The sequence below is a fragment of the Boleophthalmus pectinirostris genome, unplaced genomic scaffold (assembly GCF_026225935.1).
Source record: "Boleophthalmus pectinirostris isolate CB_2022bp ecotype Guang Dong unplaced genomic scaffold, ASM2622593v1 HiC_scaffold_2, whole genome shotgun sequence".
Lineage (NCBI taxonomy): Eukaryota > Metazoa > Chordata > Actinopteri > Gobiiformes > Gobiidae > Boleophthalmus > Boleophthalmus pectinirostris.
In genome coordinates, this window is record NW_026571152.1 from 31,361,805 (window position 1) to 31,433,893 (window position 72,089).

Sequence of the window (72,089 nt, forward strand, 5' to 3'; positions counted from 1 at the left end):
AATCATCAATTAATGGTGTTACTTAGACATTTGTTAATCATTATCACATTCCTAAATAATCTGAAAATGTGATTATTGTTTCTCTGGAATTTGACCAACCTTAACAAATGCTTAATAAAGCATAATTAGTCTTCACTTTAGAAAAGCTCTCAAAAAGACTTAACTAACAGATAATAGCTGCCTGAATTATCATTGCATTGCATTATTAGTAAATCATTGTCTCATAGCTTACTAATCATCAATAAATGCTCAAATTTGTACTTAAGTATACATTTACAAATGCACACACAAATGCTGAGTTCATGAGTAATTAAGTGTGAAATAATTATGAGTAACTATTTAGAGCACAGGCGAATTAAGTGGAAGTTAAGTGCTAATTAAGGTAGTAATTAAGTAGTTACTAAGAGTGACTCATGATTAATTAAGTCTTAGTTCATTATGAATTCAGTCTTTGTTCATGCTTTATTAAGGCTAAATAAGCTGTAGTTATTATAAAGTGTTACAAAAATAATAATAAAATAAAAGAGGTCCTAGCAGTATGGTTATGCTGCACTACCATTATTTGTATTTATTTATTTAATGTTATGTTTTTTTGTGGTTGTGTTTAGGGAAAATGGTGGTGAGCTTTGTTGTTTTATGCTTGTTTACTGTTTTCTATTTTCATGTCTTTCTTTTGTGTCGTTTTCATGCTTATTATTGTATTAATTAGTTATTGTTTAAAGGTGCATAATGTAACTTTTCTGGTTGAGGGTACATCCCCTGCATGTTTCTATGGATCTAATATTGCTCTGTCTTGAATGTTCCACAGTATGACATTAAACAGCCCCAACTTACTTTTACTAAATTACAGATGATTTATAGCTTAAAAAAAAAAAAAAAAACAGACATTCTGACTGTGAGCGTGTTTGCCTTTCCACTGATCTGACCTGTCTGGTTTGGTCTTCATGAAGATGGAAAGTTTTAATGTCATACTCAATGGAAATCTTTTTTGTTCCAGACAAACAAAAAAACGATTTCCATTGAGAAAAGCATTTGACGGGCCACCAGAAAATTCACACAATGCACCTTTATTTATTTATTTATTTATTTACTTACTTACTTATTTACTTTTTTTAAATTTTATTTTATCATCATTTATTTTTTTGATCATCCTTAATGATTTAAAAAAAAAAAAAAAAAAAAAAAAAAAAGAACAACAAAACAAACAAACAGGAGTCATTGACGTCTCTGGAAGCCCCTGTGCAATGTCCTTTCTAATGGTGCCATGATATATGTAGTTGGGTGATGATGTCCACACGCTGTCTTTATTCAGTCATATTATGTTGGCGTATTGGTCCGGTGTTCCTCGGGGGGAGCTTGCAGGCAGCAGCAGTGACTGTAATGAGGTGGGGTAGACTGGATAATGCGGGAAACCTGCAGCGGCTGCACTAATAAAACACCTGAAAGATCATAACCAGGGTAAACACAGCGGCCGTGTGAGGTATTGTTCCCCCAGTGCCTCTGTGGGGGGTTTACACATGCACAACACCAGCTACACAGGGCCCAGGTCCAGACACACAGAGAGATGTGTAATTGCAAATCGTACAATACCATTTTAATGCCATAGATTTTAACATGGTCTCATAAAACTGTAAGAAAAAGGAGAAAAAGCACAGTTCAAGATACGGATAAGATTAAATTGTATTGTCGTTACACAAATGAGGCACACAGCAGCAGTGTTTTATAATTAATCAAAAAATAATTAATTACACACTGGGGAACAGATTATTGCACAGTGAGTCCAAAACGTAAATCTAATTTAAATAATATTCACATAAAAAAGTCTATCAGCAATCTAGAGCAGAACTGTATATGGGAAGAAGTAAACATGAATAAGATCCATCACAGTTAACCTATTTGTTTTAAATAACAACTATAGCAGGGGTCATTAAACTTTTTTCTCTGGGGGGCCACATTATCCTGACTGTGATGGGGGCCAGGGTCGGGTCGGCCGTATAACAGAATTGTATGACCCTGACAACACAGCAACACAGATTATATTCTTTGAAAACTGCCACACTTTCTTTACATCACTTTCTGCATGGTCCTTAACCTGAACAAAAGAAAAACTAATCGTCCACTGTTCTTTGAAAACTCGGCACTAAGTTTTCGTACTGTAACACTCGCCTTTTCACTGTCTTTAACTGCACTACAGAACTCTGCGTGTGCCTTGACTGTCACTGTTTGATCTTGAGCTTGTCAGGTGACGAAAATTCAGCGGCAAATGTAAATATGTCATATAATAATTTAAATATAAATAAAAATATGAATAAGTAAATGGTAATTAACGCACTCGCTGAATCACCACTGAAGTAAAATAATAAGAGATCGGGTGCTCTTTGGAGATCCCAAGTAGGCAAATGACCTACTGGATGAAAAAAGGAGATCCGAGGCACTCCAATATACTTTGCTATGATTTTATTTCATGTCAAACATCCAATGTGTTTCGACTTATGTCTTTGTCAAGGAACGTAGAATTCACAGGTGTGTTTATTGAAGGTATTTAAATATATAAATAGAAATTAGGGGTGTGCAAAAATATTGAAATTTCAATATATCGTATTATTTAATGTGATGATACAGTATCGATATTTTGGGCTCCTGTATCGAAATATATCGCCAAGAGTATTTTTTTTTTTTTTTTTACTTTTACTAAATTATTTTATTACAACGCTACAGTTTTGTTGTTTTTTTCAGAGGAAGGAAAATTGTTTATGAAACACATTTGACATTTTCACTGTTTTAATGATTAAAATGGTTGTGGTTTAACAAAGACTTTTAGTGTCACAGCCATTATTTTGCATTTTTTCAATGAACCATATTTAATTGATCTGATATATATCTATATACTGAATTGTGTCGAATCTTAAACTCACTGTATCGAGACATGTATCGTATCGTGGCCTATGTATTGAGGTATGTATCGTATCAGCAACTTCTAAATGATACCCAGCTCTAATAGAAATACTATAATAATAAAGTTTTTAATAAAAAAAAAAAAATCAACAAAATACAAGATGCAGATATGCTATCATTTGCTATAAAGTAATAAAAAAATAAAATAAAAAAAAGACCATGACAACTTTTGAGGATTGCTTCATAGGGTCAGTTAAAGTGGTGTAGAGTAGAGGTGCTGGGGGACGGTCAAAGGGGTGTGGAGGACCAGAGTTGGCACGCGGGCCTTAGTTTGTTGACCCCTGAACTATAGTTGATGTTATTCCTATTAACGATTGCAACTATGTCAATCTTCATGCATGTTTGTTGGAAGTTAAAAAAGATTGTGGGGGACTGACTGCATTTTATAAAATTTGATAATGTTAGGGAATAATGTGCATATTCATTTGTTCAGTTGTGTTAATTGTTGAGTAATGCTTTTGTCTTACATTATTTTTAGAAGTGTTTCACCACTCAAACCTCAAACTTTAGTGCATATGCTGTACATCTTCCCCCACTTAAAATTATGAACAGCACTTTAACGGTGAGTGTGGCAGTTTAAATATTGGATTAAGGTAATAAAAAAAAAAAAAAAAAAAAAAAGAGTTTATCTTCTGTAGCTCACACTGCGTGCTAATCCCATCCTCTAAACATCTCCACTGGACCTCCTCTCCTCACACTCCCATTCACAGGGACCACTGCGCGACGCCTGTCAACTGTCAGTTCACCACAGGCTTCTGGATTCCACAGCTTAATGCCTAATATTGCATCATGGACGCTGCGTTGACATTTAAGGACTCCTCTTAAGTACAGGCCTAGTGCTGGGAATAAGGCATTTATAATTGGCATACTTATAACTGTCAGAGCAAATTCAGATTGGGGTAAGGTTGTCAGATTTGGGGTAAGGTTACGCAAAGTTATAATTAACCAGAAGCAAGCCATGAATATTTCCTGCAAACTCCTGTAAACTCCTCTGCCCCTCTTCAGGCCTTTTCAATGTGAAGCTCTTGTGGGACTTTTTAAAAGTAGAGACATCTGCTTCATCAGGTGGGCCCTAATTGTTTACCCATTTAGACGTTGTTAGTGTTACTTTTATAAGCTCTTTTATACGGACGTTTATGTGCCGGGTTATACACTCCACCGTGCTGCCTCCATACACTTTTAATGAGGCTCACTCTTCTGGGTCACTTTGCTGCATCCACAGGCCTCCCGTATTGTCACAGGTTTGATAAAGGACACAGCTAACGGGCATCACTGTCTGTGGTGCAGAGAAATACAACTTACAGGGCCCATGTTACAATATTTTCTCATCTATGTTGTACTGTAATGTTGTTTCCTCATCACAAACATGCCCGGGGTTTTGTTTTGTTTCATTCACACTTTTAAAGCACAAACACAACTGCATATTTAGGCGATTCTCTCAAACTGTAAATCATTTATTCGACCTTATGATGTCATGCGGTTATACAAGAAATGCTCCACTTACGTGACTTAAACTGCGATGCTGGACTTTTACGCCACATACGAAAACAGGACTAAAACAGGTCTAAACAAGGACTGAACCAGGACTGACACAGGTGTAAACCAGGACTGAACCAGGACTAAACTGGTCCCGGTCTGGTCTCGGCCCTGATCTAGTCCCAGTCTGGTCCCGGTCTCAGTCCTGGTCTGGTCCCGGTCTCAGTCCTGGTCTCAGTCCCGGTCTCGTCCTGGTCTGGTCCCAGTCTACGTGGGTGCACCTCCAGGCCCGTCCTGACACTCAGTCCCGGTTCAGTCCCGGTTCACTCCTAGTTCAGTCCTGGTTTAGTCCTGGTTCAGTCTGTATGCAGCACAAAAGTCCGGCATCATATCCATTATCCCTTTTTTCCATTATGCATTTAACACAACATCAAAAACTGAAAAAAAAAAAAAGAAAAAAATTATTATCTTTTTTTTTTTTTGGAGACAAATAATGAAGAAAATAGTTTTTTTTTTTTTTTTTATAATAAATATAATAATAATTATTATTATTATTATTATTATTATTATTAATTTTGAAATGAAAGAGTGATACACGGATTCTTAAAGCTCACAAGAGTAAATTTTTCTTGAAACTGTAAAGAGTAAGATTACTCATGCATGGGTCAAATTTTGTATTCTAAATAATAAATATTAATAAAGTAAAGTATTGCATATAATTAATTGAGATGTTGTGATGTAGAGATGCAATAAACAGACATTTGTAAACTGCAGGGTCCTATAATTTGCTTCATCATAAAACAGTCACTGAACTATTGGAAAAGCTATTCTCATTCCTGGGCTGGTTGCGACTGTTCAGAAATCACTACATTTGTTACACACCCTATGGGATACCGGTGGGTCCATATGCCCCCTATAGCGAGGTAAACACCGGGATGAACGCCTTCCTGTTTGCACTCCATTTCGTAAACTAATCAATGAAGAGAAAGCCTCCAGCTGTAACAGCAGCACACATGTTTGACACAGGATGGAACACTCATTATTTGGTTTCCTTTTTAGACCTGACAAACATTGTATTTTTAAACACAAACCATCTCTCATATTCACTGATGGACACGTAAAGGTCAAAGGGGAAGCAGCTGTTTTATATTCTGGGTGTGTATTGTGTTTTTACTATGTTGTGAAGCAATTTATAAACTCTTTTTATTATTTTTTTAAGGTAGTAGTAATATTATTAGTTAGTAGTATTATAGTATTAGTAGTATCCTAGTATTACTACCATTACTATAGTAGTAGTAGCACTAGAAGTAGCAGTAGAAGTAGCAGTGGAAGTAGCAGTAGAAGTAGCAGTAGCAGCAGAAGTAGCAGTAGAAGTAGCAGCAGTAGATGTAGCAGTAGTAGTAGAAGTAGCAGTAGAAGTAGCAGTAGAAGTAGCAGTAGCATTAGCAGTATAAGTGGCAGTAGAAGTAGTAGTAGAAGTAGAAGTAGACAGTAGCATTAGAAGTAGCAGTAGCAGCAGTAGTAGTAGTCAAAGATTAGTTAGAAAATCAAAAATGAACAATGACGGGTCAATAAAAGAAAAGCAGATTGACCAAAATTGATAATGAAACTCTTTGTGAGCAAGGAAAAACATAAAACAAACAAAAAATGATGATGAGACAAAGGGATGGGAGGAATTGTCCAGTCTGCTTGTTATAGCTGCAACTAAGTGAGTACTTTATGCAGTGCTATTTTATTCAAACAAAACACAAGTTTTATTGTCAAGTTGAGCTTGAGTGCCTTTAAACAACTATAATTAACCCACTAGCTCTGTTTTTGCAGAGTTGTTCTGCCCACACTGTACATTTTGTTTTTGTATAAACACTACTTTTATTTACCTTATTCAATGCATGTCCTTATTTTACTCTATCTGAGTTTAAACTGTATTATTATTTTGTGTTCCTAGTTTGTGAATTTTACTCACTGACAATGGCAATAACTCTGAAGTTGTGTTCAGACCTACATGTTTCATTCATCATTTTCAGCTTTTGGATTGAAATGTAGAAAAGGACAAAAAATTGCAAACAAAGTATTTATATATTTTTGTCAATATGTTACATGTTAATAGGCGTGATATGACAAATACATTCATATTTTGAGCCTATACATGAATGTGATAGCATGCATACAGCTCTCAGACCTGTCTGTAGTGTTTCAGAGTGAACTAAAATAAAGATGTATCCCCGGCCTCTCTGTGTCTTTGTTCACAGTCTCCGGAGAGCATCAGATGCAGGTGAGGGTGTACTCATTCCACGCGGCACAATTGCCAGGAGCTAAAGGCAGACTTTAAGTGTCTACTCAGCCTTCTCTCTCTCCGTGTTCGCCTGTGATTTATAAAGCGACTGAGCAGCCCAGTCAAGTGACTTACTGAAAGATGGGACTTTGAATCCAATTTGTCTCCCATGTGCTTAGAGTGCACCTCATAATGTGCGCTGTCTTCAGGCTGGGCCCAGCGCCAATTAACCTTCTCCATCCTCCCACCGCTGCTCTACTTGATAATAATGTTGTATTTTTGTTTACATGCTGTCCAGAGCAAAGCCTGTTTCATATCCGCAACCACATCAGTGCTATAGCATAAATATTAAATAAAATGAACATGGAAACAGTCCAGGTCTATTAGGCCTGGACCACACTAGGCCCACAGGCAGAGCAGGTGCTGGTTTTGAGGGCATGCTGAGATGTAAAATATGAAGCTTTCTGCTCAGATGGAGGGCTGTTGTGGTGCATGGCAAACAAAATGTTATTAAAGCACTTATTGCTTACTTTTCTGAATTTATGTGGCCAGAATTTTGTGTATTTTCATCTTCTCCCTGAAATCCCTCAGGTTGAAGAGGTGTAAAGCTTCCCCCTTATGAAACATGGTTTTCCTTTTAGTCTATAATTTTTAATATACATAATGAAGGGCTTGGGCAAAGGACTTATTATTACTCTTATGCTCCTTTGGTCTCTTTTTACATTTTCTAAAAGCCTCCTATGGACAGGAGCTAAAAATTAGTGTTTCTTGTTTTAACACTTAAAATAAAGCCTCTGGCTCATCTGCTGTATTTAAAGCTAATGTACACTTTATTATACCTGTAGGGAAATGTATTCTCTGCATTTGACCCATCCTTCAGTCAATCAGACCCAGTGGACATGACCCATCTCCACAATTTAGTTGTTTTGTTGTCTTGTTCAGGACTGCCTTAGCTGGAGGATTTTTCTTAAGGTGCATGTTTTTTTTTAGCCTGATTCATCAGCCGGTTTCACTTTGTGGAAACCGTCTGACCTCGCAGTGTTAGAATTTGTTCTCTCGATAGCAGGCGGGTATTTGGTTGTGACATATGTAATGTGCCGCTAACAGGGCTAACTGATATACTAAGCGTTTCCCAAATCTTGTATGAAGAAGAAGAATAACATCTTTCCCCTTGATAAAATTCACAAAAGGCTGACTGGCTGGTGCCCGGACTCATATTTCCGGGATTCTTGCAAATCGTGTAGTGTATTCCGATTCCTGACCTGGTCACTGGAGAGAAATGAAATTGAGCAGAGGCACTCGGTGATGCCAGCCTGGCTATATATATATATATATATATATATATATATATATATATATTATATATATATATATATATATATATATATATAATATATATATTATATAATTATTTTATTTTTTTTATTTTTTTTTGAGGATGAGGGAAACCAAGGAGCCCAGAGGAAACCCACCAGACACAGGGAGAACATGCAAACTTGGAGCAGAAAGGCCAGGGCAACATGAGAATAGAGCCTTCTTGCTGTGAAGTGTGACTGCTAGCCACCATATGTATGTCCATATGAAATAAATAAATAATGGCACAGGTGACCTACAAAAGCTGACCAAAAGTAAAATGTATATTTTGGAATGAATGACACTGGAAACACTGAATGTTTGGCCAAACCACTCACCCTTGTACATACAGTCTTGTGGGGTTCCCATACTTATTATTGCTTGTAAAGAAATGTGCATTCAATAACCCTGACCTTTCCAGAGCAATGTGTGTTTCTCCATTCAGTGTAAAAAGCCAATTTCCTCATTCATGAGCGTATTCATGTTGTGCTTATTCTATTTGCGTTTGTGTTGCTTGTTTGGAAAAGTGTCCATTGGTTCAAATGATACACAGTGTTATCCAGGGACAGGAGTCATGATGTTCCCGTTATGAAGAGTCTCCAAACAGACCTCCTCACACCAAGCTCCTAAAAGCAAAGCAAAGTGCTGAAATGGCCCCATAATGACTGGGAAAATGGAACAGATATGACTATGTGCTCACAAAAGGACTCGGTATTCTGTTACGACTCAGCCATGTCCAGGGCACTGAGACGGCACATTTAGCATGCCCGAAACTCAGACCAAAAATGTACATCTATAGATCCTCCTTATACACAGCAGGAACTCTTGGTCTCTTAAAGGTGCATCATGAAACTTTTCTGATGGAGGGTTAGTCAAATGCTTGTCTCCGTGGAAATGTTATTGCTTTCTCTGGAAGGTTTCACAGTATGGTATTAAGTCATTCTACCTTCATGGAGACCAAACCAGACCAAGTTACAGGTCAGATCTGTGGAGAATGTCAAAATGCCTGTTTTTATAGGTATTGGCTTTAAAGCCCAGCTGTAATTTAATAAATGTAAAGTAGGGCTGTGTAATACTTTCATACTGTGAAATTTTCCAGGCAGAGCAATGAGATATCAGTACGTGATGGACGCCCAACCAAAAAGTTACATAGTGCGCCTTTTAATATATAAGCTTTCATGTGGAAACAACAGAATAGTCCACTTTGCACCAAAAGATGCTTTAATATTTAATTTTGCCTCTATAAAGTTATATGGGACATTGTAACTTCAATAAATGTTTTCACAAAAGGCATTTTTCTTCAGTGGGGACATTAGAGACATCACTTAAAGTAGCATCTACACATACCACATTTTCCACTCTTCTATGTAACAAGATTTTGACAATTCACGCAGAAGGATTTATTTTTTTATATATATTTCTGACTCTGATTTCACTCAAAAAAAAATTACCTTATTTTCTGCACTATAGGGTGATCTGGATTATAAGGCACACTGTCATAGAATGGTCTATTTTTGAACTTTTTTCACATATAAACTGCACTGGACTATAAGGCGCATTAAACGAAGCACAACAGTTGGATGGGTCAGTAAGACTTTGTTTGTCACGTTCACTGTGACTCTGGGATATGTTCAGTTGTGGCGTGTAGGGAGGGTGCTGTCTGGGACCACTGGATTGTTGCCATGTTCGCAGTGACTCTGTTGTTCAGTTGTGGTTAGAAGTGGCACATTGCACTTGCTTTTTCGGTTCGTTCCCCCGTTCCGTTCCACGTCGGCGTGGAGTGATGAGTGTGGCTGTGGGTGTTTTTCGCTGCACGGTCGCTGTCTGCTCCGTGTGTGTTTGCGTGCGCTGCAGGTGGTGCAGCTTTGTAGTTTACTGAAGTCGTGCGGGGACACCCGAGTGGATTTGTGTATAGAGCGCTCTGGACTGTGGGGCACGCAGACGTTTTTTGATGGGGTTGGAGGGTTATGAGTGTGCCCTATAGTGCAGAAAATATGGTAGGCGAAATTTGAATTTTAAGGCAAATTTTCAGTCAGATCTAGTTTACTCATGTACTAAATAAGATATCCAAAAAATTTTCTTTATGTTTTCTGTATCCAGTGTTGGGAAGGTTACTTTTGGGAAGGTTTGCTGTAGAGTAGCAAAGACTCAGATATTTTCACATAAGACGTTTTGTCTGCTAAAAGAGAATAAAAAGCCCAGTCTTTACTTAATCAAATAAAAAATAGTACTGATAGAAGAGGAGGAGGAGACATGGTCCGCACAGCATGGCTTAGTCCTGTTAAATCCTGTTTGAGACATAGATTAGACCTGGTTTTAGTCCTGGTTTAGTCCTGGTTTAGTCTTGGTTTAGTGCTGGTTTAGATCTGGTTTAGACCAGGTTTGGATCTGGGTTTAGACCAGGTTTGGATCTGGGTTTAGACCTGGTTTAGATCTGGGTTTAGACCTGGTTTGGATCTGGGTTTAGACCTTGTTTAGACCTGGTTTTAGACCTGGTTTAGACCTGATTTAGACCTGGTTTGGACCTAGGTTTAGACCTGTTTAGACCTGGTTTAGTGTCCGGCAATGAGTGGAATTAGCGAGGAAAAAAAAAAAAAAAAAAGAAAAGGGACACAGCCCAAAATGTGAAAACAGGAAAATACCTCTGTGTAATCCATTTATTTCAGCAAAGTAACTGTAATCTAATTACCACTCACTTAAACAGTAACTGTAACCGAATACAGTTACTCATAATTTGTACTCTGATTACGTAACTCTGGTACATGCAATCCGTTACTCCCCAACACTGAATGTATCTAATATGTCATCAAAAAGACATTTAAATCTGGCTCTTTCCTGTTTCTGTTTTGAATGCACTGGAAAGGCTATTATTTATTTTACTTTTTTTTTTTTGCATTTATGTGAGTAAACTACAGGAGAAATTTCTCTAGATTTAATTTAAATTTTTTAATTTTTTTTCCTTTTCACCTGCAGTCTCTCCCCTTAAGAGTACAGTGAAATTGAATAATGATTACAAATGACCAGGTAATGAAATAGAAGCTCTACTTTCGCCAGGACACAAACCAAACACGCTTTGGAAGGGTGCCATTATTTGACAATTCACGAAGCACGTGTTGACTAAAACCTCACTTTGTATCCACCAAGGAGGAATAATATACAAACCATTTTACTACAGCTAGATGGGGCTATGATTTTTGTTGCAAATTGGTTTACTCGCATAATGAGAGCGAGGGGGTCATAAAAAAGAGCTTTGTTTCCCCTAACCTAGATTTTTGTCGAAATTCTGCTGCTGTATGAATGGCTGCGCTGAGAACAGATGCTGCGTGTGAGTTTGGAGAACAAAAGGCTAATTGGCCCTGTGGCTCATGCAAGGGAAAAATGATGCAGGGATAAAAGGAGGCTTGCCCTTTGATTTGTCAATTCAGAAGGTGAATAAATCCCAGCCTATTACATATTGAGGTTTTATTTTGCCATTAGCATGAAGAGTTGGCGTTTGTCACACAGCACGGGCACAATAAGGCGCAGATTCACCCTGGCATGTCGTCTAGAGAAGGCTTCTGGGCTGTTACATAAGTCACTCTTGTTTCATCTGTTTGGCTTGATCTGCCGTATACTTATACCTCCACAAACTTGTTCAAAATCAATAATGTAATATGTTAAATTATTAATGATTTTGCCACATTGTGGTTGGTGCCTGAAACTAATTCTTAGAAACATATTTATTTATTTATTGGAAAGGAGTAACATTTGTATCCATTCATAAGTTTCACAATTAAGGGCACTTTTTTTTTTTTGGAGAATATCCAGTTTGGATGTAGCCAGGCTGGTGCCACCTAGTGCCTCCGCTCAGTTTCATTTCTCTTCAGCGACTATGTCAGGAATCAGAATACACTAAAAGGTTTGCAAGAACTCCAGAAGTATGAGTCCGGGCAGCAAACAATCAGCGAAGAGCCAAACATTCTGTGTTGTCAACAATTCCAGAGGTCAAGGATTTACAGCTGGAACAAAGAGAATGGTTGGTGAATTTTGTCAAGAGGAAAAACTCATTCTACGGGATTTGGAAAAGCTTAATATACCAGTTAGTGTTACTGTTAGCAGCGCAGTACATATGTCATGACCAAATAGCAGCAGTTAAATTAAAAAAAGTACCTGCCTACATTGAGTGAACAAAGCGAAACCGGGTAAATCAGGCTAGTTTGGATGTGGATGTAGCAGAAGACCTTCCAGAGGAAATACTCTGAGTAAATGAACACAAGGTACTGTTGGAGTGAGTCATTTGAGATGTTACAGACTTTTTGCATTATAAGTGGCAGCAAATATGACAGAAGGAAAATATTTTGAGGGAAAGAACCATTTCATCTCCATCTGAAATACCAGAGCGGAGTAAGAAGAAGGCCTTTTTGTGTTCACCTGGTTCCCCCTGGAGGCTGCTGTGATGCTGCAGGACACAGAGGATCGACACTTTTGACTCTCCTCAAACTGCCCTGACACAGATCTGCTGACCCTCCCTGACCAGTCCTCCTGTTAAACTGACCTGTACACCTTTGACTGAGACACAAAGGGGACTGAGAAATGCATTGGAAATGTTGCTGCACCAAAACTTGAATTTCCCTCAGGAGTATCTCTTTCTTTCCTATTTTTTTATTACGTTCCTTCACATTGCATTTGTTCAACTTTTTTTCTTTTTTTTTTTTTCATTTTCAAGCATTTAGGCCCACAATTTGTGATTATGCCTCATGCCTTTCTTTTTGCTCAATTGCACTGGATTAAAAATTGAAATCTTGTAAAGTGCATAAGCCTCTGCCTATTGTTGGTTTGCTGCTCATTCTGTAATCCCTGGTTGACAGCTCCAACTCACAAAGAGCGCTCGCGTGGGTCTCACCCTCTCCCTCGAACAGCAGGCATCCATGTTAGTTTTACTCTCATGCACACACACACACACACACACAAGCACATGCACACGCACATGCAGTTACAGTAGAGTTACAGTCTGGACAGTGGCTAAAGCACCACAGAATTCACAAACTTTTATGTGCACTCATGTGTATAGTATCGCTTTTAAGTCATCAAAATCTGCTGCTTTTTACTTAATGGGAAAAAAAAACAACATTCAGCTTTGTAAATATGAGGTCTATCACCATAAACTAAGTGTGAGTAAGCTTTCTGGCAGCAGTCACTGTCAACATCAGCGTGTCAGAAGGGACTGAGTGGGAAGGGCTAACAGTTACTGAGACATGTTCTTTATATGGTTCCAAATGGCTTACAGTTTACTAAAACATAAAAGTGAAAAAATGCATAGCACACGCAGATGGCCGATGTCCAGAAGCTTTTTTTTAAAATAATGTTTCGGCAAAAAAGCCTACATCTTTCTTGCTTTGGGCCACTGTATATACTGTGGTGCACATTTTCTGTTTCATTTTAGTTTACCAAAATTTAACATTATTAAAGAAAGAATATAATGCTTTTTTTCAGATATGTAATATTGATCTACAAAAAAAGTGTAAACTTTGAATTAGAACATAGTGGGTGAAGGAGAAGTAGGGTGTCCAAAAGCTTATTTTATTTTTAAATAATAGAATAATATTTTTAAAAATAAAAAATATTTTTAAAAATAAAAAAAATTCTTGCTTTGGACCACAGTATAAGCCAGGTTGGCGTCACCGGTTCACAAAAACCCAAATTCAGCCAGAAGCTGGAACAAGGAGAATGTTAGTGAATTTTATCAAGGGAAAAGATGTTATTGTCCTTCTTCCTGTGGGATTTGGGAAAAGCTTAATATACCAGTTAGCCCCATTAGCAGTGCATTACATACATTACGACCAAATAGCAGCGATTGGTTAAATTTAAAAAAGTACCCACCTACCGTCGAGTGAAGGAATTTTAATGCTGCGAGGTCAGACAGTTTCTACGAAGTGAAACCGGCTGATGAATCAGGCTAGAAGTGGGGTAGGTGAAAACAAAACTTTTTCTGGGTGCAAGCCTCAAATACAGGACAATACTGCATTACTCAAACACGCTTGAATCAAGTTCATTTTACATAATAACGTCCCCTTTAATAAACAAACACACTGGTATAGGCCTACACACAGTGTTGTTTGCAAAGTCCCTTACCACCCGCAGTAATTAAAATATAATAAAAGTATATAGTCAGAAAGCTGCGTATCTATGGCTCTCGTGAGATTAGACATGTGGTATCGCTCAGAAGAACCTAGAGATATTATTATGAATTTTTGCTTAGACTTTTGAAGACCTCAGAATTCTCTATGGCATAAACTTCTGCCTCCATAAACTTAAATCCTGCTCATTCCTCTGAGTATTGACCAATTAAAAGCATTCTGCATCAGGCTGCTCGTCTTCAGCTCTGATTCCACTGGCACCTCACAGCTGCTTTTTATTTTATTTTTATTTATTTTGAAGTAAATTGGTCCATAGAAGTCACAAGTGGAATATGTTTAGACCTTTGGAGAGACTATGAGACCGCCTATAATGTGGATAATTTGAGCATTTATGAAGTAAAGTCTGAGGAAAAGGCATAGAAGCATGACTTGTAATTAAAAGTTGGTCGTAAAATATTTTTGGTGTCAGAATAAACCAAAATTGGGCTGAGAGGATAAATAAAAGTATAGCTAACAGAACATGTTGAATCCGAGTATCTGTGAGATGAAGGCGGTGTAAGGAGCCGTGTTTGGCCACATTTGAAAAGTGTCCTGATGGAAGACATTAACCTTGACCCCGGCGTCACATCGGCTCGTCATGGCTCACTAGTCCAGTCTGAGTCACTTTCAGTCTCGTTCTATCCCTACAGACACACTGAAGCATAAACTATTCAATGATTTTATTCACATCTATTGGATATACTTTTACCAAAAAATGCCAATTATACATACTTGGAATTTAAAGGTCCTATATTGCACAGAATGCACTCTTGAAAGCTTTAAACCGTGTTATAATGTTGTTACCTCATTTAAAACATACCTGGAGTTGTGTTTTGGTGCTTTCACACTACAAAAACAAAATCTAGCCATGTTAAGATGACTTGAATTAGGAAAGGTTTATCATGATTTGAGTATATTTCACTTGAAGAATAAAATTGTCTACCAGTGGAACAAGACTTTTTGTACTTAAAATATGAAATTGCATATTGCTGCACTTAAAATAAGAAAAACAACAACTTTTTGGATCTAAATTAAGGAACAAAATCTAATGCTTGAATGAAGAAAAACACACTTATTCCACTGGTAGATAATTTGATTTGTCAAGTTGAATTTACTGAAATAAAATAAAATGTTCTTAATTTAAGTCATTTTAACTTACCTAGATAGTGTTGTTTTGAAATGCACATGTTTGAGAAATCCTTTATTGTTATTCTACATCTCCAAAGATCAGAATGCTCTGTTCCATCTTGTGGTGTAGTGAAGTAGTAGTTTTCAAGACACTGAAACGAATCCGTGCATCGCTGTATCACTGTGTCGAAAACAATTTGCGTCCAGACATGTCATTTTTGTGTCTGCAATCTTTCCCTATCTACACAGCTTTGAGCACATTTGATTACGTTTAACAGAAACTAAACTTAAAACCACATGGCTAATTTGCATAAACTGACTCCTCAAAACAGCTCGCTATTGTGCTGATGCAGTTCAGCTTCTGTCGGACTAAAGGACATGACTCAGTGGAATATGAGTGTTCTTTCTGTGACAGAGGGGTGCTCTGCTGATGGTGAGTCTGTTCTGTGCTTCTGTCGCATTGGAGATGGTTCATGTTAAACTTTTTAGACATTATACGTCTGCAGGTCGTACGCATAGACTGTATATATGAATATACATATATTCTAGCTTCTTAGCGTTTTGGCGGTGAATGACTTGGCAGCGTATAGACCTACATTAGCGTATCAGCGTCTTCAGGTGTCCACACAGCGCCGGATCAGATCCGCACTCTGACAAATTTGTGGGAGCTGGAGGCACCAGATCGTTCCGTCTCTGCAGCCATTTTCAATCGGATTAATGTCCACGAACACTGCATCCGCAATGAAAACGACTTGATATGAATATATGAATATATGAATATGTACTAGTGTGGATGGGGCCCAAGTTAAAACCTGCCTTTTACCTTTTGATAGGTGTAGATTGGAAATTCCAGGTCTAAAATCATCCAAATAATTCTAGTGATGGTGTATGTAGTTTAAAAAAACACATTGGAGCACTTCCTGAATTACCACATAACATCGTGGAGTGTTTTCTGTTTGAGAGAAAAAACTCAGGATTTGAGTGTTTAACATGTGTGAATGAAGCAAAACACAACTACACATGTTAATGATGAGGAAACATTATAACATAGATTAGAAAATAGTGTAATATCGGCCCTAAAATGAGACCTCAGTATAGAGACTCTGAAATATTTAACAGTGTCTGGTAAGCAGTTATGATTTTATTCACATTTTAGAGTTGATTTTAAAAACAACATAAAGACTCAAGTAAGAAAGTAGAAATAAAATTAAAAGTTCATCTTACAGTGATATTGCGCAAACAGTTATAGATTCATGGGAACATTTTTATTACTGAAGATTAATTTAGTCTTCTCTTTGAGGTATTTTATTTTCACAGAAATGAATATGAAAACTAAAACAATTTCACTATCTGTACAACAACACAACAATACCCAATGGACTATACAAGTATTATAAATGCAAATCCATAGCATTTTACAGAACCCAATATAAATTCATAGTTGTGATGTTTTGTCCTGAAGGTTTGTCACTTTGGCTCAGATCTCCTCCGGTGCCGCTGGCTGTGGACGCTGGTGTCATGTAAACAGCCACCTACACCCCGCACAGACCTATTGTCACTTAGCATTATCTTACGGTCCTTTCTGCACCTTCTGTGGCTATGAGAGGTACTGGAATTGCACTCAGCACTAACCTAAATGGCCCTTTCTCCAGTATTCACACGGCAGAGGAAACATGATTAGAATGCATGAGCAAAGACTCTCCCTCCCGAGCAAATATGTGCATTATTAAAACCACTTGCTAGAATCGTGAATGTATAATTATTATGGATTAACTGATGATGCTACACACTGCAACCTGATAAAGCATTAAAAGAAGGTCTGTACTACTAAAAAACAGCATTATAAGTAAAAACATACAAGTCAATAACAGTATTGATACTTTGCAGCCGATGTCATCAACGTTCCCTGGGGATGTGATGATAATTGTAGGCTTGATCAGTCTGTGGTTTTATAAGACTTTAATTTGTGCTTTATTTTAACAGTATCTGACTTAAAGAACTGACTTAACTGGAACTACTACAGGTTTGTTGAAAATCAAACTCCTAAACAGGACCGTGAATGATCATATTGTGCCCATACTCCAGAAAATGTGTGATTTAAATCCATTTTGTATATTTCCTTGAGTTTTAAGACAATCTTAAAACTCTTGTGTGCATTGTGTCACCATGGTAACTTCTAAATATCCCAATATAAAAGTGAAAAAATGCATAGCACACTCAGTTGGCCGATGTCCAAAAGCTTTTGTTTTATTTTTAAATAATGTTTCGGCAAAAAAAAGCCTCCGTCAGATATTTTTCTTGCTTTGGACCACAGTATTAGCCAGGCCGGTGACACCTAGTGCCTTTGCTCAGTTTCATTTCTCGCCAGCGACTAGGTCAGGAATCGGAATACATTAGACTGTTCGCAAGAGCTGTGAAGCCATGACGTCAAACTCAAGCGCCTGTCTGGGTCCCTTTTGTGGTACAGCACAACAGTAAACAAAGCTATCGAGACGGATGTAGACGAAGCCAAACATTCTGTGTTGGCAATGATTCCCGAGATTGAGGATTTAAAGCCAGAACAAAGAGAATGTTTGCAGAATTTTATCAAGGGGAAAGACATTATTCCTCTTATTCCTATGGGATTTGGAGCATTACATAAGCCATGACCAAATAGCAGCGATTGGTTAAATTAAAAAGTACCATCGAGCGAATTACTCCTAATGCTGTGATGTAAGATGGTTTCCAGTGAAACCGGCTGATGAATCAGGCTACCAAAGTATACCAAAGCAAGAAAAAATATCTGACAAAGGCTTCTTCTTTTTTTTTTTTTTTTTTCCAAAACGTTATTAAAAATAATAATAATAATAATAATAAAAATAAAAAAAAATAAAAAAAAAAATCATCTGACATCTGAGTGTGCTATGCATTTTTTCCACTTTTATTTTGCTGTTCCTTGCATTTCCCACCTCTACAAGAACTTTGATTTGCATTTTCTGTTTCATTTAACTCCTTAACATTCACAACCTTCATTAGAATCATTTGGATAATTTCAGGCCTGGGATTTCCAATTTCTACCAAATAAAAGGTAAAAGGTAGCTGTTAACTTGAAAAGTACTATTACATGACATCACAAGGTGGAACAGAACATTTTGAGTTCTGAGGTTACTTAGATGTGCGTGAATGAAACAAAACACGACTCTCGGTATGTTTTTGAGGAGGTAACAACATAATAACATGTCTTAAAGCTCACAAGAGTGAATTTTGCTTAATATCGAACCTTTAAAATCTGCTTATGTTGAAAAGAAAATAATTAATTTCACAAAATCCAATTCTGTATGTATTTTTCCTACCTCTCCACAGTGTTTATATTAATTTGATCGAAAGCAACAAAAGCCTCCCATTAGCGAGAAGAGGGAATCTTGTGGTACAGTGAAATGACAGCCAGGTGTAATCTTCCTCCAGTATTTGCACAGTGTCTTTAAAATAGCCTGGCTTACATACACAGGATATACACAGTCTTTATATTCTTGCTTTATACGCTGCTGCCAAATGGCCCCATCAAAAGAAAAAAAAACACCAGAGCTTTTGCGGCGCTCTCTGCTGCCTCTCGGAGTGGCACCCAGAATTGGATTATCTTAAATACTTGGGTGAATTATTGATCTATTCTTTCTTTCCATTAGCACCAAACTGAAAAGGGAGATACATAACATGTGCCAAGTTTATTTAAAAGGAGCAGTCAGGGGTGCAGTGTTGAATCCAAACACTTATACAGTATATCCAGATGATTTATGAGTCATTATGTGTTGCACCTTGTACATGCAATATGCAATAAAGCTGGAACAAAGCTACAGGGAGTCTTCCCCACAGACTGGATATATAAAAGGACATAGCTACATCGCTTTTCAAATAGGAAGTGTTCATGGAGGTGCTTCTGGCTCCATCGACCCTGGTTCCAGTTGATGTACATTGGAATATGTTCACCTAGGGGTGGGCGATATATCGATATTTTAAATATATCGAGATAGTTTTTAAACTCGATATGAATTCTGACATATCGTGTATATCGATATGATGCTTATATTCAATTCTGATTTAGCCGCTTCACTTGTTTACCTTCTCTCTCGTCGCCCGCGCCCCCGCCTCCCTGATTTTGTTCGCTCGTGTCTCATTCACTCGTCACTATCGCCGTGAACGCCGAAAGTTGGTGCCAGTGAAAAGCTTCAAGCACCACGAACCTTTTCCACCATTTACAGACAAAACCATCAGCAGCACATCCTCATATTCCACTGAGTCGCGTCCTTTAGCCCGAAAGAAGCTAAACGAGCTGAGCTGCACGAGAAGTGCGCTGTTTATGCAAATGAGCCATGCGCTTAAGTTTCGTTTCTGTAAAATGTAAACACACGTGCGCAAAACTGCATTAAACACATTATTATCGCAAACGGGCTGATGTGGCTCTATAGTCGTTCTGCTTTATATATTGTAAAGTTTAGCAATGTAAAGTTGTTTTTATGCAGAATATTTAAATTAATAATCTGCTGCAGTGTCACTTGTACAATAGTGTTTGGAAACGTTGGGTTTGATCTGCAGTGGATTGTGGGATTAAACCTCACAGCTCCTTACTGCTGGACAGGAACATGGATCTATTGAAATAAGGAACATCCTGAGCTTCTTCTGCTAAATGAGCTCATGGTTATGGTTCTGGACTGGATAACAGAGTTAATGCAAAGATGAGCTTGTGTTGAGTTGTTTTATTTATGAATGAAAAGAAGGAAATATGTATTATTTCTTTTATTTTACAGTTAAATTATTATTTATGTAATTAGGGTTTTTTGTAATCTTAAATGTTCCTATATGAACTGCCGACCTCTTACACTTCAATAAAAAAAAAAGGACCTTGTGGAATTTGGCAGATTTGTTTTTGCAGTTTTTAGTTTTAGGGGGTTATTTTTCTTTGAACATATATCGATATATATATATATATATAATATATATATATATATATATATATATGAACATATATATTTTTTGATCCATATCGCCCAGCCCTATGTTCACCCCTCTTTCTTATCATGTGTCATTTTGATCTTAAAAATGTTTGCATTAACCCACTCTACATGATCCTGGGGTTTTCATTTTCTCTACTTTATCCATTAATAGATTCCTCTTTATAATAAATTGCCTTCAGATTCTCCCCTCCTTGCCCCTCATGAGCTTCATTTGACTGTAGCTGAATGCTATTGGTGACTCCCTCTCCACTTCTTTATACAGTCTATAGAAGGGATCATCAAACTAAGGCCTGTGGGTCAACTCCCAACCGGCTCCCCAGCCTGTTTGACCCCCATCACTTGAACTGGCCCTATGAAGCAATCCTCAAAAGTTGTCATGGACATTTTTTTTTTTCTTTTTTTGTCTACATCTTGGATTTTGTAGATTTTTTATTTATTTTTTTTTTCCAATATGAAGTATTTATATTTCTATTTAAATAATTATATGACTTATTTACATTTGCCAATGAATTTTTGTCACAGTCAAGCTCAAGATGAAACAGTGTCAGCTCATGCGCAGAATTCTGTAGTGCAGTTAAAGACAGCAAAAAGGCGAGTGTTAAAGTACAAAAAGTTGACAAAGAGTGCCGAGTTTTCAAAGAACAGTGGACAAATGATTGTTCTTTTTGTTCAGTGTAAGGACTGCACAGTTTATCTGATATATAAAGAAAGTGTGGCGGTTTTCAAAGAATATAATCTGTGTCGTCAGGATCATACAATTCTGTTACACGACCGACCCGACCCCGGCCCCCATCACAGTCAGGAGTGATAATGTGGCCCCCAGAGAAAAAAAAAATTGGTGACCCCTAGTCTATGGTCTTAACTCATAGTAACTTACAAGTAACTTTCCAAATGTGTGAATTATTATAATATTATTATTTTTTTGATTTGGACAAGATTTGGCAAAGCTGAGCAGTATGGAGAACAATAGGAGGAAATGCATTGCCATAAACAATGTGTGAGCATCTTTGTTTTTGTTTTTTTGAACAATAGCCCTGTCTATGACACAGAGTTACTGTAGTTAAAGTGATGGTATGTAACTTTCTGGGGGTGCAATGTCAGCGGCATTATTCTTTAGAAACAGAGAGTGAAAACCATACTTTGAAACATTCTCCAAGAAGATAAATATGTTTTATGCCAAACTGTGGATTATTATAATCAATGGAACAACAATTTTGATGGAAACAAGCAGGTAAACTTCCTTCTCCAGGCTAAATAAGTGCCAAGTGTGTGGAGATGCAAGCCCATTCACATTAAGGATCCATGTTTTTCTTAGTTTTTTAGTACAATAAAACCTCCCATAATGAAAAAAAAGAAGAAAGAACTGCTATATAGTTTGCTTTATAGTTATAATCTACGACACCTTTAGATCATTGTGCTATAATTTGGACATTTTAAATCACAATATTCATCTAAAACAACTTGTGGTGGTGAAAACGGGGGCTGTTGACGTCTTAAATACAGAAGAATAAAGATTACTCAAAGATGCACGAATCACTGTAACTACAACTTCCAAAACGGTAAATGAGGAGGAGAAACGACTATCACATGGTTAAAACCTCTTAAAAGTCGATCTTGCATAATTGTTCCGCTTTAAAACTTTCACAGATTTGTATTTATTCCGATTCATTTTATGGGAAAATGTGGCACCTGCTTCTCTTCGGATCAGTCTTCAGCCATTCCGCCTTTTTGAGTCCAATCCTGCGCATGTTGTTTTAGAAATTATAATCATTTGTTCTGCGGTCCATAAAACAGGCAATGGTGCAGCCTCAAATTTTATGTTGTACGTTAGCTAACCGCTGGTCCTTTTACTGTCCAGAGGAGATGAAAAGACCCAGCTGTCTCCTACTCTGTGTTGTCAGCCATCAAATCTCTGAATAGAAAGTTGTATTTATTTATTTAGGCCAGGTGTTGCGGTGTGGGAGCCAGCTCTCGTAATGGCTAAACTGTGGTGCTTAAGTGCATGGTTCTTGTGGATTCCCAGAGGCCATCTTTGACTTTTAGTGTAAAAAAAATAAAAAATAAACATTCACTTTCTTCAGTATGGGAACTTTGCACTTCTTTTGAGCAGTGCTTGACCATTGACTGAAAATGCTTCCAACTCTTAACAGTGTTTTATTAATAGAAAAGCAAGGGGCTGGTTATGTAATATTCTTCATACTAGAGATATTTTTAAAGAACCAGAACCTTATTTTTTTCCATGTATTTGAGCAAACTTTGTCTTGCAGTACATGTAAATCGCAGTGGTGTAGTGGGGATTTTTTAAGAGGGGGTGTGCGATTCGTGACGTCATTTATGTGTTGAATCCTAGTTTAAACCAGGACTAATCTTGGACTAATCTTGGACTAATCTTGGACTAATCTTGGACTAATTTTGGACTAATCTTGGACTTGAGAGAGAGAGGAAGAACCCCAAGCCCACAGACCAGGGTGTCCACAAAGCACAACAGGGCGACTGCTGCGCTTAGCCCCATGAGGCGCCCGATGGTCTACGCAGGCACACCTCCGGGCCCATTTCAACACTCAGTCCTGGTTCACTTCTGGTTTAGTCCTGGTTTAGTCCCGGTTTAGACCTGGTTTAGACCTGGTTTAGTCTTGGTTTAGTCCTTGTTTTGTCCTGGTTCAGTCCTGGTCCCTCATGTCGCAGGTCACTATAGGACAGTACTGCAGATATCATGAGCCTGCAGGTTGTTTTCACCATTGCCAGTAGCTCTGGTCTGACATTTAAATTGTAGGATATTTTATATTTGTTAATTTTCTATATCTCTTGTTGGGAGAAGTGGGTGGACGCTGTACCTCCGCGTACCACGCCCACTACACTCCTGGTATGCTGTAAGCAGCTCTTGAGATAAAAATAAATCCACTGAATCTATCTATGAATAATCATTTTATTCAGTCCAAGTTCTTAAAGATTTCTGACCTTGTAAAATATTACACACTGGTAATTCAACAATGTACTACCAAGTAATGTACAAAGCTTGCTCAAAATGAGAGAGAGAACACATAATTTAAGAGGGTATGAATCAAAATACCTGTAAAAATGTCTGTGTCTATATGTGTTGTAGCACTTTGGAACAGTCTGGATACACATCTCAAGCAATGCCAAAATATCCCAAAAATTCAAGCTGTTACATAAACACATGGTACATATAGAGAGTGGGTCTTAATATTAGCACAATACTGCCTTCTGTAGTGCTGGTTTTATGCTTGTTGTTTCCTTAACATTGCTGGTATGTGCCGTTCATTACCATTACTTGTATCTGTTGTCTGTTACTGTTGTTGGTGTCCTTATGTATTATTGTAATATGATGACTGTGACACTTGTAAATAGTTCATACAGTTTGATGTAACATGTCTGAAAAATGCGAAAGAAATCTCATTGTGTTAGATTAGAAGAGTCAGGGTGGGATTAAATAAATTGACTTCTTCCCAGTCCTTTTTTTGGTTTCTGATACATTTTATTCTCTGGTAGTCAGGGGCGGTGCCAGGGGGTCCTTGCCTCTCTCACAATGGCCAATGCACCCATAGCTCCCTCAAAGATGTTTGCCAATTTTTTATAGAATATCCAATCTTGACAAAAATGTTCAAATGGCATCAAAGTGTTAAAAATGAGACAACAAAACAAAACAAAAAATCCATATTAGGTTTTATAAATCACTAGAGGGGCCAACTACATTTAAAATTGTTCTAAAACACCAAAGCAAACGTGATGAGGGATAGGAGTGCGCTAAATTTACAAAAGGCTCTAAATTTACATGTTAATTATTCGCTCCCATTGCAGAACCCATAGCCCCTCTAACCAAAAAAAAAAAAGTCTAGTGCTCGTTAGCCTGCTAGTTGTTCTTAGCTTTACCACAACAACAAAAGTACTTATAAACTTACTGCAGTGAATAGTTGGGTTGCATATGGTAAGCTGTTTAAAATGATGTGGTTTCTTTTTCACATTTTTGAGACTGTAAAAATCAGGTACATCATCTTTAAACTGTAGAGAGAGATTATTTGAAACTCTACTCTTTGTTTGTTTGTTTGTTGTTGTTTTGTAGGTGAGCGGCGCTGTCACGTTACTCCATAATTAAAAAATCAAGTATAGTCCTCGTGATGGAAGAAAGGGTAAACCTGCTGCCAAGTCCTCCGTAATGAGTCTCATTTTAAAGATACACTCTGAATAAAAAAAAAAAGCACCTGCCTCAATTGAACAGGTCTCACTGCCTAATGTTCCATTTTCCTGCACTTAACAACTTAGTTAATTAACGTCTTTGTGAGAAAAAGACTTGACTCCGAAATAAAACACTTAGTAACAATGATGTAAAAATAGGCTATTATACACACTTGATTTATTTATTTATTTATTGGCTTTTAGACTTAAAGGTGCACTGTGTAACTTTTCAATTGGAGGGTCCATCACCAGCTTCTCTCCATGACGATGTTGCCTGGAATGTCCCACAGTATGTCATTACACTTTATCTCTACGGAAACAGCAGGTGATGTCATAGGGTAGAGCTGAACGACCTATCATTTTGGATTGAAAATTGCAATCTCAAACAACAAGGTTTGGGGAGCGTTAAAGCCACATTTTTTTTGCAGTTCGCCTAAAGTCCAATTTAAGGGCAAAGTTTAATTCTGCATCGACTCAATGCACACTGCTGCCGTCACCTTGTCGCAGTCGTTTTTGGTTATGGACCTGCATTGAGGTCTGCGCCGTGAATTAATTCACCGCCACAACACTAGGAGGCGAGGATTTAGACCTGGCATTTTTGTAAAACATGAACCATCTCCAACATGATAGTAGCACAGAACAGACTCATCATCATCAGCACATCCTCTGTTACAGGAAAAAACACTCATATTCCACTGAGTTGTGTCCTTTAGTCCAACAGAAGCTGACCGCATCAGCGCACATGGAGGGAGCTGTTTTTTTCAGAGCTTACAGTTTATGCAAAATAGCTATGTGGTTTTAAGTTTCGTTTCTGTAAAACATAAACAAATGTGCGCAAAGCTGCATTAAACACATTATTACTTAATGTTTGTTGAAAGAAAGGAAAGCGGAGTGCAAGAAATGTCTGTAGAGCAATGGTAGAGAGGACCAATCACGGCTCTTGTTGTCTGTGTAAACTGGGCTTTACGGTCCAGCGTCGAAACGTTGGTGCAGGACTCTGGTATGATGTAAGTTTCTGTGATGTTTGCAAATGCTTTTGTGCACTAAAACTTGATTTGAAAAAAAAAAAAATCTTGGATGAAATCAAAATTGCAATATGCCAGAAAAATTGTAATTCATTTTTTTCTTAAAATCGTTCAGCCCTACTATAGGGCCAAGTAACATGGCAGATCTGTGGGGAGGCGTGCCCACTTACAGTATGAATGCAAGTGTTTCAGTTAATAAAAACCCCAGTTATTGATTAAATGCAAGATGGATATGTTTAATGCCATACCGGGACATTCCAGAGCAAGCAACTACATCTCCATGGAGACAAACAGATGGTGGAAAAGTTACACAGTGTGCCTTTAAAATGTATATGTGTGTGGAATTACATTGACAAGTGGAATTATCCAAAAGGAAACGGTCGTATTAACATTTTGAGTCCAGTATTTTCAAAGTGTTTATTTACATCTCTCACCTTATGCTCAATCCACATGATTTCTTCAGTATTTACCTTCACTGTCTACTCTTTTAATGTGTATTGTCTTCCACCTTTCAAGACATAGTCCACCTGGGGCTGTGGGCAAGATCAGTTGACTGTATATCATTGTTATGACGCCCAAATCCTCACTGTTCCCACTGGATTCCGTTGTTTGTGTTGATTTATCGGACGTGGTAAGAAGACCTTGGCATTGTAGTTGCAAATGCATTTTCCTGCTCTGTTCTGCTGTTGGAGATTACACAAGATCCTGCAGAGAAAAGCTGATGCGCCTGGCTTGTGTCCTATCACCCTCCATAATGACACTACAGCCTCCTGTCTTTTCCAATGGACCATTTATTTTTTTCCTTCCCTCCCTGTGGAAAATTGTTTACAAGGAAACAAATGTCAGCTGGGCTTGAATTTCCATCTCCTGTGAGAAATTGAACAAAGCAAGAGTTTCTTTAGATCCTTATGGTACATCCAGTGGCATTTTGAGGCGAGCCGGTTCTGTGTTCTGCCTCCAGCGTACTGCCGAAGCCTCCAGGCAAACCTCATGCTCAACATGGAAAGGAAAAAAACATACAAATATAACTCGCTCATTTCTGAAGTAACCAGGATCCTGCGATTTCATGTTTAGATTTCAAATACGGATTTTATAACTCTGTGCTCATTTATTTGTTATCATTTATTCCAAAACACCACTGTGTAATTGAAAAAGAGACACCTTCAGCAGCACAGGTCTAAAGGGCCTATTTAAAGCTATTTTCTGATCAATGTTTTAATGTTTCTTCATCTGAAACATACCTGGAGTTGTGTTTTGTTACATTCACACATGTTTAACACACAAATCCTGCATATTTAAATGGAAAACTCTTTCTTCCATCTTGTGATGTTATGTGGTAATACAAGAAGTGCTCCACGGTGTTTTTAAACTCCATACACCTTCACCAGAATTATGTGGATCTACTGAACCAAAGGTGAAAGGTAGATGTTAACGTGAAAACTACCACTACATGACATCACATCGAGGTGAAAGCACAGCAATCCTGGAAAAAGTAATGAAATTTTAGTATTTCTTTCACACAGCCACAGTGTTCTGTTAAGTTATCATTAGGCTGTTATTATTATGATTAAAAAGAGTGTAAGGAAATGTTTAATATTTTATGATAAGTATTTAATAATCATTCAATTGTGGATGTTTCATTGTATTTGAATCCATGTTTGAATCAAATGAATTAATCCAAATTGTTAAAATGTATATTTTTTTTTAATGTTCACCTTTTTTTTTTTTTTTTTTTAAATCTAATGTTTTTCTTATTATTATGTTATGCGTGCAAAATAAATAAATACAATAAATAAATAAAATTTAAAAAAATATTTCCGAACTAATGCACCTTTTGTTTAAAAGAGACGACAATAAATGCACTGACAGTATTTTGAAATTATACAGTAATACCAAACCATAAGATGAGAGGAAAGGGTTAACATTTCATATTTAGCCCTAAAAGTATGATCAATTCTACACATGTAGGTGCTGGAAAGTCATAGAAAATTCACTTTAGGTTATTAAAAAGTCATGGAAAAGTTTTGAAATTTTGTCAGTGAAAAAGAGCATTTTGAGCTTTGGAGGTGTGGACAGACTAATAATAATAAAAGGTTACTCAAAGAAATTGAAACAAAGCACAACTCACACAACACATGTTTTTGATGAGGTAACAGCATTATGGCTTAAAGCTCACAAGAATCAGTTTTGTGTAATATAGGACTTTTAAGGTTTTGGTTTCAAATACATTATCATTTTGAAAAGTTAATGCATACTTGTACAAGCAGATACTTTGCTTAATCTCTCTCCAGACATAAAAAAAAACAGTAAAATAAAATAAAAATGGCTTCATATGTTTACCCTCTTTTTATCAATTCATTACAGAGTGTAGACAGCGCAAATTTACTCTGCTGCTCTTTCCTTTCCCCACCTCTAAACACTATTTTGACGTTGGGCACAGTTCCTCGACAGTGTCCTCTAAAAACAAGATGAAAACACGGCGTTGAGCTGATGTGTCTCTATCCATCACCTGTGAGCAGTGGATGAGGTGAAATACCAGCCCCAGTGCAGCTATAGGCCCTCACTGTCGCTTAGCTCTGTGGGAAAGCTGCAGACACAAGCATTTTTCAGGGCCGATGAGCCGTGGGGGGCCCATCTCTGACACGCCATCAAGTTGTGTGAGGGATCTCCGGATGACCCCAGCACGGACGCCATGTTTGCAAAGTTAATGAGGTGGCATATAGTGCAGTGTAAGGCAACATAGAACATGGAAGAATGCGCACGATGGAAGAAAGAATGTGGAAAAACTGTGGAAAAAACAAACCAGACAAGAATGATGATTGGTTATATTAGTTTGTATATAAATATTTATTATGAAAATTCACTCTTTTATTATTGGTCCGTTTACATCTCCAAAGCTCAAAATGCTCTGTTCCACCTTGTGATGTCATGAAGCGGTAGTTTTAACAGCTACCTTTTACCTTTCCTTCAGTAAATATTGTCAATTCCAGGGCCGAAATTATCCAAATTATTCTAGCAAAGGTGTATCAAGCCCCGGGGTTTCAAAATGTCCACCCATTCAAGTCAATGGGCCGAGCTCAACAGCACATGACTCCAGATTCACCTGTAGCCCTGCGAGGTATTTCCGGTGGCTGTGGGCTGATTGAGCATGGAAATGCACGTGAACGCACACACGGAGCTTGATCTTGTGTATCACGTGTTCGCTTTGACCAGTCGAGCGAGAAGAGCTACAGCGGATACGTTATAACGTTTTTTAAGACAACTGGATTTTGAGCGGAGAAAAAGTTTATGATCTAAAATCAGTCAGGTGTTTGTGACCAGAAGCAGCTTACTGTGATCAGGGCAGTCTTGCGTAATGTCACCAACTACTTGTAATTGCAGGGGCCACTTGAAGGCAGCACCAACTTAGATGTAGGTGTTTTTGACCAGAAACTTGCAAATTGACCTGGTTTGCCCTAAAGTTGCCAAAAAAGTCTTATAGAGGAACGGTAGATAATGCTATTAAAACACCATATACAAATACATTAGTGTTAAGTTCCAAACTGTTTTATTCTCGGGCTTTTAACACCTCATGAGTTGTATGATCCCCTGAGCCTTTTATTAATTCTAAGTTGCTTATTAAATTTTGTGTTTTTATCTCATTTATTCTTATTTGAACTGTTTTTTAATCAAATGTTCTTCCTTTTATTTGTTTTATTGTTATAATTTATTTGTCTGAAATGTATTTCCTCTGACTTTTACAGCTAAATGTTAGTTTTAATCACTATTATTTGCTGCACTTTAGAGACTTCTCTCTTGTTTTTTACTACCCTACACAAATACAGTTGGATTGGAGCTTTATGGAGGCAAGTGGGAGACACCATCTGTCTAAGATACAAGTCAGATCTGTGGAATATCCAACCTGTGCATGTTTTTCAGTTGATACTTTTGCGGTAACATCACGCTGGAGGTGTTTAACATTTGTCTCTATTGGTGGAATGTTCAACAGTTACCATGGTGACATGATACACACAAGCAAAAACTGCCAAAATGTTTTAAGATAGTTTAACAAGTCAAGAAAAAATTCAACATGGATGTAAACAACACTTTTTCAGGAGCCTGTGATCAATACGAGTTCATCTAAAAGGGTTGTCACACCTTGATGATTTGTCCAGCGTATGTCGACTTATGAAAAATTTGGCAAATACACTGGTGTACTTCAGATAAGTTCTAGGTAAGTTTTGTATAAGTTATGAGCACGCTGAAGCACACTGGCAAACGCTGACATACGGCAAGGTCTTCGAAAAATTTTGAGCATGCTGAAAATTTCTCGACCTATGTCAGTGTGCACCTATACATCCTGCATATGTGGGCCATAAGTTGAAGGTAAGTTACGCGATCGTTGGCACACGTCCAAACATGTTCAATTGTAAGTTACTCATAAGTCCAAATACGTTGAGATAATGTCTAGTGTACCCATAACTTATGAGTAACATGCTCCAACGCATATTGGCGTATGGAGATGTATTTGCCATGTTCCAATGACCACAGAACTTACTGAACATGTTTCTGACTTATAGCTACCGTATAACAGCCTATTGGTAGTGTGTAGGGAAATTGGTATACAAAAATGGGGAAACCGTCAGTACTTCTCCAGACTTCATGGTGAGCAGACCCCAAGGTATCACCCACTACACATATCAAACAAGAGATGTAGAATCCGACAAGGTTGAGACGAGAATACCCCAAATATGACCCAAAAAAAAAAAAAAAACATTGATAATTCAGCGTATGCCAGCATGTAACAGGGCCATAACCTGACTAACAAAGCTTCGGACAGAGAAGTGTTTTCAATTAGCTTCAAAAATAAAATTCTATCAATGGATACATGGATACATTTAATGCCATATTGTGGACCATTCCCACTAATGCAACAACATCTAGACTGGAGAAAATCAGGTGCTGGAATCCCACCAAAAAAGATGTATAGCTCTCATTAACCAGCTTTTCTCTCAAGGTTCATTTCTTTTTTAAGTAAATGTGACTGATTTAAGCTCAAAACCGCACACTGTGTCTCTAAAGTAAGAAGAGCACATTAGCTGTAAACATTCTGAGTGCTTCTTTATGAGGTCCGTTCTTATTGTCAGCAGAAATCGCTTTTATTGTCATGTTTTATTTGGGTCATGATAGCACAGATCAATGTCTACAGGTCACGTATAAAAACAGTTGCCCTTTGAGCTCTGTAAACCACTGCCTTGATAATACAATTTGTCCCGTACAATTTAACTATGAATAAGAGCATTGCATTCTCCTCTTTTATGACACACACCAAGAGGTCCCATTTACCTCAAGATATTTACAACATTTCATTAATGCTCGGGCACAGTAAAACCCCAGGTCACTAATGTTTCCTCCCCATTTATCAGTGACATGGTGTTTATTGGGTTCTGTTATACTTTTCACTTGCCCTCTAGGTTTAAGCAATCTAAAACAAAAAACCCAACAAAACACTGCAGTCATTAGGTAAATTGATTATATAGTAATTACCCAGCGCAGCCCACTTTTCCACTACTGCAAGAAAGTTATTAAAAGGAGTAATGCTAAGTGCTGTTTACATTGCTCTGTTTGTAAAATGAAAAGTAATTAGACTGAGGAAGGAAAGAGAGGAGAAAAAAAAAAAAAAAAAGGAGAGAGGGAGACTATGAGCAGAATCCCTGGCTTCTGATTGGTTGCCAAGAACATCATCAGATCATATGCATTGCAGAGAAGTAATTAATATCACAAACGAGTCTCCTATCTAAGTGTGCCAGGCAGGGAGAAAAATGGAGTGGCATAATTAAGATAAAATATTTTCGTTTGAACGTGTGTATAGTGGCAGGGTTAGTACAACATTTAAAGGTCCTATATTACAGAAAATTGACTCTTATGAGCTTTAAGCCGTGTTATAATGTTGTTACCTCTTTAAAAACGTACCTGGAGATGTGTTTTGTTTCATTCACGCATGTTTGAGTAATCCTGCATAATTAGTCTGTCTAAGCAAAGCAGTCATTTTGAAGTTACTGTAAAATCTGGACTATAAGCCGTTTTTTCTCACACTTTGAACCTTGCGGCTAATAAAACAATGTGGTTAATATATGGATGGATGGCACATTGTCCATTCATATAAAAGGTTTATGGTTTGGCCACACAGCCTGAGTGCAGAAAGCGCCGCTGTCTGTGCGGTTCACACATGGATCTAGGGTTAACATGAAGTTACTACACTAGCGAGCGATATTGTCAGTGCACTCAAATAGTTTATTGCCGTGTGATGAAATAAGTTACAATGCTAAATGAACATTAGTGAGGGGGATACGTCTTACCCGTATGTGTAAATGACTAGAAGAAACGTCTCAAACTTCGGTAGCCGGACATCCACTCATGCCTGATCGATAAATAGCCCCGCCCCCGAGAGAGTCTGAAATCCTCCAATACACTGACATGATACAGACAGGACAGAGGCTCTTTCTGCAGGAGACATGTGCAGTAGAGAGTGGGGAGAAACGGGGGTGATGCGCCAAGGAAGATGCTCGCTTGACTGTGTTTTGAACAGTTATTTTGCGCGTCACACACACACCCTCCTCATGGAAAATACACGAAGAAAAGCAGATGATGCAGCTTTTAAGGCAACTGATGTGGCTGTCGAATAAGGAAACAGAGCTGCTGCACGTGAGCTCGGCACCGATGAGTCTATGGTGAGATTTTGGCAACGGCAGCGTGACGAGCTGACTCAATGCAAAAAGAAGACGAAAGCTTTCAGAGGCGATTAAAGCAGACGGCCCCAACTTTACAACGTTCTGGAAGATGTAGACACCCGTGGCTTATATTCAGGAGCGGCCTATATATGTACGATTTTAAAATGTTGTTAAAATTTAGTTGATGCAGCTTATATTCAGGTGCACTCAACAGTCCAGAAAATACGGTACTAATTACATGTTATCTTTAGTTCTGTAGAGATTGGCAATTTCAGGGAAGAAATTTTCCAATAGATTCTAATGAAAGTGCATGGAGTTTAAAAACACAGTTGAGCATTTCCTGTATTACCACATGACATCTCAAGGTGGAAGAAAGAAAAGAAATCAACCCAAATATGCAGGATTTGCATGAATGAAACAAAACACAACTGAAACTGTATTCAGTGCCGAAGATTTTTGATAAAAAGCTGTTTGCTGACTTGACAAATAGCTCATGTCCTCTCCAAATCTGTAGTTCTGTATCTGTATTTGGACATGGTTGTGCTCTATCAAACATAATAATGATGAATGAGGCTATACAGATGTATATGTGGTCCATTCAAACAGATTGTATTTTCTTCATATATTTTCAGAGGTCATTTTGTTTAAGAAGCTATTACCTTCCTCAGATCAACAGGTTTGAAAAAGTTCCTGGTCATCTCAACTAGAGCCCTGCACTCTCACCTCTGACCGGACGCAAAACAGTGCAGTGCAGGACACATTTTGAAAGCTCATAGCGGGTGCAGGCGGGTGCAGGACTGCACATTGCAAGACAGGTGCAGGTGCAAGACAGGTGCCATTGAAGGCAGGTGGGATGATAAACTGCAGTCCTGCAAACAAAATATGAGTGTAAAGTAAAATATACAAATGATTAATGTACGCCTATCATGCATAATTTGTGCTGGATATTTTATTTGACATTAATAAAAACATTTTATGCAGCCTAAATTTGAGGACGTGGTCTAATCTCTTAGCCAGGCTGGCGCCAAATAGTGCCTCAGCTCAATTTCATTTCTCTCCAGCGACTAGGTCAGGAATTGGAATACACTGGACGGTTCGTAAAAACCCCGGAAGTGCGAGTTTGGGCACCAGCCAATCAGTGAAGAGCTGTACATTGTGTGTTGGCATTGATTCCCGAGATTGAGGATTTAAAACCGGAACAAAGCGAATGTTTGGTGAATTTTATCAAGAGGAAAGACGTTATTGCCCTTCTTCCTATGGGATTTGGGAAAAGCTTAATATACCAGTTAGCCCTGTTAGTGACACATTACATACGTCATGACCAAATAACAGCGATTGGTTAAATTTTTAAAAAGTATCCGCCTACTGTCGAGCGAATGAATTCTCTGCTGCGAGGTCAAACGATTTCTATGAAGTGAAACCAGCTGATGAATCAGGGTACTAATCTCGTGCACATTTTAGACAATGCTTTTCCACCACTCCATGTTTAGAGCTTAAGAAATTGAACAGCCCCAATTTGCAGGATTTACTGGAGGAAGCGGTACAAAATATCACAGATGCGGGTGGGGCGGGAATAAAAATGGCATTTCTTTGCGGGCGGAAGCGGAACTGCACAATGTGGGTACGGACGGGAGCAGGACTGAAAATTCTGTCCAGCCCAGACCTGTAATCTCAACATCCAAAATGTGTGGATACAAATGTTCTTATATAGTCTCCTGACTGGCGTGGGTAGTCTGTTGTTTCTATATATGAACAGGTGGACCGCACAGCTGCTGATAAGAAGCAGAAAGAGAGGATACCACACCGTCTCTGTTCCCTGTGTGCTTCAGGATAGATCTGAAAGTACTTTTAGTTTTATAAAGGTTTATCAAGCTCTTAACAGTCTTAGTCCTATTTATTTATCTGATCTGCTTTTATCATGTGCGCCTCTGAGACCCTCGGGTTCTCAGGTTCTCTAAACCTCGTTGCTAATAGCAACTGGATTACTACACTTGCTTTTGTTCTATTGACACATCGCCCTTTCTTCTTAGTCATTTTCACATAATTTCTCACTTATTATATCTTCTTATCAGTACTAACATTTGTCACTTGTGTTGTGTTGTGTGGTGTTTTCACTTCAGTTGAACTACACTGGTTTTCATATGAAGGCAGCTGCAGCTTACATTTTATATTCAGTCCTCCACTCTCTGAAGATCAGGATTTTATATTTACACTTTCAAAAACAAATCAGACCCTCTCCAGTCATTTATCACTGTTTTGATAACAGCAACCAAACTCATTTTCAACAAAAGTCTGGCAAATCACATTGAACTGCGTGTATTCCCCTCAGAACATAAAAACAAGGTGTTGAGATTCGATTCTCCTTTAGGCCTGCACTTATAACAGCAACAGACCATTTTAAGCCTGAAATAAATGTGATTGTGCAGCCAACACATTTAGAAATAAAGGACCATTTTAGAGATTATTATTATAACTATTAGCGACAGGCTCCAGCTCTAACTCCCCCTCCCCCTCCTCTTCTTCCTCCTCCTCCTCCTTCATCTGAGAGCTGTAAACTGAATTGCCCTTTTGGGATAAGATTGTTGAGTGAGTGATTGATTGCTGGAACATTGTGTGATTTTTGTAATGAAAATCTGTACATTCTTCTTGGAAACTGAGTGTGAAAACCATACTCGTCCTATTCTTGCATGACCAGATGTGTTTTGGGGCTTTTGACTGACGCCTTGTTTGAAGTAATCATCACATCAGTAGTGCTATGTATAGGCACGGCACTGCTTAACAGCTTGGTTGAAATGGTGTGTGACGAGAACCCACAGAGATCAGGGATCATTACGTTATGATAAAGCAGGTTATCACTCAGCAGGAGGAGCATTCGGCTTAATTAAAGAGTACCCATGAAGCTTAGTTATGCCTTCCTTCATTATGCCATGATGTAAATGAGAAACTTAAATCACTGTACCTGATCCTATCTTCAAGAAACGTGTCAACTATTATTCATATTCTTAACAAAGTGTGGGTGCTTTATGGCCACTCTTTCCAGTACATTGGATCACAGGACTGGTTAACTTTAGTGCCTGTCCCAACCTTGGAAAATTGAAGGCCATTGCATGAGGAGCCATAATTAAACACGCTCCATGTCATTTTTCACATAGACGGTCATGCACACCTTTGTAACTACGGAGATTTTAGTATGACATTCAGTATAAACAAACGTATCAACCTTGGATTTTGTATTTATTTATTGCTCTAGAGTGGGATCATTTCTCCACAGGTCTGACCTGTAGATTTGATTCCATACATTCCAACCAGTAACATCTTCATGGAGACAAGCAGGTGGCATACACGCTGCATCTTTAAGAGGGGTGTAACGATGTCCAAGTCTCACGGTACGATATCGTCATGGTATGAACCTCACGGTACGATACTTATTGTGATATCGTGGGGAGGTGGGGAGCCTCATGGTTAGGGATGTAACAATATCCGAATCTCTCGGTACAATATTTTCATGATATAAACCTCATGGAACGATATTTGTTGAGATATTTTGTGGAGGCTAATGACTCTTAAAATGACTTGACAAGACTTAATCCAAATAACTAAGACTTAGAAGTGATTAGAAGTGTTATTTTTTTCATGTAGTCTACACTGAAATGGAGCAAAGGATCATGGTCTATGTAGTTCCCTTTGCTTAAATTAAGAGTTACGGTGCAACAAAAGCTATAAAAAAGACAAAGAGACTTGTGATTCAGTATGTTGTGATGGTCCAGGCTATTATTGTAAGAACTTTGACGAAACAATATCACAATAATTCGATTATTGTTACATCCCTAATCTTTAACTTAAAGGGCTCATATAATGCTATTTTATTACCTATGTTTCCTCATCACAAACATACCCGGAGTTAGGCCTGTAACAATAATCAGTAAATCAGTTAATCACATGATAACTTTTATCGAGCTCAATAACTTTTCAGGCCGCGATAATTTCTATTTGCATTCCTGTTTGTTTTCCTCATCTCTCTTGTTCTCTACCAAAGAGAATGACTGTCAGAATGCTTCTATTGCTCTCTACTGACTCCTTATGTTTCCTTAGCGTAATGACATACACCCATACCTGATCGACACAACTGGCCCCGCTCCCAGGAGAGCCTGAAATTCACTGAAATCCCACAAGACACCGTCACGATACCAGACAGGACAGTGAATCCCTCATAGCAAAATAGGGTTAATAGAGACACTTCAAGACCAAAAATACAAGGCTGTTACAGAGATAGTTAATAATTAATTTTATTATTGTTTTCAAGTGCATTTTTGTTAACAAGTCCTCACTATAAGCCAGACTATATTAGGGTATTCTTTTGTTAACAAGTCTATTTTATTTAGGCCTGCTGTTTTTTGGTTGTCTTGCAGTTCCTGTGTTAAATGTTATTTAGAAAGTAAAGTTTATTGATTTTTGAAAGGGTGTATTTGTATTTTCATTCCGCTCTCATTATATTAGTTGAAACTGGTCTCAAAATGTCAATATTATAGTTTATTGCAATAATTTCTTGGTCAACTAATCGTCCAGCAAAACTGTTGTCATTACAGGTCTTATGGAGATATGTTTTTTTGGGGTTTTTTTTTCACACAAACCCTGCAGATTTAGGCTGAGGTCTTCTCTTAAACACAAAAGACTGTTCCACCTTGTGATGTCATGTGGTGATATAAGAAGTGCTCCACTGTGTGTTTAAATTGCATACACCTTCACTAGAATAATTAGAATAGTTTTAATGCTGGAATTGCTGATCTCTAATGAGCAAAAGGTAAAATGCAGCTGTTAACTTGAAAACTACCACTGCATGACATCACAAGGGGGAACAGGGCATTTAGATCATTGGCAGGATGATGTAGGGTTACTCAGATACTCGTGAATGAAACAAAACACAACTCTGAGAATGTTTTTGGGGAGGAAACAGCATTATAACACTCCTTAAAGCTCACACATTAGTTTTTGTTTTTTATTTTCCCCATATGATTTTCCATTTGTCTTGACTCAGATATGTCCACGTTAACAATGATGTCTGCTTGGTGCGCTCAGATGTTGTGAGTGAGGCAGACTGATTCATTCAGATGACATGGTAATGGTAATGTGCCAACGGACTGGCACAAACAAGCAGCATCTTGTTCCAAAACCATAATTAACACTCTGCTCTCAGCACATCCAGTGTTGGAGGGCAACTGTTGAGTTTATAGCAAAACAGAAACAATAACTGAAGGATCTGGTCATTCTGTAACACGGACACCAACTTCAACAATGGGTACAGTCTCGTTCTTTTGTCGACTTTTGTCAGCCACAGAGTTTTAATAAAAATCCTTGTAGAAATGGAAAACTAGTCACGCCACACAAATAATACTAATTTAGAAGAATAATTGATATCCTTGGTGTTTGTGGATTTTTCTGTTGGTGTGATGTTTGTTGAGTGAATCTCTCATCTTCCTTCTTACCCTAATTTTACAGTTTGTAAAATTTATCATTAGAATGGTATATATTTTTCCCATAACACTTCATTTTAGGATTCACCAGTGGTCAAATGTGATGAAGTACAAAAGCAAAAGCACAATACTTAAGTACAATTTTTAGGTATCTGTACATTTTACAGTGGATACTTTTTACGCTTACTTCACTACATTTGACTGTAGGTATTTGTACTTTACTGAAGTACATTTTACAGTGGATATTTTTACACTTACCTGCTGTTAAATGTAGTAAAGTATCTCTTCTTTACTTAAGTACATTTTACAGTGGATATTTTTTATGTTTGCTTTACTACATTTGACAGCAGGTATCTGTATTTTCTACTCCACTATATTTTAGATTTGGACTGAAAAGTAAAAGGTACTTTTCGTTATGGGCTGCTGCAATGAGTGAGACTTATTTGTAGTACATTTCATTTGAGGTAACATCTCAACTTTGAGCAAACCAAATACACAAAAACAGCTAAAAACAAATTAAGAAATCAATTGAATTCTTGATCAAAATCATTACATTTGTGTGATACTTTTTACTTTTACTTGAGTACTTTTTTTCCCCTTGTATCTGTTATTTTACTTAAGTAACAAAATTGAGTACTTCATTCACCACTGGGATAGACATTTTATAATTGAACTAGGTACTATTTTGTGTATTCATAAGTGGTTAATTTGATGTTAATTAGAATTTATTCAACTCTTATTAATTTCTGCATAACCGTATTCTGCTGCTAATTAGAAATTTACTAACACTTTCTAATTAATACATTTTTATTGGTGTTAATTAATTAGTATGATGTGTGGACCTTTTTGTACTTGGATAAGTGTTAATATAAGAAGTACTTGTGGTAGTGACCTTTAACAACATCCTCATTACCATCATACTTCATGTACAGCAATAATACTAACATGCAGTCATTTTATTAGGAAATATTAATTAACACCAAATTAATCACTTTATGCAAATCAGCAGCTAATCTGATGTTAATAAGTGGACCCTGAATTAAAGTGTTGCCTTTTCCATATTAATCAAAATTCAGAAACTAAAAGCAGAGGCTCAGATGTTTCATTTACAGTGTGGAAATTATATTTTGTGATACTGTAAATTATTTAATTGTTCACTCAAAAAGTTTGTCTAGCGATCTGTGTGCCAGCGACCACCATGTGTGGCATTTTCAGTGGCACACTCAGCTGCAGTACATCTGCCACACAACATGCTACAGCAACTGAGCTTCTGCCACAGTCTGCAGTGCCACACACAAACGCAAGTGAAGAACTCACAAAAGTCTGTTTAGAACTAACTATTCAACAAACAAAGTCCAGTGGAAATTATGAACTTAAAAGGACTGTCCACAATTTTAGACATAGGACCTCATTTCCTAGTGAGCCAGAGTGTTGGAGACATGTGGAGACACTTTTTTAAATATTCTATCCAGACCTTGTATTTACAGAGGTCACTGGTGCTAGGCTAGTGCATGTCAATGGCCATAGTTAGCCTGCCACTAAAAACAGTCTTACCCACTCCACAAAGCACCTGAAGCAAATCTATGATTACGCCAGACTGTCGATGTAAATGTCTGCGTTGATAGAATAATGTTTGAAATAAAACTAACCTTGCATCGCATGAATCATCACACACTGAGGGACTATTTTCTCAACAGCAGCGGAATTTTACTTTGCCGGTAAGATAAGTGATATCAGTCCGCTGCTGCCAAGCTTTTTATCAGGAAGTACAACTCACCGCTGCTGCTCAGACATAAATCCTTCAAATGCAAGGTTGGTTTTACATCTAAAATTATTCTATCAACACAGACATTCACACTGACATTCTGGTGTTATAACAGATTTGCTTCGGGTGCTTTGTGGAGTGGATAAGACTTTGTTAGTTTTTTGTGGCAGGGTAACTATGGCCATTGACATGCACTAGCCTAGCACCAGCGACCTCTGCAAATACATGGACTGGATGGAATATTTAAAAAAGTGTCTCCACACGTCTCCAACACTAAGAAATGAGGTCCTATGTTCAAAATTCCAGACTGTCCCTTTAACTGACTGTCTCTGAAAATAAATTTAGATGATATATATTATGTGATGCACTGACTCTGGACCACAAACTGTGTATATAAATGGACATAGCTAAACCACTATCCGCTGCATTCCAAATAGGAAGTGAGCATGGGTGCACTTCTGGCTCCATTGACTCCAATCCATGCATCGTAAATTTCGGACTTCCGGTCATCGCGCAATGCATACTGGGAAGGATCCTCCGAAAAAGTGAGCATCAAACCGCCATGTTTGATTTCCCAGTGGGATGTGTCTATTGACAAAGTCGATCTTTTCGAGTCTTTTGAACCATATTGCTTTTGCTTCTGATTTTGATATTGTCATATTTTAGTTATGGGATTCAGACATCATAATTGTGTGGTTGTTGGATATCCCAACAGCAGAAAAAGCTCGAGAAACGGGCTTCGGAAGTTTGCGAACTCCATAACTGCAAAAGGGAATCAGATCTGTGTGACTGCACATCTCCATTCAAACTGTTTCCCTTCCCAACGGAATAGAAAAATAGCGACAACAACCACACAATTACAATGTCCAAATCCCCTAAACTAAAATATGACAATATCAGAACCAGAAACAAAAGCAATATGGTTCAAAAGACTAGAAAAGACTGGCTTTGACAATAGACGCATCCCACTGGGAAATCAAACATGGCAGTTTGATGCTCACTTTTTCAGAGGATCCTTCCCAGTATGCATTGCACGATGACCGGAAGTCCGAAATTCATGATGCATGTATTGACTTTACATTCGAAAATTTGTCAGCACTGCAGCCTCTTCATTTTAGTCTTAAAATGTTCGTATTAACCCGCTCTACATGGTTCTACTGTTTTTATTTCGCTATTTTGTCCATTAATACATTCCTATTCCTAATATGTGACTGAAGCTGAACGTTGTGGTCAGATGCCCTTCGTCCACTTCTTTATGCAGACTCTGCTATGGACAGATCTTATCATAAGCTGTCATTTCATATACATAACTCCCCCAAATTTCCCCCAAATGCCACTTGTGCAGACACCTTAAGCTTTAGACATTGTTATTCAGTGGATGAAACCCTCTCAAATAGTTAACTCTATACTCTGCTGATAGTTTTAAAAGCCGCTTATAGAGGCTTACAGGCTCATTTTGTCCAAATAAGAGCTCACCCAGACACGGCGCGCTCTTTTGTCCTGGAGTTGACAGTTCTTGAATCATATACTCATCTTGCTATGGCGGTGCAATTGTATGCTTTCCCAGCACAATTACCAGGCCATGACAGGCTATTTGGGCTTTGTCTAACTCCTCACTTACCATTCCAAATGTATCCATTACTATGCAGATTGGTCCATTATAGCCAGCAGCAGGACACTTATTTTCAAGTAAGATGTTTTTTTTTTTTTTTTCTTTGTTTAGTTTTTGTACCGGGGCAGCTGTGAAACTTTTGATCAAGAAAAAAATCCAACGCAATTTGATTTCAATTACTGCGCAAAAGCCGGGCTAATTCTGCAGCTTTCACGAGATTTGCAAAGGATTACTAAAAATGTGACTTTGCATGACCTTGGTAAGTATGAGCGCTAACTGACCTCTGCTTTGTCTTTCAAGCCCGTGGCAGGTCTGACAAATGGCCTGTTCTGAAGTCTTCACATGTGGGCGTTTCAGCACAGTGAACATTTAAAGATGCATTTGAGTAACTTTTCTGGTGGAGGGTTTATCGAATGCTTTTCTCCATGGATATGTTATTGCTTCATCTGGAATGTTTCACATTATGTATGGTATTAAACCTTGTTATTGCCATGGAGACCAAACCAGATCAAGTTAGAGGTCAGATCTGTGGAAAGGCGAGCCCACTCAGTCAGAATGCGTGTTTTTCTAAGTCAGGGGTCTCCAAACTGTATCTCGGGAGCTACCAATAGCTCACCACCCCCTTCTAAGTAGCTCGCCAAAGGATTTTTTTTTTTTTTTTTGTGCACATAAAGCAGATTTAACAGAGGGGGGAAGAAAAAAAAAAGTAATATAATGTGACCTTTTTTTTTTATTATTCCCCAAACCCAGTGAAAATAATAAATAAATAAACAATAATTAATAATTAATAAAAGTAACTTAAATAAATAATAAATATAGGGAAAAGAGGGAAATACTTTCTTCTTCTTCTTTTTTTTTTTTTATACCAAAAATGTGGTTAACTATTGTAAATGTATAACTTTTTTATACTAATAAATGGACAGTGGATTATATTTCATAGGCACCTAACTGTATCCAAAGACTCACCCTCTTTATTATAATCGTCTCAATTTTAGCAGCCGCTAAAATGAGTAGCTCTCCAGCATTTTTGTTTTGTAAAGGTAGCTTACCAGAGGAAAAAAAGATTGGAGACCCCTGTTCTAAGTATTTCTAGGCCATAAAATCAATTGTAATTAGCAGTGGCATATCCATAGAAACAAGCAGATGACGGACACCCAACCAAAAAGTTACATAGTGCACCTTTAACTCTTATTTTCACCATTACCTTCGAGTATTGGTGTCCCCCTACCCCAGGCTGTGTCCCAATCTCGGTGCTGATAGAGCTGCCAAAGCACGGCTGCTCTGATCCCCCAGGCCCCAGCAGCCAATCCATCTCCCCCTGCAGATTAACTTGACTACGTTTGTCACCGGCACCCGCCCTTCTATCAAGGGGAACTCAAATAGATATGCTAAAACATTCAAACTGTCCACACAGATTAAGACGCGCTGTAATAGGCCATTACACTTGCTTTCACCTTCTAGATATCATATTTAAATAATCACCATATTATCCAAGGTATATCATTTTCTCCAATGTAAAATTCCACTTAATGTTGAAGCAGATGGCAGTTTTCTGCTTAAACTTGTACTTTATTTTATTTAGCAGTAAAAAGATTAGCCAGGTTGAATTTAGATCTGAAAGCAAACATTAAGGCACGCTACCAAATCTAAGAAGATGCCAATTACACACAAAAAACTAACATTTAATTTGCAGCAGTACTGTTCCAGACACAGTAATATTAATTGCCTACAAATGGTTATTTTAGTTTTTACTAAAAGTACAAACTATACACAGGCTCTGAAGCTTTAATTTAAGTGAAATGAAATGACACAGAGCAGATTCTGGGGGCAAACGTGAGGGTTCTGGATGTTCACACTCTGGTGCATGGCCAATGGGCAGGTCAGGTCTGCAGTACTAACAGGATTAAGTACACACTCTTTATAGTCCTTTGTACAACAGGACACATGGGAGCTCTGATGCTGTGCTCATCTCTTCTGCTTCTCTGTGCACTACACACATGTCAATAAAGACTGTTGTCATTCTGTATTTTATGTATGAACACAAAGTCCACGTTCTGTGGAGAAAGCAAGGGATGACCACTCAAAGGTAATGCAGAAATAAGCAGAGTTCTTTTCAGTCGCAGCAAATAAATCCTAATATTTTCACCACACATCAACAGTCTCAGGTCTGACTGACCCAGAGGAACCGGCCAACCAGGAAAACTGCTGCTGCACAGATGGCTGGTCCAACTCTTTTTTATACAATACTCTCTGTGGGAACTTAACTTTTTCACCACATATTGAAACATATTTGAAGCGGACGGCCACAGACTGGTACTCACTGCATCGAGTCTTTCAGAGTGGTGCATTTAACATAGTTTTGGCAGAGTTACTATACCTGATGTTATGGAGGTTATAGGGGGAGAACTACTTAAACTTGCTGTAAAAAGTACTGCCTATCATCATTTGGGCCAATTCAGCAGGAGGGTTGAAGGTGGCATTTGACCCATGGGCCATATTTTGGACACCCCTGATTTAAGCTACGTTTATATGATGACGGTCTGAACAGAAGATGCAAATGTGGCGTCGCATCTTCACTTTTTTTCTGCGTTTAGACGAGCGTTTTCGGGAGGAAATCTGAGTGCATATGATGCAAAAGTGTGTAGATTTGGATTGGGTTTGCATGCCAGGCGGCTCGGTGGTGACTCTAGGTGGTGATATATGTGACGTAAATGCGTACGTGATGTGACCAGATCTGACCAGAGTTTTGCGTCTTGGGCAGTGTAGATGGAAACGCTACGGCAGAACGCATTCAACTTTGCCACTCTGGAGGGTGGGTTCAGATTTTTGCATTTTTAAGCCCCAAAAACGCCATCACTGTCTAAACAAAAGGCCCTTCTGATAAAATATCTTGACGTTTTTACTCGCAAGTATTCTTTTGTAAACAGACCCTTAAATAAATAGTTTATATAAGATTATATTGCTCTTTGGTTATTATATGGAGATTTGGAAACATTAGACAAATCACTTTTCAGTTACTGCCTGGTATTTTGTATTTGACCTATAGTTTGAATATGATTTTTTTTTTTTTTTTTTTTGGTTATCACCTACTTTAGTCCCTATACATAAACATCAAACCTGCTTGTAAAGATCGCTGTTTGCTCCTTAATGAGACTACACATATAAAAAAGCAGTGATTTGAATAACAGTGTCCATCTGTGTGAGTCACCCGGGTGCTATTAATGGCCACATAAAATGAACAGCACTCATAAAGCTGTTATTAATTGGAGCTGCCACCTAATCAGAGAGGCTATGCTTCAGGCCTGTCACTGCCTGTAACTTTAAAGTCATTTCAGTCCATCATACGAGTAATGTAAAACAGGATGGAACAGTGTCCAAGAAAAATGAGAGGCACCGGACATGAACTGTGCATAAAAAAGAGCATATGATGGGTTAGACTTAATCATAACGTCATTGTATTTAAGATTTCCCTAAAACCTTGTTCTATCTGGTGGTTTCTATTTTTTTGCATTGTGGTGAAGTTTATAATTTTAGTTCCCGGTTGGACATGGGCAATAGAAATGACACACCTATACTGATTCTTGCTTTGTTACCTACTAACTAAACTAAAACGTAAACAAATTAGTCAACACAATAGTTATGATTAGGCAAAATAAATAAATAAGAATAAAACATAGATGGCAGCACCTTTATTTTGTAAAATCAGTGTTCAACATGTCAGACAAAAACCTTTCTTGTGTGAAAATGAAACAGACCTGAAGTTGTTTTGTTTTATTGCACCATGTTTAACACACCAATCCTGCATATTTAGACGGAGTTCTTCTCTCAAACAGAAAACACTCTGTTCCACTCTGTGATGTCATGTATACAGGAAGTGGTCTACTGTGTTTTTAAACTCCTTACACCTTCACTAGAATCATTTTGACATTTTCAGCTCTAGAATTGCCAATTCCTACTAAACTATAAGGTAAAAGGTACTGTAGCTGTTAACTTGATAACTGCACTACATCACTACATGATATCGCAAGGTGGAACTGTGCATTTCGAGCTTTGGAGATGTAGACAGAGTAATAATAAAGAGTTACTAAAACATGTGTGAATAAAACATAACACAACTCCAGGTATGTATCACTTAAAGGTGCACTATGGCTACGTTTACCCTGCAGGGCTTAATGCTCAAATCAGATTTATTTTATTTTTTTTGTGTGTGAAATCAGATTTTTTTTTTTTATTTTTTTGTGAGGTCATTCACATTTCCAATTAACTGCGACTTGTATGTGATCTGAACTTTAAACACCCCAAAAGTGCCCTGCATACGCACTGGAGGACACAACGACGTCACATGTGCTCAGTGTTTACGGAAGTCGCCTAAACATGAACGCGAGCATTGAGCACCTGGACATTTTAAAGTTGCTGTCTTACAGGAGCCAGAACTTGTGCAGCTTATTTGTTTTAAGGAGGAGATGGGAGGGAGAGGGAGAAGGATAAGGTTTTTGGCTATGGCGTTTTGTAGGGCAAATGTCCGTAGAAAGGAACGTGTGGGTGCGGAGTCGTAGCTCAGAGTGGTGGGATTGATGTGTGCTTCACTGCTTCACTCATACACAATTTTCATATGACGTTCATATGAAGTCTGTGTACATTTGTGACGTGTAGGTGGGATGAATGTGACCTGGCCGTTCAGACAGAAGTCACATGTGAAAAGATCGGATATTTATCAGTTTTACGAGCTCATATCCAAGTGGCCTGGGTCACATTTGTGTTGTTTGGACTGTCATTAAAAGATCAGATACAGGTCACAGGGGCGAAAAAATTGGATTCGGGTCACTTCGGGTTGCAGACTGAACATAGCCTATGTAACTTTTTGGTGTCCGCTACCATCTCCATGGAAATTGTATTAATTTTGCCTGAAAGGTTCCACTGTATGTCGTTAAACTTATCTCTTATATTTATTCAGTTGTAAATATGTTTATTGCTTAAAATCTTGAAAAAAAAAAAAAAAAAGAAAGTAGATTCTTATTTTAAGCAGGGCTCATACCTGTAGAGAAGCGTTACAAGTCTGATGGAGATAAATAAGTGAAATGCTAGACTGTGGAAAATTCTAGGCTAAGCAATTACTTCTCCATGGAGACAAGCAGGTGATGAACCCTTCACCAGAAAAGTTACACAATGCACCTTTAAAGCTCACAAGAGTCAATAACACATAATATAGGACCTTTAAGATCTGGTACTGTTCACTGTAGACACACCGTTCAAACCCAAACCCAAACCCAGGAAACAATACTTTTCTTTTTTCTTCCACAATCTCCTCTTCTTACAATATACTTGACAGGGTGAGAAGGGTTCAGGCGCAGGTCCCTTCAGCTGCAGTGAAAATACTTTGATATCCTGGCCATATTTTGTTGAAGGTGTTAATACTGCCCAAGGTCCACTCGTTTCTGCTTGGCATAAGCTGTCTGCTCTGCTCATGTGTAAGGGACATTTGACAAGATTATCGCTCCATTGGGTTTACATCATGGGCACTCCTCCAAGCATTTCAGTCCATTTTTCTTCATATACTAAATCAATGCACTCACTAAACTTGGCTTATTCCACCATAGAACTTCCTAAGCACACGCTTTCCTCCGCTCTGGCCTTATGTGGTTTGAAAAGTTGCTTAATCCCTTTTCTTGTCCACAATGCAGAGTGTCTTTGCACTGTATATTGAAGATAGGAAATTGAGTTTGCAATGTGTTGTATACCTCCGGTGATTACTTTGCTCCTTGCAGATTTCAAGTAATTTATTTAAACTACTTTTAAACCTGAATCAACTATAAGATCATGCCACACTCACATTATATATTTCTTCAAGTTTATGTGTGTTAATCTTATACTCCGTTATACTCTTTCTTTGCATAATTACAGCCCTGCCTTTAAGATTGATGATAATTTGTGCTGTAACATTATGCCAGCCTGTTTTAAAGCTCAACTATGTGACTTTTTTGACATAAAACACACTTAAGTAAAAGCATCTTTGTTTGTTATTTTCATTGTGGATGTGGTTTTTGCACTGAAAAATTTAGAAATTTTCATTGTGCAGTTCCACTCCCACCCTCGCCCGCAAAGTATTGTAATTTTCATTCCCGCATCTGTGATATTTTGTCCCACTCCCACCCACAATGTTCGCTTTCTTAAGCTCTATCAAACACTGAGAAGCGGAAAGGAATTGTTTAAAATGTGCAAGAGATTAGACCACATCCGCAAGTTGAGGCTGCTTATTTATTAGTTTATTTTTTTAATAATGTCAAATAAAATATCCAGCACAAATTATGCATGGTAGGCATATATTAATCATTTGTATATTTTACTTTACCCTCATATTTAGTTTGCTAGACTGCAGTTTATCATCCCACCCCCAGCTCCGGCATTGTGCAGTTCCACTCCTGCCCACAGTGGGGGCTCTAGCTTGCATCTCCATAAACCTGGCCATTATTTGGCCTGGAGAAAGACTGCCTCCTTCCCGTTTCCATGGAAATGTTGTTCCTTTGGCTATAATATTCATCAGTACAGCATAAAACTGATCTATCTCCATGGAGAATATTCTGTAATATAGTTTTAACTTTCTATTTCCATTGAATCATGTAGCTGACTTTCCACCCTCCTTGTTTCTATAGATACATCATTGCTCTTCCTATAATGTTCCACAGTATTAAATAACTGTACCTTACATTAAACATCTCTACCTTACATGTATTAAATCTGTGTTTCTCAGACTTTTTTTCCTGGTGACCCCATATTTTAAAAGTCACAAATCGTCACGATAGACATTAGACATTTGTAAATCACTAAATAAATTAGTGACCATTATTGATCATTAATGAGGATATTTTATTGTTGACTGAGTGATCGTGTCTCTCTGAACATTACCATATTTTACCATATTTTTTACCATATTTTTTACGTTACCATATTTTTCACATTATAAGGCGCATTAAGTGAAACAAACGGATGACACTTGAGACTTGAGACTTGTTTTATTTCGTACGAGCAGGACTCAAACATAGATTGAGTAATAATGTATTTAATGCAGCTTTGTGCACATTTGTTTACATTTCACAGAAACAAAACTTAAAATGACAGTTTTAAACAAGGAAAAACAGTAAAGGAAAAGGACAAGGAAAAACAGCTAAAATCAGTATTTCCCACAGAAAACTGGTTAGGCAAGGCAGTGCTGCCCAAAAGTGAGGAGCGGGGGTGCACAGAGATGTATATGTATATTGCAGACCTACATGCAGATCGTGACAAAGCAACCCCCCCAAAAAAATCTCATGTGATCCACCTGAGAGTTCCGACAGTCTTTGGGAAACATTGTATTAAATTACAGGTGTTTTTATAGCTCAAAAACAGATAGAAAAACAGGCATTCTTGACTGTTAGAGGGGTTGCCTCTCCGCAGATCTAACCTGTAAGTTGGTCTAGCTTGGTCACCATGATGACAGAAAAGTTTATTATGATACTGTGAACCATTCCAGACAAAGCAATAACATGTCTATGGTGAACAGAAAACACAATTCACCTTTAAGTCAGTGTGTTTTGTTGCGTTATCGCTTCTGTCTCACCTCTTCCCTTATGTGTAAAACGATAACATTTGTCATTCAGTGCGTGGGTTGTGTCTAATATCCATACCTTTCTACGCCGGTCTGCTTGTTTAACCAACCACACCTGAAGCTGCACTCATCAGCGTGTGTGCGTGGGTGTGATGCACGCAGGAGACAGGCCAATCCGATGGCCCTCTTTCTTTCCGCACCTCTGCTCTCTATATTAACCTTGGCGCTGCTATGTGGGTGTTGATTGGTGGTTCGTCTACATATTTTGTCATTCTTATTCATGGTAAAAGCCGCTGTAGTGTTTTAGCCACTGACCCTGAAAGCTGCTTGGGCCGTTGGTGATGGTGTGATGTAAGTAATATTCCTCAGGTAGAAATTCCCCATGCACAGTTCACTGACAGGTGGTAATTTCCAGGCTCCAGATTGCGTACATGACAGAGATAGTCCCCTCTGGTCACTTGGTTAAATCAATGAAACAGCTCCCCTTAGTGCGATCAGGACATAGTTGGAGATGTGCAGTGTCCCAGTGGCAGGTGGCTCCTACATAAAGTCCCAAAGCAGCTGTAACTTCTATACTTGACTTCAGTGTATGTGGGTATGTCATTCCCAGTGTAATTCCCAGTGTAAGTCATTCCCAGCATATGTCCTTCCTAGCGTAGTTCACAGTGTGTGTCGTTTCCAGTGTAATTTTTGGTTCAAATTTGAATTAGTATTGTGATTCAGCCATTTCTTATTGTCAGTGATACTTGGGTGATTTCAAATGTAAAACAAAAAAACAAAAACTTAAAAAGATGTGGTTTGGAGCAGAGTTCAGGTGAAGGTAAACCACAGTCCATGTATTGTTTGTTGTTTTACAAAATAAAACCAAAAATAAGAAAAAAATAAAATAAAATCTTTGTTATTCCAAAACCAAAATTTAAAAACAGACAATGATATCAGTTTTCAATTTTGTCTTTAAATGAATAATGGACCATGATTTAAACTGTGATGCCGGACTGAACCAGGACTAAACCAGGATTAAAACAGGGCTAAAACAGTCCTCGTTTAATCTATATGTTAGAACATTCTAGTCAAAGCAACAACATTTTCATGGAGACAAGCAAGTGGGGGACCCTCCTCTAAAAATGTTACGCAGTGTAACTTTAAATGGCATTGATTAAATAACTTGTGTTCATAAAATCAATATTGAAACTCATTTCTAATGAATCTGAAACTCAAAAATCAATGTGAAGGGAAACCATTTTATTTATTTATTTATTTAACTTGTAACTTATAGCCCAGACTAATAAAAAAAAGTTTAGTATTATTTTTTTTAGCAGTAGTGCTCAGAAAAAAAAAAAAAAATAGAAAAGTAAAACAATCACATTTATGATTATGAAATAAATGCTTAGTGGATTATTCCATGTACTTTGCTTCTGGTATTGCAAATTGAATTTTTATTGATTGCGTTCTATGACTGTTTTATTCAGCAGAAGAGTAAAAGTCTTTCATTTCATTGTCTTTTTTTTTCTTTTTTTTCCTCCAGCACAGCCATCATTTACCATATGTTTTGTTGCAGCTCATCCATATCTTTCTTGTATCTCTGTTACAAAAGATGTAGTGCAGGAGGTAAAGAGAAGAGATGTGTTAGATGAGGAGAGGGCAGCAGCTCTATACTGGAGGTCAGTGACACAAAAGGTCTGATTATAGATAAGGTAAACACATTTATATACACTCAGATGTCTATGCAATAATAAAAACAAATTTGCATAACTTAATCAAATCTTATATTAGATTAATTATGGGTTTTGTGTTATTTTTAACAACAGAATACAGTTAAAAACATATCAGAAGTCCACAACCTACAAATTCAGCATTATTATTATTATGGCTTTTTCACTGCACTTAAAGGTTCTATATCACGCTTTAAGTTAACTCATCACAAACATACCTGAAGTTGTGTGAAGAAAAGAGGTAGAGCGTTTCACTGGGTCATAAAAGAGTTTAAAAAAATAGCAGCAGGAGCTCTACAAAGGTTAAAACTAGTAATCTTTAAACAGAAAGTTGCCCTTACTAGAAAATGTAGAAGTGGGCAAGGTAACCTTAGGCACTCCGACTGAATATATTAAAAATCCTTTATTGCATGAAGGGACGCCAACGTGACCTCACCTGAGGTTGTATTTTGTTTCATTCGTACATTTTAAAGTAATCCTGCATTATTAGTTTGTCTACATCTACAGCGCCCAACATGCTCCGTTCCAAGTGGTAATTTTCAAGTTATCAGCAACTTTTTACTAGCCTGATTCAACAGCCGGTTTTACTTTGTTTCACTTTGTACAAACGTCTGACCTCGCAGTCTTAGATTTTCTTCGCTCAACGGTAGGCAGGTACTTTTTATCATTTAACCAATTGCTGCTATTTGGTGGTGTCATATGTAATGTGCCGCTAACCGGGCTAAATGTATATTAAGCTTTTACAAATCCCGTAGGAAGAAGGGCAATGACGTTTTTCCCCTTGATGAAATTCACAGAATATTGTCTTTATTCCGGCTTTAAATCCTCGATCTCGGGAATCGTTGCAAACACTGAATATATGGCTCTTCGCTGATTGGCTGATGCCTGAACTTGCACTTCCAGGGTTTTTGCGAACCGTCTATTATATTTTGATTTCTGACCTCGTCGCTGGAGAGAAATTAAATTGAGCGGAGGCACTAGGTGGCGCCAGTCTGCCTAACTTTTTTACCTTTTGTTCAGTAGAATTTGGCAAATTCATGGCTCACATTATTCCAAAAGATTCTTGTGAAGGTGTGTGAAGGTGTATAGGGCGACAATAGCTCTGTTGGTAAGAGCGTTTGTCCACTGATGTGAAGGTTTGTGGTTCGAATGCAGCTCTCGGTATAAACATCATTGGAGAGCGGGCAGATCCACTGCTCTCACAGATGAATGCTGTTGTTGTGTTCTTGAGCAAGACACTTAACCTACCTCACCCCTAGTGTCTGTGTACTGGTTCTGTGTCTGGGTGAGTGGTTCCTTGTTGTAAAGTGCTTTGAGTGCCTTGAAGGTGGAAAAGCTCTGTATAAAAATGTGAACATTTACCATTCATGAATTTTTAAAAAACACAATGGAGCACTTCCTGTATAACCACATGACATCACAGGGTTCCACAGATTCATTTAGTTCTTCTCTCAAACAGAAAACAAACTAAATATGCAGGATTTAAATGTGTGAAAGAAACAAAACACAACTCCAGGTCTGTTTTTGATGAGGAAACAGCATTATAACAGAAAATAGCATCATATGAGCCCTTTAATATTTGAGTTTTACAACACACTGATTTGATTTTCAGTGTAAATGGCATGAACTATGCCTATGTCTGCACTTGAACTGTTAACTTGCCTCAAAAACTATTGCCCCTTTCTACATGTCTTTCATAGAGCAGTGCATGGGATCGAGGTCACTGTGAATGTGTCTCCATATTTCAAATGTCACTTTGTCCCTCCTGATCACAGAATCTGTCAGTATTATTCACTAGAATTTGACTAATCCATGGCTCACATTATCCAAATTATTCTTGTGAAGGTGTGTGAAGGTGTATGGGGCGACAGTGGCTCAGTTGAAAGAACGTTTGTCCACTGATGTGAAGGTTTGTGGTTCAAATCCCGCTCTCGATATAAACATAATTGGTGAGCGGTCAGATCCAGTTACCCCCAGGTTGGCTGGTATGATTCCAGCTCCCACAGGTGAATTCTGTCATTGTTTCCTTGGGCAAGACACTTAACTTATCTCGCGCCCAGTGCCTGTGTACATTGATGTGTGAATGGGTGAGTGTTTCCTTGTCATAAAGTGCTTTGAGCGCATTGAAGGTGGAAAAGCGCTGTATAAAAATGTCACCATTTACCATTTATGAAATTAAAAACACAGTGGAGCACTTCCTGTATAAGCACATGACATCACAGGCTTCAACAGATTAGTTTAGTTCTTCTCTCAAACAGAAAACAAACTAAATATGCAGGATTTGTGTGTTAAACATGTGTGACTCCAGGTCTGTTTTTGATGAGGAAACAACATTATAACAGAAAATAGCATCATATGAGCCCTTTAATGTTTGCCTTTTACAACACACTGATTTGATTTTCACTGTAAATGGCATGAACTATGTCTATGTCTGCACTCGAGCTGTTAACTTGCCTCAAAAACTATTACCCCTTTGTACATGTCTTTCATAGAGCAGTGCACGGGTGCGAGGTCACTGTGAATGTGTCCCCATATTTCAAATGTCACTTTGTCCCTCCTGATCACAGAATCTGTCATTATTATTCACCAATCTGCGGGTAAACAGGCAGAAATGATTTCCAGGACATGCTGATTAGCCTGGAGGGGGAGGGTAATGAAATGGAGAACCTGCTTGAGAGAGCACTTGCTTTATTACTCCATTACACATAACAGGAGCTGAGGGCTGGGAGGCCTCCAACAACCACCAAAATCATGGCGCTGCATTTCTCCAGCCTTTTATTTTTCATTCAAATCACATTAATGTCTACTTTTGTCCAGGAGCTTCTAAATCAAAATGGTGCATAGCAGAGATTACATTAGGTGTGGTTTCGCAAAGATAACTTTTTGGGGTTGGTTGGGTTTGTTGGATCAGATCTTTTTCAAGGCCCATGAAACAGTGAACGGATGAACAGGGGTGTAACAGTAACCAAAATACCGAAATATCATAAGTTTGTATCGTCAATGGTGTCACAAAGGTCTGTTTTATTGTAGCAACAGCTCAATGGACATGGGGAACTACAACTACATGGGGAATATGAAGATTTTTTATTTATTTATTTTTTTTCAAATCAAATGTATTTGTATATCACATATAAAACAGCCAAAGTTTACCAAAGTGTTGAACAGTGAAATAAAACATACAATAGGCAAATCAACCATGATAATAATAATAATAATAATAATAATAATAATAATAATAATAATAATAATAATATCAAGGTGCCAAGGTGTCTCTTCCTAACTCAAATGTCAAAAAGAGAAGATGCGCTCTGAGCAACAATTTTAAGTTCTCCAGTGATTGTGCAGTTCTAATGTGCAACGGCAAAGTTTTGTTTGTTTGTTTATTTTATTCTTTTTATCTTAATTCTTGGGCTTATGGCAGTAATGATTCACAACAAATCAAAACGTACCCTATCTACAATACTACTAGCTTCTCCAAAATATCTCAGTAAATGTTGTACCATGAGATTTATATCGTGATAATTGGGGGTTTTCAGATTCTAGACAGATTTCTCTATTAATAACACTGTACTTTTTGGTGAAATATCTAAAAACGTTAATTCACAAATGTTTAATGTAATCTTTTCTTTCAACGTCTAGACCCATTAACTTGCTATATTACAACAAAAAACCCTGGAATATTGTACCATGAGATTACATTAGATTTGGAAGTTTTGTTTAATTTAATTTAATTTAATTGTATTATAATATTATTTTTTATTTTATTTTATTTAATAAATTAAATTAAATTTATTTTTTATGTTATATTTTATTTTATTTATTTATTTTATGTTTGAATTTTATTTTGTATTATTTTATTTATTTATTGACAAAATAAAGTCAAGTTGGTAATCACATGGTTTTGGTTAGATATTTTCAGTCGCAGAGGATAAACTCACAACATGGCAAGGTCAAGGTGTACTTGAAGGTCCCAATGGGCAAATTGTCCTCTGCATTTGACCCATCCTTTAATACCACTGGGACGTCCGGCCAGGAGCAGAGGACAGGGCAGTGCAGCATCTGGGGACCCCTCTCTGGAGCAGGATAATGGTGACGGAGGACAACAGGAATAGTTTATGAACTAAAAAACAAAATGCTGAATTCACCTGCAGCCAAATATATTTTGCAGAGATTTAGTCAATAGCCCATATTACACTATTTTCTGATCTGTCATAATGTTGATAGAGATACCTGGAGTTGTGATTTGTTTCATTCACACATCTTTAAGGCAAAACCCTGCACATTCTTCTTATCTCAAACAGAAATCACTGCCCCACCTTGTGATGTCATGTGGCAATAGAGGAAATGTTCCACTGTGTTTTTAAACTCTATACACCTTCACTAGAATCATTTGGATAATTTCAGCCTTGGAATTGCCAGTCTGTAATGAGCTAAAGCCATGTCTCACAAACTTTTTTTTTTTTTTTTTTTTCTGGGGACCACAAACTTTCACAACCCAAGTCAATAGACAGTATACATAAATCACAAAATAAAGTTGGATTTGACCATTATTGAACATTAATATTGATATTTTATTGTTGACTGAGTGATCGTGTCTCTCTGAACAATTAGTATTACTCAAGTTTAAATAATGAAAAACAGTCATTGAATCAGCAATAAAAGGATCCATAAGTCACCTGTTTTGGACATTAAATGTAGCCCATTTCTTTTTCTTTTCAACATTCAATTGAACCAGCAATATTGGAACAAAATAGTAAATAAAATAATTACAAAATGATTAGAAATTATACAAAACATGTTTTAACATTTCAACATTTCTAATGAGATAGGTGGGCCTGTCTGCGTTTTTGTAGCGTGTTCCAGTCCAGGGTGCAGGAGAAGAGCTCAGCAGCAGATTAGACGCAGCATTCAGTTTGTTTCTGTGCTTTGTCTTCATTTTTGTGAGCACAGAAAATCTCATGTGTCAGAACTGTATATTGCAGATCTACATGCAGATCGTGACAAGACGACCCAAAAAAATCCGTTGCGACCCACCTGAGGGTTGCGACCTAGTCTTTGGGAAACAATGAGCTAAAGTAAAAGGTGGTTGTTAACTTGAAAACTACACACAGACTAATAATAAAGGTTTACTCAAATGTGTGAATGAAACAAAACACACTCCAGATATGTTTTTGAGGAAGTAACAATATTATAACATGGCTTAAAGCTGACAAGAGTCAATTTTACGTAATATAGGAGCTTTTAAACACATGAAGTAGAAGCGAAACTGTCCAGGTCTGAAGACGCGGCTCCCTCAGTTCATAAAGGCGATTGTAATCCACTATTTGGAGTTGGAGTCCTGTGGATGGGGTGTGGGGAGCGGTCACGTCCATGGCCCTCACTTTGGGGATAAGATGTCATTAGAGAGCCAGGACACGGTGGAATTGCAGCCAGAGGTCAAAGGTCAGCGCAGGAATAGAGAAACCAAGCGTCGCGGTGCATCCTGGAGTACGCAGGCCCAGACGGAGGGCGGGGTCCCCAGGGTCGCGGTGGAAAACAGCAGCAGTGTGGAATGTACCAATCCAGGGAGGCCACGGACAAGGGCACAGAAAACACAGAGGGAGGCGCTGATTGTTTTTGAATTGATTTTGTGTGGAAAATGCAGTAAGTAAGAAGGATTTTATTGATATTCAAAATTTTGGTGCCAAAGTACTTTATAATAGGAGACACTTAAACCTGGTGGACCTTTTGTTATTTTTTAAAAATTAGTAAATTTTCTGTTTTCTCCACCAAAAGTGCATTGCAAAACTTTGACAAAATGAGACAGGTGTGTGCTTCCTGTAACTAAAAATATTAATTCTTAGTTATTAGAATTGGAAGTTGGAAGTCATTGTTTTGCAAGTTTCAATTAAGTTATAAGTTGTAAGTTGACCTCAAGTCTGAGTCAAGTCCCAAGTCAAAGACAGGAAAGTCCAAGTCGAATCTCGAGTCACTGGCCTATAAGTCCAAGTCAGGTCCAAGTCGTCTGCTTTGAGCTCCAAGTCATTTCAAGTCATTCAACCAAAGCTTCAAATATAGCTTAGATTTTTTGCAATTTATATGAATTTTAAACTAAATTGTACTTAAAAGTCATGGTATATTTATATATGAGTATTTATATAGGAGTTGTGGAAATGCTAATTATTCCTTTTTAAAAGTTTTGTCAAGATTTTAGTGCAAATCATTATGGAGAGAATAGAAAGAATTCAGTTTTTAAAGTGCTTAATAACAGTTATTTTGTCATGAAGTTTAAGGATCATGTTCTTCACAGTTCCATCTGTTTTAGTGTATTGTACTGTATATTACTGTAGTACATTTGAGAATACCATATCATAGTACTTAAGAACTGCATTTATCAATTGAAAGTATTTTCTAAAAACATATATATATATTTTTTTAGGAGAAGCATCAAGTCTTCTCAAATCACAGGGCTCGAGTCCAAGCCAAGTCCCAAGTAACTGACCTTCAAGTTTAAAGGTTGTATAGAGGATTTTCCAAGGAACGAGAAATCCAGTGACTGTTTGTCCTTTTTCAAATGTTGCGCATGCGTGAAACCACCCCCCCTCCCCTACAGCTCCTACGTAGAAACGCCTCCTCCCGCCTCCTCTTTACGCCAGAAACAGGTTTGTTTACAGCTGGTGAGCTGCACATGACTTGTAATCAACTAACTACAGTGTTGGTTAGGCAAGACGGAGAAGTGAGGAGCGGGGGGAGGGGGTGTGTGGACATTTCGTTCGCGGACGAGAAGAAGTGAGGAGCAGGGAGAAAAGAACGGAGCAGGGAGAGGAGAGGAGAGACGAGAGGGGAGCGGTGCGCGGAGATTCCGTGCCCGGAGAAGTGAGGAGCAGGGGGAAGAGCGGAACGGGCAGCGGGGACAGGAGCAGGAAAGGGGAGCAGAGAGAAGGTTGCGCGGGAGATTCCGTGCGCGAATGAACTAGCTACAACACGCAGCAGCAAGCGGACTCTTTCTTTGCCTTGAAAATTACGTTTTCAGACATAGGATATCGCTTTCGTGTCCTGAAAAACGTTTGACTAGCTCTTGGAAATAAAGTACGTTTTCATAATCAGCAGAAGTGACCTGTCCAGGAGTAATTTGTGGACCAGTGCGTCAGTCTTTAGACCCTGCGTCTGCTTCAGTCGCGCCATCGCTGGAATGAATCTTCAAGAATCACCTTAGTTTGGCTTCGCTGCTTTTCCCCTTGTCTTCTTCTTTCAGCGACCTCAAAAACAGACTTTCTTTTGCGGCGAACTGCTCCTGAATTCTTGTCGCCATTGCAACAAACTTTGTGCTAACTGCGAGGAAGATATAGGTCAAAAAAAGCCGCTAAGAACTGTTGCGTTGGTGGAGTAAATAGCGTCTGTGCGTCTTGCATCTGTGGACTGCGTGACAGGCGTACGTAAACCACGTACCGGCGGCGCGCAGGCAAGTCAGTTACGCTAGAAACGTAGGGAGATTGATTGACAGCCTGTCAGCTCACAGATAACGAGGCAGTGTCGTTATCTATTGGCAAATGTTTAGCCCCACCACGTCCAGAGTTGATGAATTTTTATTCTCTTTTTTTTGGTCATCATAATTACAAGGCTACTGCACCTCTATAATGCTATCATTGACAACTTGAAACAAAAAAAAAAACAAAAAAAAATCCTCCATACAACCTTTAAGTCGAGTCCCAAGTCTCAAGTCCTAAAAATTCTGTTTCAAGTCTGACTCGAGTCCAAGTCAAGATTTGTAAGTCCCCACCTCTGGTTATTAGTAATACATGAAGAGTTCATTTACCAAAAAAAAAAAAAAAAGTTGTAGTTTACTTTGTAGTTTACTCTTTACTCTACAGTATATTGAATTTATTTTGAGATCAGTAAAGTATTTATCTATATCTGTCTAACAGTCATATTGTCAAAAGCCATATTTTACTGTTATCAAAATATTATCCCATCCCTTCTTGATACAATCTACTATAGATTATTGTCATTTGGTAATATCTCTACAAGATGGGAACAAAAAAAAAAAAAAAAAATTGGTCCTTTTTTTTTTTTTTTTTTTTTTTAAGTGGAGATATCTGTTTTTGCTATTAAACTGTACTTTTTTTTTTTTTTTTTTTTTTTTCTCATCAGCCAGAAAGTTAGTGCAAGAAGCAGCTCTCTGATTGGCTGCGCATGGAAGTGTCACCCCAGTTTCACATAAAAGTTCTAGTTAATGTATGTAGATATTAACCTTGTGCTAAAGGGTTTGTGAGAGATTAGAACTAGTTTTAAAATACCTCCTTCCTCCTTCCACAGGTATACTGCATGTTTATCTCATGAAGGTTAATTGAACTTGACATTTTCAAGTTAAAAGGAGGTGAAGGGGTTGCTTTTCCAAGTGTTCCAAACGATCACATGATGTACAAATTAATGATAATGTATAAAATGCTTAGGCTATTTTCCCAATGACACCTCCAACATTACGCTTCGCTTAACAGCCTCTTTGGCAGGTCTGCTGTTAAAGAGGCCTGCCATCTGAACGCACACACACATAATGTACAGCTTTGTGCATTTAACATGTTCTAATGCATACAAATTATAGCTGTTTGTGTGACAAGGTTAGGCAAACTTTGTTAATGGGCTTATATTACTCTATTTTCTGATGTTATAATGATGTTTCCTCTTCAAAAACAGACCTGGAGTTGTGTTTTGTTTTATTCACACCGTTTAACACACAAACTGCATCTTTAGGCTCAATTTTTCACTCAGATGGAAAAAAAAACTTTGTTCCGTCTTGTGATGTCATATGGTAATACAGGAAGTGCTCCGTTGTGTTTTTAAACTCCATACACCTTCACTAGAATCATTTGATTGATTTCAGTCTCGGAAACTCCAATCATGACATCACAAGGTGGAACAGAGCTTTTGAGCTTTGGAGATGTAGACAGACTAATAATGCAGGATCACTCAAAACACAACTCCATGATGATGTAACAATATTAAAACACGGCTTAAAGCTCAGTAAGAGTCAATTTTGCATAATAAAGGACACATTTTAATTGAAAACATGGACATTTTAGCACCATCAAAATAACTTACGATAATACTGTCTTGTAACTCTTACTATTACAAGATGCGGACTATCATTTAATTGGAATCTTTACAACCAAAACAACAAATTATGTGACAAAAGACAACTAATAAAAAAATAAATAAATAAAAAAATTGATAAAAAACAAAACAAAGTAACACTTTAGTTTACACATTAATAGCTACCAAATAATAAAATGGATAATAAGTTCTGATTTACATCAGTTCTAAACCACTGACTGTTTCCTTCTCTTTAAAGATGCATTATGTAACTTTTCTGATGAAGGGTCCGCCACCTGTTTTGTTTTTTGCGGTGATGTTATTATTTTTGTCTGAATTATTCCGCAGTGTCGCACAAAACATGTATATCTTCATGTACACAAGCCAGTGACAGCAGCAGACCACGTTACAGGTCAGATCTGTGGAGAGGTGACCCTATTTTCAATAAGAATACATATTATTAAAGCAATTTTTGAGCAATAAAACTTAATTTAATAATGCAGTATATTTAAATGTAATGCCTTATTGTTGAACCTGCCAAGCAAAGCAATAACATCACCATGGAGACAATTGTGTGCGGACACCTCATCAGAAAGGTTACACAGTGCACCTTTAAAGAAGTGGGGATTACAATAGATGTTTTTGTACATACACTGAAATCTTAATAAGCTTTTATAAGTGTTTGACAAATGACAAATAATAGTTAAGTAACCAGTGATGGATAGTAATAAAGTACAAAAGTAAATGTACCATACTTGAGTACATTTTTTGGTATTTGTACTTTACTAAAGTACATTTTACACGTTACACTTTTTACTTTTACTCCACTACATTTGAGAACGTGTATCTGTATTTTTTTTTACTCCACAACATTTTAGACTGAAAAGGGAAAAGTACTTTGAAATAGCTGAGACTTGGCACAATTAATTTCAATATCCATCCCAACTTTGAGTAAACCAAATACACAAATACACAAAAACGGGTAGAAAAATTAAGACATCATTTGAATTACTCAAAATCAGTTAAATTCTTTATCAAAATCACTTCATTTTATCCTTTAAATGTTCTAAAAATCTCTGCAAATACTTTTACTTTTTACTCTTTAAATACATTTTAAACAGGTACTTTAATAACATTACTCATGTAGATTTTTTCATGTGATACTTTTATTTAATTTATGTAATTTTTGGCTCTGTATATACTTTTACTTAAGTAACAAAATACTGTACTTCATCGAGCACTGTAACTAACAGATAATTAGCATAGAAATTACCTCTTTGTGAGCCATAAATATGCAGTTCCTATACCCTATAAGCGTCCCCAAAAAGACAAATATTAGTCCAGATTTAAGAAGGCTAAATGGAAACAGCTGATTCCACTGTGCATGAGGAGAAGGAGAAAGCCTGTACCATCTGCTGGAGCTTGGACACCATCAAATGTCTGACAGACCCAGGAAGCGCCAACATGCTCTGAGCCTCTTCCAGACAGACTTTTGGAAGCAGATGCTAAGGTATTGGTGTGATTTTGTGGTGTTAGTGTCTTCTGAATAAAAGGATCATTTTCATTTTGAGGAATTATGTAAATGAGCTGTTTTAGTTGTGCTTTAGAAGTTCTGAGGACGGGGTGCAATTGAGGAGAAGAACGAAACAGATGGTGACAGATTCTTTGGCGTAATCTGAAAACCTTTTCCCTCCTTGATCCAGTGTGTGAAGTTGATGTATGCTAACTGCGTGTACTAGAATGAAAGCAATCAGGAATTTGGGGTGTTTTTTGTTTGTTTTGTCTTGTTTTGATTGGAGTACACTCCTTGGGAATTTGGGTTTTGCTTTAGACAATAGAAAGGAAAATAATTTATATCGTAGACATCACTGTGTAATTAATTTTAAAGTGCACATGATAAATAAGACGACTCATTTCACACAAACAGTTCACATCAGTATATTTAAGATTTGTTATTATATTTTCTGTTTTTGAAATTTAACATAACAAAACCAAACCATATACAAAAAATAACAAATTTATTTAAAAATATGACACGATTTTTTTTATTTTTTTTTCCCTACCATTAATAGCTACCAAATAATAAATTTAATAATAATTTCTGATTTACATCATTGCAAGTATTTATAAAGTAGCTTTAACACATTTTTGTCTAAGGCTGTATTTTGCAATACTTTTGTAGTACTAAACCATTGACTGTTTTCTTAAAGATGCATTATGTAACTTTTCTGATGGGAGGTCCGTCACCTGCTTTGTTTCTGCGGTGATATTATTATTTCTGCCTGGATTCTGTTTTTGAAATTTAACATAACAAAACCAAACTATATACAAACATAACAAATACATTTAAAAAGATGACCAGATTTTAGTGAAAATCTGTAATTTTTCTAGTTTTACATGTCACGTCAAGCAATCATAATGTTAACAAGAGCTAAAACGTGTCTAAATTACACAATAGTTATGTTTTTACAAATAAAAATATGCTACTAGTAAATGACAACAACATTATTTTGTTAAATCAATGTTTAACACACAAACTCTGCCATTCTTCTCACTAGGTCCACCTTGTGATGTCATGTGGTAATACAGGAAGTGCTCCTCTGTGTTTTAAACTCATACACCTTCATTAAAATAATTTGGTTAATTTCAGACCTGGACTTGTGAATCTGTACTTAAAAAGAGAAAGGTTACACAGTGCACCATTATAGTAGTAGGGAGTACAATAGATGTTTTTGTGCAAACACTGAAATTTTAATAAGCTTTTATAAGTGTTTGATAAATAACAACTAATAGTTAAGTAACCAGTGGTGCATAATAACATAAGTACAAAAGTAAAAGTACAATACTTAAGTACATTTTTTTTTGGTATCTGTACTTTACTTAAGTTCATTTTAAAGTGGATTTTTTTTTTTACTTCACTACATTTGAGAATGTGTATCTGTACTTTCTACTCCACTATATTTTAAATCTGGAATGAAAAGTAAAAACTACTTTGACAATGGCTGAGATGTTTTTAGCACTTTTAATTAGAATTTCTGTCCCAATTTTGAGCAAACCAAGCACATAAACATAGCTAGATGAATTAAAAACCTAACTGAATCACTTAAAATCAGCTAAATTCTTTATCAAGATCACTATATTTCATCCTTTAATTGTTCTAAAAATGTCAGCAAATACTTTTACTTTTTACTCTCTAAATACATTGTAAACAGGTACTTTAATACTTATACTTGAGTAGTTTTTTTTCATGTGGTACTTTTGCTTTTACTTGATGTACATAATTTTTGTCCCTGTATCTGTACTTTTACAAAATATAGTACTTTATCCACCACTGTAACACATAATTGCATGCCAATTACCTCTTAGTGAGCTAGTAATATGTGGCCCCTATACTAAATAGTCCCCAAAAATACAGTCCAGTCCAAAATTAGTCCAGATTTAAGAAGGCTAAGGCTATGTTTATATGATGACGGTCTAAACAGAAGACGCAAAAGTGGCGTCACATCTTCACTTTTTATTCAATGTTTAGACGAGCGTTTTCAGGAGGAAATCTGTGTGCATACGGTGACGTAAAAGTGTGTGGAATTTGATGGGGTTTGCTTGTATTTAAAACAACGAGGGCATCTTTGGACATACTGTACAGAAGTTTTCATGTCACGCATTTCCATCAGCTACTCCTTCCACCAAGTTGTCCCCCCATCGACTGGTTCTCCCAGGTCTCGTCCATCGCCGTCTGACTCACCTGCAACGAACTGGTGCATCCAGAATTTGACAGAGACAATTGCAGATCCTTCTCTTTTCACTAATAGTATCTCTGCATATTCTGTACATTTGAGCGGCCCGAGCAGCCCGAGCATCTTTAAAGTCCGACGCATGCAAATGATCCGACATGTTTGTTTCTGTGTACTGTATGTATGTGACGTAAACACGTACACGACGTGACCAGACCTGACCAGAGTTTTGGGTCTTGGGCAGTGTAAACGAAATCGGCGGAGGGTGGTTTCAGATGTTTGTGTTTTTAGGCCCCAAAAACACGTCACCGTCTAAACAAAAGGCACTTCTATTAAAATATTTTTGTCGTTTTTACTCACAAGCGTTCTCGTGTAAACAGGCCCTAAATGGAAAGAGCTGATTCCGCAGTGCACTTTCCTGGAAAACATAACTTGAAACATAGCTTGGTAATTACCACTTCTTGACATCACAGACTTGAATGTTGAATGAATCAAACACAACTCCAGCTATGATTTTTGATGAGGGAACAACATTATAACATAACTAAAAGCTCGAACAGTAAATGTTGCGCCATATGGAACCTTTTACGCTTTCTACTCACTGAAGAATCCTCTATCTTCTTCGACAAAACACTACAAGGCGTACAACTGAAATCCCACGTTCCTTTTGATGTGCCTTAAATGAAAACATACTGCGTCCCCGTAGAGGCCCATATGATGACCAGATAAGAGCAGAGTAGCGCAAAAAGCCCTGGTCGCAAACAGAGGCAGCTTTACAAGGTTACATTGTAATCATGCTTTTTTGCCTGGTCCATTCTCTCATCTGATACGTGACTGCTGCCCACTGTGAAAGCCCAAATCAGCCTATCAGTGTGTGTCCAGGTCCAGCCAGGTCCGCCGTTAATACCACTCTTATCATTGTCCTGCCTGATTTCCATCCATAGCCTTTTATCAACGAGACCCGTATCACGCGGGGTCTGTCTTATTGGGAACGCCTGGTTGCAAGATTTGTTACGCTACCTAGTCCGTTAGCTGTGTTGCGTATTGGCCGCAGGAACACACAACCCCAACCTTGACATTAATGATTCAATGAGCGCTATAATTGAGTAGCTTTTTCATTTCCTGGAAGCTACAATACAAGAGCTGCTGGCGAGGAGAAGCTGGATAAGGAGAAGGAAGAAAATAGGGACTTATTGGATGAAAAAAAGCACAAAAAAAAGAGTGAGATAGGGGTTAGTTAGGTGGATAAGGACGAATAGTGGAAGCGTAGGATGTTGGGGGGGTGGAACACATTAGAAAAGATGCAAAGGAACGGACAGAGCTGCCTCCAACTCCCACAGGGGCACTACAGGCTGCCCATGTACGCCACTATTATCTCCAACTTAACAGAAGCGATTCTATTCACAGTCGCAAATTGCTTTTCTTTAAAAAATTACTGCGGAATTATATAGGGAAGGGTGGCATTATTTCAGCTATAGCTTTTTATCGGAATTTCTCAAGAATCCTGTTCCAGTTCTAACTCTGCAAACTGAATTATCAAGAGCTCCGTTATATACGTTGGGGACTGAAAACGCTAAAAGCGCTCACATCCCCAAGCGAGAGAGAGAGAAAGAACAACATGCAACACACTTTCTTAATCTTTAATAACACTTCAGAACATGAAAATGTATTCAGAACTTAAGTTTAAAGTTTAAACTTACGTTCTGAATACATTTTCATGTATTGTGAGCTTTCATGAAGCGTGAGTGAAAGACGATGTAGTTACTACATTGTCTTTCATTCACGCTTCTCGTATGTCAAACATGGATGGAAGACGCTTGTTTTTGCCTCGTACTTTTTGCTAACATGCCGCCAAGCCTCTGGAATAGATCAGTGCAGTTTTGTGGTGCTTGCATATTGATGGGACAGTTGTGTTTGCCGCTTGAGCACGCGTGGATTTCAGCGACGCATATGTGGAGCTTGGTCGTCGTGTTGCCAGCAAATTACGCACCGAGTGTTGAGCAGGTAAACAGACTGTCAATGTCTTTTTATTTCTTATTAGCCCCTCCAATAAAGGTCCCATACTTCTGAACAGGGGAATTCTGTCAGTGCCTCCTCTGCTCTGATACTGTGGTTGTGGGAGCGTAAAGAGAAGTTTGCACACATGTACCACCATGTGTGGTTTGTTTTGGTTCTTTGGTGGCGCCGTATGTACACGTGTACTCGTATTAACAGATCCACTTAGACTCGTTGCTTCACAACTGCTGTAAATTGAGTTTAGGGATGTAAGATGCATTAATAATCTGTTGTTGTGAATCTGCATGGGCAACCAAATAGCAGCGATTGGTTAAATTTAAAAAAAGTACCCACCTACCATCGAGCGAATGAATCGTAATGCCGCGAGGTCAGATGATTTCCACAAAGTGAAACCGGCTGATCAATCAGGCTAACAGCTCCCTATTCTACTCAGATTAGTCCAAAAGGGCAAATAAACTCATGTTGTCTGTTACACATATAATGTCCATAGAATGCTGAGAAGCACTAGCCACGTTTACATGTTTTTTTTGTTTTTGTTTTTTTTTATGACCAGAATTATTTTTAAGAAGAATAAGCATTTACATGATCGAGGAATAAATTAATTTGGCTTTAAAATTGGAATAAACCACCTACTTTTATTCAGAATTAAAGTTCTCATGTAAACATGCCAATAGTTTGAATAATATGGTGTCAGTGCATAACCTCTATTGAGTGTGGTTTCCCTATAAGAGCTGTAGTGGTTTCACATGTCAGAAACTTGCATAATGCCCTTTTAATATTGACCCATTCTCTCAAGCGGCACTTTTCAGCTCTTGAGCCAGAGTTTCATGCGATTAGCCTTGTGTCTTAAATCTCTCCATGTCTGTTTAATTTGAATAAATTGTATTTATTATGGTATTTATTTATTGTATTGTAATTTGAATAAAACTGTTTTTTTATTCTTCATTCAGTTAGTATAAACTTCTTTGACACAATAGTACATAACATGAAAAATAACTGCATAATTACTTTTCTGAATAACTGATTACTTTTACAGCATGGTAACTGTTACTTTATGGGGGAAGTCATTTGGAAGAGTAATTAATTACTTTTTTTAAAGTAAAATGCCCATCACTGCAGGTATGTTTGCGATGAGGAAACAACCCTGTAACAGATCAGAAAATAGAATAATAAGGACTCTTTAAGCATAGAACAAACTAACCAGGCAGAGAAAATGGAAAATAGAGCAAAAAAGCATTATATCTGCATCTGCATAATTGGTATAAGAAACATCCAACTTTCTTTAACTCGTAGGTCAAACTTTAGCAATAACATTTGTAAAAACATAAGCCTTAAGTACTTAATTAATCTCCATTGTTCTTTTGTTTTCTTTAAATGTTCTGCTTTATAAAGATTTCTAATGTACATAAATTTAAATTACTGCCAACACTACAATGACGCTAACTCTGTAAACATTATGATGCAAATGAACACATGCGACTGCAATGAACTGTGCTTTTGACATTTGGAAATCGAAGAAGCTCTGCTGTGATCCCTGTCTATTCACACAATGTTTTTCAATACACTTTAATTACCGCGTTACACACATGCAGCCGAAGATTACCGGCCGCCATCTGAATAACTCCTGATGTGCACACACCCTTTTTCACCTCCACATATTTGCCTTCCATGGAAATTAATTAACTCCATTTCTCAATTATTAGCGGGAAAAATTAATTGTTTTCTTCGTCTCTGTGCAACGTGAGGAAAGGCAAACAAATGTGCATTTATCGTTTAGCGTTTGTTAACAATAAACAACGGAATGGCGTAGAAAGTTTCAGAGGCAGAGTTGCTCACAGGTCTTCAGTGAGGCAGTGTCCGGAACAGAACAGAGATAATTTCGATGTTGTTTACACAGAGAAAGTGATTTTGGTTCATTAATATTGGAGAGACTGAGACACTACAGGGTTTGGATAATGAATGACTGTGTGCAGGTTGTCTCTTTTGATTTCAAAGTGAGTTTTTGTGTGCAACATGTCAAACAGGAGGATTATTTTCCATACAAGTTATATATATTTTCTATCGGCAATTACCAGTTTTCTTTTGTTTCTTTGTGAGAGACAATCGGCATTTAGTATTCACCTATTTTTTATTTTTTTTCTCTTACTCCTTTTCAGACTCACCACTCTCTCCTCTCCTGTTTACCTTCATCGCCAGCTTGTTTTTGGATTAGCAAAATGTAACCACAAAGCAAATAGATCGATGAGGTAAGCAAAAGATAAACACTGTTAAAAGTGCATTACATAACTTTTTCGATAGGGTGTATACTAGACAAACCAAGGCAAACACTTGAACAGAAAAGTTATGTACTGCGTCTTTGACAAAAATAAATTACCCCATTTTTCAGGCTATGAGTCACACTTTTTTTTCATGGTTTGGGTGGTCCTGTGACTTATACTCCGGTGCAACTTATATATTAAAAGTTTCACACTGACAGCCTCAAAAGGCTCTAGGCTTGTGTGTCAGTATCTGCTGCTCCTATTACTCCTGTATCACTGTCACTTCACTCTACTGCGCATGTCTCCTGCAGAAAAGAGCTGCTGTCCTATCTGGGATCATGTCAGTCAATCGCACCATTACTTCTGTACCACTGAAATGGTCAAATTTAAACAAACTCCTAAAGATTACAACGGCAATCAAGTAGCAGAAAGAAAGTTTAGAGTGAGGGAGAAACTTATGAGGGACGGGCAAAAGAGATGGAGAACATAGCTTTACAGCAAACGGGAGGATGCGCCATGCAACTTTCCTGGAAGTCATTGGATGGAGCGACAAAGCATGAACTTCAGTGACAACCAAAACCATCCTGTCAAGATTCAGAACAACTGGAATAATTCTAACTGGAACTGATGCTGAGTCTGACGACAGCTACGCAGAAGAGGAAGCGGTGCTCCGTTTACCTCCAGAGGTCATGGAGTTGCTCAGAAGTGACACCGATGATGAAGAATTCAATGGAGTGAGTTTAGTGATTTGGAGTGAGATGGAGAGTTTGATAAACTTGTTCTGTTCTGTTGTTTATGCTGTAGTTATCTGAAGAACTGTTCATATGTGACGTTAACAGTTTGTTGTTCTCTGTTCTATTGTTATTACTATAACTTGCCTTTCAAGATTAAATGTCGGCTCCTGGTCTCTGATTTTAAAATTTAAGATTTAAAATATAATAATAATTTAAGATTTAAAATAAATTTCCCCCAAGATGTGTAACGTATAGACCAGTGTCTCTTATATATGTTTTTTTCTTCTTCTTTATGCATTTTTTGGCTGTTGCAACTTACACTCCGCCGCGACGTACAATCCGGAAAATAAGGCAACAAAATTTGGAAGTGGCTATTGATAAGATAACCTTTATTTGCCATTAAAGATATAATCTAACACAACACTTTGCCAGAATAATTTTGAGTAATTATTCTGGTACAATTAAATTTTTTAATTACCTCCGCCAAGGAGGTTATTTTTTTTGCTGGCGTTTGTCTGTTTGTTTGTTTGTTTGTTTGTTTGTCTGTTAGCAACATAACTCAAAAAGTTATGGACCGATTTTGATGAAATTTTCAGGATTTGTTGGAAATGTGAAAAGGAAGAACTGATTTCATTTTGGGGGTGATCCAGAAGAAATCCTGGATTCTGGATCACTTTGAAATTTTAGTTAACATTGTGGTAAATGGGGCCAAAAATTTTGTTTCTCAATATCTCGGTTAATTATTGACCAAACCCCATGAAATTTGACTCAGGGATGGACAATGGGATCCTCTTTCATATTCCAAAGGCTGATCCGGATCTGATCCAGAAGACTGATTTTATCGCAATTTATATAAAAAATGGGGGTAGTCCTTGGCGAAGGTCTGCGCTCTTTGAGTGCTTTTCTAGTTTTTATTTTTTTTGGTAGAATTCAGAATACAGCTACTTTTCTCACATGAATTGAATACATTTTGGTATTTGATCATGTAATTTAGGCTTCAAACTGCACATAATCAGAGAGAAAAACAGATAACTCTGCTCTTTTGGTGAGTGCATGTGTGATTTTTCCATCCCCAATGAGTGATAGGAAAGGCTTAAATGATGAAACAAATTTAATATGAAAAGGCTTACAAAATACATTTTAAATCAGGCATTCTGCAACTAAATACATTTTCAAAATATCCTTCCCATCGCTGGCTACAGGGCTACAGAACGACTGTGTATTGTGCACTACAGTGTCTCTGACTATGCAGCATATGTTCAACAATAAATAGCAGGGAAAGTGACTGCAGCGTATTATATTGTTATGTACAATATGATACACCAGGCACACTGACATCCCACCCCTGGAGTCTTTTGTACGTGCGCAAATAAAAGGCAAATGGGTCAGTGCTTGTGTTTGTTTGAGTGCAGCGGGAGGCACCCACCGTAGCGACCGCCTGGACCTGCTGACTCCGCCCCCTGGACCCTCTGACACTGCCGCCTGTCACGGGACCTGGCAGATACGAGACATACAACGCCCCTCGCCGTGACAAGGTAGTCTGTCAAAGTTGGGCAAGAACAGTCACCGGGGTAATGTTTTGACAAGGCATTAAATGTCTCCTTCGCACACGTCCTGTACGCCGTGCATTAGATTGATGTGCACATACAGATGGTGGTATGAGACATGCCTTAAGGCCAGTCATGGAGAGGGCCTCGTCTTCTTCTCTTTTCCTCAGGCTTCTTTGCACCTTGTGAGGATAGTCATTAGCTCTTCACAGTGTCAATCTGAATCTCCAAGTGTGGATAGTTAAATGTAGAAATTGACTTGCCTGGCTGATGTGGGTTAAATTGAATGGATATAATGCATAAATGTCAAGTTAATAATCAGTTCTTGCTCCCCCATGTGCACGCTGACTGAGACGAGAGAGTACCTTTTATCTTTGAGGTAGGGTTGGTCTTCTTCTATGGCATCTTGGGCTGCTGCCAGGGATGAATTGAAGTGAAATGATTGTTGTTGTTTTTTTGTTACTTTTCATTCTTCATATAATACAGTTTTTCTATTGTGTTGTCCAGTGACTGCTGCGTATGCTGAAGTGAAAAGAGCTTGACTAATTTAATTGAATGTTCAGGTGTTTAAGGTATATAAAAAGTGTACCTTTTACTGATCCCTCGAGAGGAAAATTCATTTTCTGCATTTGACCCACTCTTCAATCCCACTGGGTGCTAATGACAGTTTTGTTCTGTTTGTTCCTCATATGTTTTATGAATTCTTTCCAAAAACACACAGAGTCTGGACAGGTCCAAAATAAGTGAGGGGTGGTTTCATTTTTCAGTTCATAAAATGTACAGTTTGTGTCCATTGCCCTTCTAAGATTATCCTTTACTTGATAACAGTGATGCAGAAGTTTGAAGCAGATTTCCCTTTACTTGTTGGTGATGAGATATTTGTGAGGTAATGTCCATACATTTTTCCATGGACTATTGTCAGTAGAGTCCGGGTGCTAACAGTGCACGAGTAGGGCTCCGTTTGGGAGGCGCACTTGTGGTGATACTCGCTCTTTTTCCGCAGAGACTCATTATAAGGCAGGTTTAATTGAAGATGAAGCCAAGTAAATTGCTTTTGAAACATTTTTCAAAGTTTGGAACTGAGTCTCTTCACTCACGTCTGCTTAAGCCGCCATCTTCAGGTGCTGGACCTGTCCTGCTGCTTCCCCGGTTTAGGCTCCTGGCTCCACTAATGACGTCACTCTGTCATCATATCACTGAATACATCTCAAAATGTGTAATAAACAAAATGTGAACTAAAAAGTGTTAAATTAATACTGTTGAGTTTGGAAAAATAGGGACTATTTTATCCTCCCCAAATATTGGCTGTGACATGTCCCCACTGTCCCTATGCAAACCTACGCCCGCGGTTTTGAAATATTTCAAACTGAGCTTCCCACTAAAAGACTGTTTTGTTTCTTAATACTGTTAGAATATCATAGGCTAAAACCATGACCATGAATATACAATACTTGCAATGAAGGTCACATATGAAGAACAATGCATTCAAATATATAAAGGAATGTAATTTTAATCCTACTTTTCATTCGCAGCAGGACTTTTCCACATGAGCAGACCTCTTACATTATTACTTTGTGTCCGGGTCAGTGCTCTCTGCATGGACACCTGCGTTCATTTTTGTTATCACTTCTCCAGGAGTCATTTGCTATAGCCACAGGTCTGTCAAGTTTAGATATCTCACTTCAGCTCCAGACAATTAGATACTGTTTTTTTTTTTTTTCCTTTTCTTTTTTTCTTTTGCCCGAGGCCATGCCCTGAGCCCTGGCAGACCTTTTACCCTGTATCTATTTGTAATGATGTGTTTGGTTACCACTGCTTCTCTCCAAACCTTTTAAATGAGTGGACAGAACCCAGGGCTATGCCTGCAGACCAAACCACAGCGGACACTCTGTATGTGTTTACATCTATACAGCCTTCAAATACCACATTATTATTAATAGGATTGTAGGTTGCAGCACAGTCAAATGTTATGTTTATGCAGAGTTGAGGCGTACTAGAAATAAACCAGGATCGAAAGGGCAACATGCAGTTTAGAGCTGGTAATGTGGAGCTTGGATCACCAAACTATTAAGATGTGTTAATGAGGTATTCAAATTACAGGGAAGCTTTGGCCTTTCTGTTGCTGAAGCAGTTTCACAGCAATTTATGGGCAATAATTGTTACTAAAACAACAGGAAACAGATGAAGCGTTTGTTTAAAAATGTCCACACGATTTTCTCATTCTGACTGCAGTGGGTTTTTGTGCTCTGGTCCAGCCTCAGCAGAAGTGTCAATAAGATCAGTGGGAATGACAGATGATGGAGGAGTGACTCAGTGGTGGAGCATGCTCAGGACAG